Raw genomic sequence first — 72089 nt, 5'->3', positions numbered from 1 at the left:
ACATGCCTAACATTGGTGAGAACTTTTTCCATCCCATTATCCAGCTTCAACTTCAGAAAAGTAATACCAAAAACCTTCAATAATGTGTTGCTCCCCATAAGAACCTCGACACCATTTGTTTTTTGATATCCAGTAAACCATTTTTTGTAATGACATATATGGAATGAGCATCTAGAGAGCATCTAGAGTACACCTATCTACAGCAAACAACATTTTTATAAAGTCACCATTAAAATTAACAACATCTGTCATATCCCTGATCGTTCTTCCCCCTCTTTGAATAGTCATGCCTAAAATGCCCCACCTTTTTACAGAAGTAACATTTCTTCCCAAATTGAGACTTAGATTCTTGTCTTCTATGACCTCCATCATTCTCACTCCTCTAGTAAAATCTTCCTTTATTATTAAATCTTTTCCAACATTTAAATTATGATTTCCCTCTATCTTCATATCAAACTCCTTTACCTGGATTGCACTGATAACTTCACCCAGTGAAAGCTTCTCCTAACTGTACTTAAGTGTATCCTTCAATTGGTCACACGCCTTAAGTAATGAGTTCAACAAGATCACTGCTTGATCTTTGTCATCAATTCGATTTCTAGATTTTCCAAATCCTGAATCAATTTTGTAAACTCATCAATGTTTACACTAACAGATTTGCTTTCATCCACTTGAAACCCAAAGAATCTCTATTTAAGATAAATCATTTTAAGAATTGACTTTACCATATATTTGTCATTCAGTTTCTTCCTAATGGTTACAACACTAGATTCCTTTGGGATCTTCTGAAGCTTCAGCACTGGATTCCTTTGAGATTGAAGAACCTGATCTCATAGACTCAGTATTATGATGTTTTCGCCTTACTCTTGATTTCTTCTCTACCAACCTCTGCTGTACTTAACTCATTTGTGATTGCTTTGTCTAGTCTAAGATTCCCAAGCAGAGCCATCATCTTCAATTTTTAAAGACTGAAATCGTTGTTCCCATCGAACTTTTTGATCTCATACTTTGATGTCGACATCCAGTATTACTCAGATCTGGGAGAAAACACCATTGGATCACCAATCAAAACAAGTCTCACCTAACCTTAGATCTAATACCATTTCCTGGGTGTCTCCAACCCATTTTGACAAGCCCACTTACCCAAGCACAAGTGAGATTTCAACCCAAAACCAATTGGTAATTGATAAAGTAGCCCATTTAGGTTATGCGGTGGATTTTCTTTGAGTTTCCTATCGATGTTGGACTTTATTTGCATCTCCCAACAATTACTAATGGTCATTACCAACTGGACTTTTGACAACCACTTAATGATCATATGGTATATAACTCCCACTAATAATGGTCACTAACATTAACAAATAACATTTCTTATTGTATATTTATACATTTGTTATTATGTTGACATATTAAATGCTGAATATGCTACCTAAATTAATGAGTTAATATTAAAATCCTAGTTGGACAATTAGCAATCTTTAACATTTATCACATCTTAGGTATCCAATATAAAGTGAGAATTATATTTTCAGCATATCAAAACTCTCTATATATGTGTATTAGCTTTTGTAAACGATTATGGCATTTCGTATTTCTGCCTAACCATACCACTCAATAGATAAAAATTGTATAAATATTTAGATCTATGTGTCGGTTGACAAAAGAAAAAATGTTACCTATTTCATTATACGAGTTATCACCATGTAGGATATGCTTAATTAGAAGTTGCATAATAAATGCTACAACATGGATTACCAATCACAACAAGTCTTACTTAATCTTAGCCCTGATACTACTTGTTAAGTGTATGCTGTCAGGACCCGTCCAAAGTTCCCCACCGGAACCCTAGACAAGCCCTGATCCCAGGGAAAACCCTACCGGACCCTTCTGTGGAAGATCCGGCAGAACCTCCCCTAAGGGATGGACTTACCACAAAATTTCCTGCACTGAAAACACACTTCTATAATTGTTCCCTTATTCCTCCCACAGTACGACGAACTGGTTCCACAAATTTCAGCACTCCAAAATAAAAATACAGTAATCCAGTGCAATACAAATACATAAGTGTCCCATACAGTATACAGAGCTTTATGAAGTACTACAAAATATAGAATACAGCAAAAGTGAAAGAAATATTACAACTGCAGTAAAAAAAGAACAAGGTACTGCGCGAACAAATACAGCGAGGAAGATCAAGTCCGCTCCGAGTGAACACCGACAACCTGGTACCTAGAGGAACGGAATTTAAGAGTGTGAGATGCTAATCATCTCAGTGAGCGACCCTACTACTCTACACTATCATACCACGGTAATAGGTATATAAATAATAATTAGTTGGAAATAATAATGTCTCTCAAAACCCTTACAATTCTCTCAGTTGGAAAGGTTCCCCTTTTAAAACATTTTCACAAAACCCTTTATTCATATTTCCCGAAAACCAAGACATCAATTAAATACCAGAAGCGGTAACAATTATATTTTTCATTAACATTTTATTTTTAAAACACAGTTCTGAAAATCATTTGATGCACCCACTATATACCAGTGGCGCCAACAGTACCCAGCGTCCCAAGGTACCGCCAGACATGAGGTTATAGAAAGAAACCGGCATACGGTCGCGTGGCGTCCCACTGCGCCGCTGCTAACCTGGTGTCCCGGCCAAAGGGGGGTGGCCGCCCTCTCCGATGGCATCCACAGGACACCCTCATAATATCAACCGCGCGCTACTCACACCCACCTGCGCGCTAATCATATCCGTGTGCACAATATCCATATCACATATACCATATCACATAATCAGAACACTAGTACGTGCACGGTGCATCTAAAAATCATAAAATCCACAATTTAAATTATAAAACAAATTTCACATTTTTCATAAACATAGCGGGCATAATCCATCCGCTTGAACCGGGAAATTCTCCACAATTTCCTTATAATTAATACCATAAATTCCATGATTTTCAAATCCACCAACTCCCAAATCCATCAATTCAAATATCCACATTTTTTCCAAGCATAAATAATTTCTCGAAATATCATAATCAAATCCCATAATATTTTATGGGCATATTTCATAAAAATTGAAATCACCAACATAACCAAATATTTTCCTTGAAATATTTGAAAATCAAATCGTACCCAATTTACCATTAAAACCACACCAATTTCAAAATCCTCAAATCCATAAAATAATTTCACATGGCATACTTTTATAAAATGCACATTTTCTTAAATCCAATAAATTCATAAATAATTCTACAATAAATCCAATAAATATTTGGCACATAGAAATTAAATTCCAAATATTTAATTCACACATAATATATTCATCAATTGAATTCCCCAAATTAATTTGAAGGTGGGTCACTCACCTTGTGCACGTATCTCAATCAAGATCCTCCGCAGGATCGACTCCGCTACTTGCACGTGCACCTAAAACATCCACAGTACCAAAATCACAAATATTAATATTTTATTCGGGTAATCCCCAAATGGGTACCCGAGGAGCGAACACCAAACGATAACTAAAATTTACGAATGATATACCGAATCGAAGCTCGAGTGATGCTAATCACAGATCCGGTCTTAATTTCCGATGATCGTACCCGACGGGGTCGGAATTTTATCGGGAAGCTTTTCGGGTTTCGGCTCCGCAATTCTCCCAAACCGTCGCGAATTGGTGGAAACGGAAGTCGGATTTGGGTTCAGGAGGTCGAACACTGCGGACTGGAGCTGGCCGGAATTTTCGGGGTACTCGCCGGAACAGTACTTTCCGGCGGGCCGCCACGTCACCGGCAACCGTCGCCGGAACAGTAATTTCCGACGGTGGCCGTTTGCTGTGAAATTTTGCAGATTTGTAGATCGTGAGGAGAGCAATCCAACGGGACCGACGGTGAGCAAAACGGAGGTCGGACGGCGGAGAAATCACCGTTTGAAGATTTTCGACCCCTCGCCGGAAAACGCTCCGATCCCGGCGCGTCGGTGGTCCGATGGCCGTGATTTTTGGTGGGTAGGCCGGACTTGAGGAGAGGATCAAGGCTGTCAGGCGCGTGTACTGTTTATCGGCCGGAATAGTGCCGATTCGCGGTGGCCGGCGGTGGAGGGGAAAAATCGCCGCCAAACTTCGGACGTCCGATCCGGGCGCGTCCAGCGGCCGTTCGCCGTGAAATTTGGAGGTTTTGCCGGAAATGAGGTGGGCAATCTGGCTGGCCGGCGCATGTACAGTAACTAGGCCGGAAAAACGTGAAAATGGCCGGCGGCCGGCGGGTCCTCTTTCTCTCTTTCTCTCTCCTCTCTCTCTTTCTCTCTCTTCTCTCTCTTTCTCTCTCTTCCCCGAGAGTTTTTTCAAAATTAAAACCCTGCGTGACACTGTTCATGCCACGTGGACCAATCAGAAACTGACACGTGGCGTTTCACTGTTCACGACCCAAAAACATTAAAATAATACGGTATCCGGTAAACTTCAAACGTCCATAACTTTTTAACCGGATGTCCGATTTAAGCGTGCCGCTAGTCTATGAACTCGTATCGACGAGTACTTTACAACCATACAAGAGTCAACTCACAATTACATCACAAGAAAAAGTCAACTCCCGGCACCTTTTAGACAGTTTACACTTCAACTTGTTTTGCCCATAACTTTCAAACCGTAGCTCCGTTTTCGACGTGCTACTAGTCTACGAACTCAGGGCGTCATGCACTTCGCCACGGTACCCTGGTCAACTCGAAATTCCCACCGAGTCAAAAAGTCAACTTTGACCCCTTCGGTCAACGGTCAACGGTCAACCTCGGTCAACGTGCACGGATTCCGGTGCGATTCGGGACGGGGTGTTACAGCCTTCCCCCCTTACAAAAATTTCGTCCTCGAAATTTCCGCACGTCACTGGAACAGATACGGGTACTGCTCACGCATCTGTGCTTCGGGTTCCCACGTTGCTTCCTCGACCAAGTGGTTCCGCCATAAGACCTTAACTAGAGGAATAGTCTTGTTGCATAGCGTGCGTTCCTCGCGATCCAAAATCTGTACTGGCTGCTCCACATACGAAAGATCTTCCCTTATCTCTATATCCGGACTCTCGAGTACGTGCGAAGGGTCTGCAATATACTTCCGTAGCATCGACACATGAAACACGTTGTGTACTCGAGCTAGCTCTTCCGGTAACGCCAACCTATACGCCACCGGGCCAATCCTCTCCGTAACCTCGTAAGGCCCAATATAACGAGGACCCAACTTACCTCGTCGTCCAAAACGTACTACTCCTTTCCATGGAGATAGTTTTAGGAATACCCAATCTCCTACCTCGAATTCCAAATCCTTTCTACGCACATCGGCGTAACTCTTCTGTCTATCTTGGGCAACCTTCAATCGATCCCTAATGATCTTCACCTTGTCCAAGGTCATCCTTAAATACTCAGATCCGACCGCATTAGTTGTTGCAAGGAGCCTCTCTTCTCCTACCTCACTCCAACACAAAGGTGTCCGACACTGCCTCCCATATAAAGCTTCATACGGGGACATTCCAGTACTCGCTTGATAACTGTTGTTGTAGACAAACTCTATCAGTGGCAGTTGTTCATCCCAGCTACCGCTAAATTGCATAATGCAAGACCTTAGCATGTCTTCTAATGTCTGGATTGTGCGCTCTGCTTGTCCATCAGATTGTGGGTGAAAAGCGGTGCTGTAGTTAAGTCTTGCTCCTAGTGCATCAGCCAACTTCCGCCATAGTCGTGAAGTAAAGCGCGGATCTCGATCGGAGACGATGGCTAACGGTACTCCATGAAGACTTACAATGCGTTGCACGAACAACTGGGCTAACTTCTCGGGCGAAAAACGTTCTCGTACCGGTAGGAAGTGTGCCGACTTGGTGAGACGATCAATGATTACCCAAATGCCGTCGTACCTTCTAGGTGTGGAAGGAAGCTTGAATACGAAGTCCATGTTGAGTTCTTCCCACTTCCACACGGGAATCGGTAAAGGTTGGAGTAGTCCCGAAGGCTTCTGTCTTTCTGCTTTCACTTGTTGACAAATCAAACACTTTGATACAAAGTCTGCCACTTCTCTCTTCATACCAATCCACCAATAATACTTAACAAGCGTCCGATACATCTTGGTACTCCCAGGATGCATCGCATACATGGAGCTATGCGCCTCCTCCAAAATCTCCTTCTTGAGTCCTGGGATATCCGGAACGCAAAGTCGTCCTTTATACACGAGGGCTCCATCCCTCCTTATGGAAAATTCCGGATCAAGACCTTCTTGTACCTTGCCCTTAATTGTCCTCAACTTAGGATCTTCCATTTGGGTCTTTACTATACGATCCACCAACACCGGTCGTACCTGGAAGCTAGCCATGAGAACTCCTGAAGGATGCATATGCATTAACACCCCCATCTTCTTCAACTCCACCATGAGAGGTAGTTGGATGACTTGGATGTGAGCAAGGGATCCAGTAGCCTTCCTACTCAAAGCATCTGCCACTACATTCGCCTTACCCGGGTGATAGTCAATCACACAGTCATAATCCTTTAACAACTCCATCCATCGCCTTTGCCTCATATTTAACTCCTTCTGAGTGAAAATATACTTGAGGCTCTTGTGGTCGGTATAGATTTGGCACGTGGCCCCATACAAGTAGTGCCTCCACTTCTTTAGAGCAAAGACTACCGCCGCCAATTCTAAGTCGTGCGTAGGGTAATTCTGTTCGTGCTGCTTCAATTGCCGAGATGCATACGCTACCACCCTTTGATTCTGCATTAGCACGCAACCCAACCCTTGATGGGATGCATCACAATAAACTTCAAAACCTTCATTCCCATCAGGTAAAGTTAAAACAGGTGCGGATGTCAACTTTTGCTTCAACTCCTGAAAACTCTGTTCACACCTGTCCGTCCAACTAAATTCAACATTCTTTCGGGTCAATCTATGAAGCGGCCCGGCAATCCTTGAAAACCCTTCAATAAAACGACGGTAGTAACCCGCTAATCCAAGAAAACTTCGTACCTCCCTCACAGTGGTAGGGCGCTCCCAACTCAACACTGCCTTTACCTTATCAGGGTCCACATAGATACCTTCTGCCGACACGATATGTCCGAGAAAACCCACTTGATTCAACCAGAATTCACACTTGTCGAATTTAGCATATAGCTGATGCTGCCTTAGAGTTTGGAGCACTTTCTTCAAATGCCTCACGTGCTCTTCTTGGCTCCTTGAATAGATCAGAATGTCATCGATAAATACAATGACAAAATGATCCAAGTACGGACGAAACACCCTATTCATCAAGTCCATGAAAGCTGCTGGGGCATTGGTGAGTCCGAACGACATCACTAGGAATTCATAATGTCCGTACCTCGTCCTAAAGGCAGTCTTAGGAATGTCCGACTCTCGGATCCTTAACTGATGGTATCCCGACCTCAGGTCGATCTTGGAGAACACCTTGGCACCTTGGAGTTGGTCGAATAGATCATCTATCCTTGGCAACGGATAGCGATTAGGAATGGTGACCTTATTAAGTTGTCGGTAGTCTATACACAGCCTTAGACTACCATCCTTTTTCTTTACAAACAAAACTGGGGCTCCCCACGGCGATATACTTGGTCTAATAAACCCCTTATCTACCAAATCTTGCAACTGGACCTTTAGCTCCCTTAACTCCGCTGGAGCCATCCGATACGGTGGTAGAGAAATAGGCACGGTGCCTGGAATCAATTCAATGGGAAAGTCAACTTCCCTTTCCGGAGGCAATCCTGGTAACTCCTTAGGAAACACGTCCGGGAAATCCCTCACAACGGGCATGTCTTCCAACCTGACCCCACTTACTCGGGTATCTATCACATGAGCCAAATACCCCTGGCAACCTTTATTCAGTAGCTTCTTGGCGGTAAGGGTAGATATCAACCTCGGTAAGGGCCTTCCAACTCCTCCACGGAATACTACTTCTGGCAACCCTGGCCTCCTGAATGTAACTTCCTTGCTGAAACAGTCTACAGATGCATGGTTCCTTGCCAACCAATCCATGCCCAAAATTACATCAAGTCCGGACAGATCCAACAGGATCAAGTCCGCCTCCATCACTTGATCTTCGATGTAGAAGAAACATTCATTGATTAACTGGCTAGGCCACAAGGATTCTCCTGCAGGAGTGGCTATCTCTACTAGACATTCTAAAGGAGTAGGGGTCATACCGACCCGAGTGACGAATTCCTTGGAGATAAATGAATGTGTTGCTCCCGGGTCTATAAGTACTAATGCATCATTACCAAGTATATTCAACGTACCTGCCACGACGTCCGGTGTAGCTAGGGCCTCCTGCTGCGTCATCGCAAACACTCGACCCTGCCCTGTCTGCTGGGGCCTCCGTCCTCTACCCCTGCTCGGTCCAACAGGCTGTGGGACTGATCCCGATGAACCTCCTACTGCATAACTCCCTCGGGAACTCTGACCCCGCGATCCACTGGCCTGATGTGATGGTGGGCTCGCCCCTAACACTCCCGCCTCTCCATAAGGGCAATTTCTCTTAATATGTCCCGCCTGTCCACACTGAAAGCACACACCCTCAAACTGGCAAATCCCATGGTGTGCTCTATTGCAACGTCTGCAGAATGGCTTGGGGCTAAACCCAGAGTGCTGATATGAGCTCGTGCCGCCGCTGATGGAATGGCGCGCTGGTTGGGGCATACGATAGCCGCCTCTCCTCTGAAATCTGCCTCGAGGGCTGAACCCAGCACTGTCTGAGCCTGAACTATGACTCTTCTTAGATGCCCCCTGTCGAGGTACCCCGCTGTACGAACCTTCGAACGGTCTGCGCCTCGAGGGTCTGTGTATCTCCGCCTGTCTCTCTAGCTCGAGCGCTGCATCCCTGGCGGACTGATAGGTGGGGTGTACTGACCCAGAAAGGGTGTAGCCGATGCTCTCGTTCAACCCGTCTATGAACCTCACCTTCTTCGCGTGATCGTCGGGAATCAAGTGCATGCAGAACTCTGACAGCTCTCGGAACCTCCTCTCGTACTCTGTCACCGTCATGTTTCCCTGGCGCAGTCCCTCGAACTCTCTCCTTCTCGCCTCACGGTAGGCAGGAGGACAGAACTCAGTAGAGAAGGCAATCTTGAACTGGTCCCACGTATGCCTTCTGCGGGTCTTCTCCATTTGCCACCACTTCCGGGCGTCTCCCTCTAACATGAACCCAGAAATCCTCACCATATCCTCATCGGGGCACTGCATCCCCTCTTCCAAGATTTTCTCCATGCTGGATAGCCACTTCAAGGCTGCAGCTGGGCCTTGGCTTCCATCGAACTCCACGGCTCCTAAACGTCGAGCCTGATCCACGGATCGGTTACTAGAGCTTGAACCTCCTAAGGCTCTAGTTAGCTGAGAGATCAGATCTCTAAGGCTTGATCGACTCCCGGAACTCTCAGCCGAGCGTTCCCGAGTTCTACGTGTGTCCCGCCGACTCATCGTAGTCGATTACTGAAGAAACAAACAAGAGTTTAGAAACAGGGACACTTAAGCACGATTACAAAAGGAAGGAATTTACGGATGGGCTGTACAGCAATGCACAGTCCCTAAGGATTACAAGAACCTATGCTCTGATACCACTGTAACAGCCCAGACCACCCGCATCAGGATATTGTCCTCTTTGGCCCAGGGTTCACACCCTCTCTCCCCCCTGGCCTCAAGGTTTTGCTCACAAAACGCGTCCTGAAGGGATACCGTATTATTTTAATGTTTTTGGGTCGTGAACAGTGAAACGCCACGTGTCAGTTTCTGATTGGTCCACGTGGCATGAACAGTGTCACGCAGGGTTTTAATTTTGAAAAAACTCTCGGGGAAGAGAGAGAAAGAGAGAGAAGAGAGAGAAAGAGAGAGAGGAGAGAGAAAGAGAGAAAGAGGACCCGCCGGCCGCCGGCCATTTTCACGTTTTTCCGGCCTAGTTACTGTACATGCGCCGGCCAGCCAGATTGCCCACCTCATTTCCGGCAAAACCTCCAAATTTCACGGCGAACGGCCGCCGGACGCGCCCGGATCGGACGTCCGAAGTTTGGCGGCGATTTTTCCCCTCCACCGCCGGCCACCGCGAATCGGCACTATTCCGGCCGATAAACAGTACACGCGCCTAACAGCCTTGATCCTCTCCTCAAGTCCGGCCTACCCACCAAAAATCACGGCCATCGGACCACCGACGCGCCGGGATCGGAGCGTTTTCCGGCGAGGGGTCGAAAATCTTCAAACAGTGATTTCTCCGCCGTCCGACCTCCGTTTTGCTCACCGTCGGTCCCGTTGGATTGCTCTCCTCACGATCTACAAATCTGCAAAATTTCACAGCAAACGGCCACCGTCGGAAATTACTGTTCCGGCGACGGTTGCCGGTGACGTGGCGGCCCGCCGGAAAGTACTGTTCCGGCGAGTACCCCGAAAATTCCGGCCAGCTCCAGTCCGCAGTGTTCGACCTCCTGAACCCAAATCCGACTTCCGTTTCCACCAATTCGCGACGGTTTGGGAGAATTGCGGAGCCGAAACCCGAAAAGCTTCCCGATAAAATTCCGACCCCGTCGGGTACGATCATCGGAAATTAAGACCGGATCTGTGATTAGCATCACTCGAGCTTCGATTCGGTATATCATTCGTAAATTTTAGTTATCGTTTGGTGTTCGCTCCTCGGGTACCCATTTGGGGATTACCCGAATAAAATATTAATATTTGTGGTTTTGGTACTGTGGATGTTTTAGGTGCACGTGCAAGTAGCGGAGTCGATCCTGCGGAGGATCTTGATTGAGATACGTGCACAAGGTGAGTGACCCACCTTCAAATTAATTTGGGGAATTCAATTGATGAATATATTATGTGTGAATTAAATATTTGGAATTTAATTTCTATGTGCCAAATATTTATTGGATTTATTGTAGAATTATTTATGAATTTATTGGATTTAAGAAAATGTGCATTTTATAAAAGTATGCCATGTGAAATTATTTTATGGATTTGAGGATTTTGAAATTGGTGTGGTTTTAATGGTAAATTGGGTACGATTTGATTTTCAAATATTTCAAGGAAAATATTTGGTTATGTTGGTGATTTCAATTTTTATGAAATATGCCCATAAAATATTATGGGATTTGATTATGATATTTCGAGAAATTATTTATGCTTGGAAAAAATGTGGATATTTGAATTGATGGATTTGGGAGTTGGTGGATTTGAAAATCATGGAATTTATGGTATTAATTATAAGGAAATTGTGGAGAATTTCCCGGTTCAAGCGGATGGATTATGCCCGCTATGTTTATGAAAAATGTGAAATTTGTTTTATAATTTAAATTGTGGATTTTATGATTTTTAGATGCACCGTGCACGTACTAGTGTTCTGATTATGTGATATGGTATATGTGATATGGATATTGTGCACACGGATATGATTAGCGCGCAGGTGGGTGTGAGTAGCGCGCGGTTGATATTATGAGGGTGTCCTGTGGATGCCATCGGAGAGGGCGGCCACCCCCCTTTGGCCGGGACACCAGGTTAGCAGCGGCGCAGTGGGACGCCACGCGACCGTATGCCGGTTTCTTTCTATAACCTCATGTCTGGCGGTACCTTAGGACGCTGGGTACTGTTGGCGCCACTGGTATATAGTGGGTGCATCAAATGATTTTCAGAACTGTGTTTTAAAAATAAAATGTTAATGAAAAATATAATTGTTACCGCTTCTGGTATTTAATTGATGTCTTGGTTTTCGGGAAATATGAATAAAGGGTTTTGTGAAAATGTTTTAAAAGGGGAACCTTTCCAACTGAGAGAATTGTAAGGGTTTTGAGAGACATTATTATTTCCAACTAATTATTATTTATATACCTATTACCGTGGTATGATAGTGTAGAGTAGTAGGGTCGCTCACTGAGATGATTAGCATCTCACACTCTTAAATTCCGTTCCTCTAGGTACCAGGTTGTCGGTGTTCACTCGGAGCGGACTTGATCTTCCTCGCTGTATTTGTTCGCGCAGTACCTTGTTCTTTTTTTACTGCAGTTGTAATATTTCTTTCACTTTTGCTGTATTCTATATTTTGTAGTACTTCATAAAGCTCTGTATACTGTATGGGACACTTATGTATTTGTATTGCACTGGATTACTGTATTTTTATTTTGGAGTGCTGAAATTTGTGGAACCAGTTCGTCGTACTGTGGGAGGAATAAGGGAACAATTATAGAAGTGTGTTTTCAGTGCAGGAAATTTTGTGGTAAGTCCATCCCTTAGGGGAGGTTCTGCCGGATCTTCCACAGAAGGGTCCGGTAGGGTTTTCCCTGGGATCAGGGCTTGTCTAGGGTTCCGGTGGGGAACTTTGGACGGGTCCTGACAATGCAATCCACTTTGACAAGCTCACTTACTTGGCCTAAGTGAAGTTCCAACTCAAAACCAATTGGTAATAGGTAGAGTAGCGACTTAGATTATATGATGGATGTTCTTCAAGTTTCCCACCGATGTTGGACAATTACTAATGGTCATTGCTAACTGAACATTTTAGATACCACTTAAATTATCATATAGTATATAAGTTCCGCTAATAATGGTCACTAATGATGAAAAATAATATTTTTTGTTGTATATTTATATATATATATATTTTTGTGTTGATGTATTGAATACTGAAATTCTACCTCTATTAATGAGTTAATACTAAAATCCTAGTTAGATAATTAGCAACCTTTAGCACTTACCACATCACTAGGTATTCAATATAAGTGGGAATTATGTTGATGTGTGAAGCCTAAAAGAAGACCAAGAGAGAAAAGTTGTTGTGATAGCATCAAGAGGGTTGTAGTGCAAGCCAAGGAGGGCTGCAGCACTGTAGCAGCCAGCAAAATTGTAGGCAAAGGGTTAGCGTCGTGGCATTATCCATGGAGTGTCACAGCGTCGCTACAATGGCATGGATGTTGTTTGCGGATTTTGGCTGAGAGGAAAGGCTGCAGCACCCAGTGCACAAGGTAGCAGGCTACGGCAAATTTTTTCTAGGTCTTTAGTCTTTTGTCACTTTTATCGTTGTTTTAATGGGTTTTATTGAGCCCTAACTTCATTATGTTATGTTTTAAGCTTAAGAAACTTAAAAAGAGATTGAGAGAGTCGACAAAAGGGAATAAGAGAAAGTTCTTCATCATCTTTTCAAAACATTCAAGTTTGATAGTGAATTTTGAGCGGGTACGCTCTACAGACATAGGAATCATGTTGATTGTAGAACAACATTAAAAAAATTTTATCTTTTATTTTTCTGTTGTTTTGTATGTATGGTTTGATTGTTTCATTAATTTCTCTTTGCTGTCAATGCCAAGATCTTGAAAAAATTAAGAGGAGACCCCAATTCTCCTCCCCCCCCCCCCCCCCCCCCAAAACAAATTATATTCCGACATATCAAAATTCTCTATATATGTCTATTGTAAATGATTAAGGCGGCATATTGTGCTTGACCACATCATTCAATAGATAAAAATAGTATAAATATTTATATATTTATATATATGTCGGTTGATAAAATAAAAATTGTTACCTATTTCATTATGGGAAATTCTCACCATATAAGGTATGCTTAATTAGTAGTTGCATAATACGTGCTACAGCATGGTGCTGTAAAATTGGCTACTTTGATAATTAAAGATGGGAAATGAGCATTTGAAAAATTAATTACAAGTAAAATTAAATAATAAATAAATTTTTTGGTGCCTGTTTCCTTGCACAACCGAATCCAAGATTAAAGAAAATTAAGCATGTCGAAATAAACTAGCTAATTTTTAACACGAATATGCTATCACAAATATATGCTTGATGCCAACACTGAAGAGTCAATTGAAAATTTGCACGCATGCATTGACTGTTTCTACTTCTATCCCAAGCCTTGGATAAAAATATAGTCATGCTCTGGTCAGCCAGTCGTTGAAAGCATGTCCAATTAAAATTGGGTCACCATTGAAATATTCTTCTTCATCGGTCCAACGCTTATCTTTCCTCCATTAATACACACCAAATTAGCCAGGGCCCGGTCCGAGTCCATTGAATTTGGTTGAATTGGTTGCTTTTTTTTTTCTTTTTTTTTTGGGTTGCTAAGTTGGTTGAATTGTTGCTTGCTTTAGTTCATGAACTAAACATATTAGATGAGACAATTTTAATAACAAATAAATAATCCATTATCACCATGGGTTTGCTGTGCCCTAATTAAATTAAAGTTTGCTAGTTCGACTGATTAGTAATAAGTAAAGATTCCCTTATTTTGTTATTTTGAAATTATGTAAATCATTATGGGTGGTTTATTTATTTTGTTAATATTATGAATACTTAAATCCACATTTAATGTTTAATAAAACCCAAAACATTTTCTATATAATAAGTAAAATGACTAAATAAATTTATCGAATATTGCAAGAGAGGATCAAATAAATTAATAAGGTTGGAATATGTGTGTGTGTGTGTGTGTGTGTGTGTGTGTGAAAATTGTTATTTTGTCCATTAATTTTGTTGAAGATATCAACTCTCTAAATAAGCGCAGTCTCCTACATATTTTGGAAGATGAAATAGTCCGTACATACGTGGCTCACCGTGTTGGAGATCGGAGACGAATTGAATTCTTCTTCTAAGCAAGTGACTAATATTTTTTATCAAGAGAAATTAATCAAAGTGTACATGACAAAAGCATTTTTTTTGAATTTTTTTCTTAAAGAAGAAGAAGTAGAAGTAGAAGAGGTGGTTAATTACCAAATTGGTCAAATATGTTTCATGAGAGTTACGAATAAATCAAACTTATTTTTGTTAATTTATTAATTTATCTTAGGGTTTAGACTTTTGTTTTACTTTGTAACTTCTATGACCAAATCTTTGATTAATTAATTTATCTTAGTAAATAGCTGGTAAGTATCTACTAAGTTTTTTTGACCTTAGGCTCGGAAAAGAGAACTTTTTACTAAAATGTCCCGATAATATTAATTAAAATCTATCTATATTTGTTATTTGCACTCGTTGTTAGAAGATCAAAATGCCATATCCTAACACCGAAAATAAAAAGCCTATACACACGATTTTTACTTATCTTAATCAAACTAATTAAATCAAATTAATTTTCCTGTGTAGCAGCCTTCAAAAGTATACGCTGCAGATAAATATTAAATTGTCTTTCATATTTACATATATGCATGTATATATAGACCTGCACCTTCATTTTTAATTTTTTGTTTAAAATGATTAAAAGATGATTTTTTTTTTAAAAAAAAGTACTATATATTCAAAACAAAAATTATTTGAAGTTCTAAAATCATGTAATCCTTTTAATTAAAAAAAATTCTAAGCAAATAACAATTATATGCAAAATAGTACATGGTTATCATACTTTCAATGTTACACCACCAATTTACGTTGACAGTTGACACATTATAGTATCGTTAAGAAACTAAAGTGCAATTATAGTTAAAAGACAATAATCATTAAAATGTACAGGCTAGCATATTCCCGAAACATATTGGCAGACATGCTCGCCATATGCACTTATTATGTGTTTGACAATGGAGTGCTTATTTAGCTTGTCCTAATCCCTCCAAAACAATATTTCTTGGCTTTGTTTCGAGCAAGATTTTAAATATCTGAAATTTCTACTCAAATGCCTCTTAAATATTTTTTTTTTAAGAGGGTTACAATAAAAAAATCAAATTCCAAATGAAACATATAGAATTTCTATAATATCTGTTAAAATTTTCAAAATTTTGATGAAATTTTTATGAAAATTTCTGTCAAAATGTCAATATTAAATTCTTAATAATTTGCTAAAATCCATAATATTTATTGAAATTTTAAAATTTTCCATGTAAATTTTTGAAATTTTCATAAAAATTTTACAAATATTTATGAAAATTAAAAAATTTTCTATAAAAATTCATAAATATTATTGATAAAATATTTTACCAAATTAACTTTAGTGATATTTTTTTTTTTTTACCTTTTAATTATCTTTCAAATATTTAATGATATAAATAAAACGGAGTGAATTAAATTGAATAGCCTTCATAGGTTGTATTTACTGATAAAGTAGATATATTTGCTATACATTTTGTATAAGATGCGTTTATTAAAATCCCATTATTACAAGTTAATAACTCATTATATAAGAATGAAAAATAATAACATAAAATAATGACATGGAAATACAATATTATACAGAATTGATATTGATAGTATTTAATTAATAATATTAAGCAAATAAAAATAAAAAGATGATAGAATAGTTATACTAAATATCAATGATAACTACATTTAATACAAGATTTTTATAGTTTACATATTAATAATTTCATAAAAAATTATAAAGGAAATACTATTTTAATAATTACTTTTTATATTTTATATATCAAAATAAAAACGAAGAAAAAACCAACAATTTTCAACCATTTAAAAATTCTATGAGTATTGAGATGATATTTATGAAATATAATGTAATTGTAATAATTGTTTTATCTTAATTAATAAATAATTTTTATCAAATATATACTTTTTGCATATTTTTATTAGTAATAATTTATTTATGATTATCACTTCTTACTATAAATTAAATTGGTTAAGAAAAATATAATATCTATTAAATATTTTTGCAACTTTTAGAATCAATTTCATAATTGATTGATAGAATAAGTTAATTTTAAAATTTCAACAAAATTTTTTATTTTTAAAATAAATTTTCATTATTTTTGTGAATTTTTATCGATATTTGATATTTTTTAATATTTTCATAGAAATTTTTATATGTTAACTATTCGATATTTCTATCGGTATCAAAATTTTGAATCTTGGTTTTGAGCATAAGCACTTATATATACTTTGATGTTTAATCAATAACGTTATTTTTTCAGTTGATAGCATGATCATATATACATCGCAACTTCAAATCCCCAAGAAAGAAAAAACAAAAAAACAAAGATTCATACGCTTCACCTAAATATGCTGCATTATGTGTATTTTCTGGTTAGTATGTCGAATTGGGCACTCATAAAGTGGGCTTCCACTGACTTGTTATCCACCAACTTCTTTACCCAATTTAATCCGAAGGCCCAACTCATGAGTCTTCAGTCTAATTCAGCTGATAGTTGAAAGACGACTTGAAGTCCTTCAAACCATACAAAAGTCTTTGAATTAACAGCTTGGATGAATTGGAGGATCATAATATATATATATATATATATATATATATTGTTTTTTAATTAGAAAGATTCTAAAAGTTTTTTTTTTTTCCCTTAATAAACTTATATCCAATCTTTGCAATGAAACATGATTTTTTATGATTAAGAGTATTTTCAATAATTTTATTTATCAGAATTTATATGGCAAAAGATTTAGAATATGTTGATTTTTTAGTGATTTAATCTATTAAAATTTTGTTTTTCTAATGGCTTTTGTTCGGAATTTTAAATAGAATGAGTTGGTATGTTGGAAAAGAAGATGAAAGGAGACAAAAGAGAGAATAGATTGAATTTATAATTCAAAATGTTTAACAAACATTTAACAAATAAAGAGTCTTTTAGATACTTTCTATTTTTTTTTTAATACCATATTAGTTTAATACAGATTTTATACAGTACTATTGGATGATTTTTTTTAAAAGACTATTTATTAGTCTCATATGCCAAAAAATTTTTAAATTTTTTTTAAATAGATAAACTAATAAACAAACTATTAGAGATGTCTAATAATAATATGGTGGGAGATTTGTAGGATCATTAGAGCTTCTTTTTTCTTAATATTACTTGAGTTGTTCATTTTTTCTTTTTCTTTTTTTATTTTCTTTTTTCCACTTTTCAATTTGATCTAAAAATTAAAAAAATCAATAAATAAAAAGAAGCCATTTTATGATTACTTTTAACCAAAAAGAAGCCTACATGGAATGCTACGTTATACAATGTTTCCACTCTGACGTGGCAAATGACCCTTTCCAAACTCCCCCATGAAAGACCTTAGACAAGTTCAAACACCCAAACAGTCATATAACCGGCCTTAATCTCTGTCTCTCTCTCTACATACCCTTTCCACTTTTAAAAAAATATGTCACTTCAAACAAGTAGCCACCAGCCAAATTTTACAAAATACTCAAAAGCAGAAAATATTTATTGCATTTTAATAATCCATCATCCATTTCATTGACTTCCTCTCTCTCAATATTTTCCTCTTTAAATATTTCATGTCAGCTCTTGTATATATTAATACCAAGCTTAACCTTATATGATTTACAATAATAATATATGCCTTTATCATCATAATCAAAATCATCTTTTTTCTTCTCTCACTGCGCCATTTAATTCAATCTTTGATACTATCCAACCATGGATTCCTCAGACTATCCCACATCTGCAGGAAGATCCCCAAGAAAAGAGCTTCTAGGTCCACGTCCTACTCCTCTCAGAATCCACAAAGATTCCCACAAGATCAAGAAACCTCCGGTTGTTCCGCAACCCTCCAAACCTCCGGCCAACCAGCCGCCTCGCCAGCCGGTCATAATCTATACCGTGTCCCCCAAGGTAATCCACACAAACCCTAGCGATTTCATGAGCTTGGTGCAACGCCTCACCGGATTGTCATCGTCGTCATCGGAGGCCACCTCCGCCGCCGGAACTAGTAATAACAATAACCCTTTCAATGATAATAACAACAACGCCGGGGCCATATCGCCGGCGGCGCGTTATAGTATGATAGAAAAGGCTAGGCCTTCACCTCGTGATCAAGTGAAGATTAGTAGTGGACAGAAATTTGTGGAAGGAATGGAAGTGGACGGTCATGATCATCTTTATCATCATCATCATCATCATCTTGATAATGTTACTGAATCATCAAAGGGTTTGTTTCCAGGGATATTGTCACCGGGACCGGCTTCGCTACCGCCGGTTGCGCCGCCGAACTTCTTCTCTCCACCATCTGATAGTTTCTTTCATGATTTGAGTCCTGTGATTCATGGGATTAATAGGAATTTCATGGAAGGTAGTTTTATGTCTAGTCCTTCATATTTTGCTTCCCCTACTCCTCCATTTGACTTATTCAACAATTTCCCTGAATTGTAAGCTCTTTTTTTTCATTGGAGGAAAAAAAAAATTATTAGAATAGGAAAAAGAAAGGGGAGTGAAAGCTCATTTATTTGTTCTTCAATGGCTAAGATTAGGAGAGAAAAAAAAACAAAAAAAATTTGTTGAAGGAGAGGGGCTAAAGTGGAAATTCAATCTTCTTTTTATAGGGATACGAAAGCAAGTTGGAGAAGTTTAATTACATTTTGTGGACCATCTGATGAAGTGGTTTGGCTGCCTCAAGCTCTCTGACGATGATACCCATTTATTCTTCATTTTAGGATACATTTTTTCTTCGTTTTTGTGTCCCTAATTAATTTATTTGTAATTTTGTTACCTACTCATTGATTCCTTTCATTTTACTTAATTGTTTCATGTGTTCTTATCCATATTTTATACATTTTTTTTTGTTTTAGACGTTTTTGACATGAGTTTGTATTTTATACACTTTGACCAAGTAGCTTGATTCTATCTTATGACAACATGGAAATTATAGGTCAACAAATAAAAATTTTATGAAAATGGAAAAGTAATATATTCCAATATATATCCCTATTTGAATAATAATTCAACCAAATAACCGAAACTAATTTTATTCTTTTTATATAATTATATGATAATAACAAGAGTTAAAATATTAAGTTTCGAATATTTTCTTTAAAGGTTGATTTCCTACCAACTTGGGCTCTCTACAGCTCAATTAATCATCATATGACAATCATTTTTATGTTCTGAGTTATATTTAGGTGACAAATGCAATGGCCCAAGTAACATTCCTCTAAACAAATTGATAATTAAAAAATTAAATAAATAAAAGAAAAGAAAAGAAATTATATAAGCTTATAGCCAATTGTTGGCGGTTGAGTCGAGTATAAATAAGTCAAACTCATAAGAGAATGAAATTTTCATAACAAGAGAAAGAAAAAAAGAAAACAAAAAGAAACTTCCATGAAGTACCAACCATCCAGCTAAAAGACAAGCTAGCTTCCATCTACGCTATGTTCGGGTCCGAAAATAGAAAAGAAAAAATTGAAAAAAAATGATAATTTTTATAATAATTGTTCTTTGGATGATTATATTATTAAATTTTATTAAATATTTTTTCTTTTCTTTTCTCTCTTTTTGTTTTCATTTTTGGATGAAAAACTAAATTAGTTAAAATGAAAAAAAAAAAAAAAACATTATTTCCTTCATTTTCTTTTCTTATACTTTCCTTTCCACTAATTTTAACCGTCCAAATAAAGTATTGCTTTCATTTCTCTTCTGTTCTATCAATCTAACTAATTAATAATTAAGATATATAATTTCTTCCCTCATGCATTTACTATATTTTGAGAAGTTTTGGGACCCAAACGAAGCTAGATCCTAGCTGGCCTCTCTCTTGTTTATTTTAACTTTTACCAACAAGATCTCTGTAAAAAATAAAGAAAAGAATATACTTCAATTTTTATCATAAATATTCTTGGTTTTTGAAATGTATTGATAAAAATAAAAAATATTCAGTGGCACATCAATTTAGAAATTCTTTTAGAAGATAGTGATTATAAAGCAACAGTTAATAAATTATTGAATTCAAGTCTTCCATCACTGAACTAGTAAACTAATTAAAAAGGAAATATTAATACATTGAATTAAACCGTACTAATATATTGGCAAAAACCCAAAAAAAAAAAAAGAAAAAAGAAAAAACTCCAAATAATTTCAATACCACAAGTCAATTTTAGCATGTGTAAGTGAACCCAGATACAGGCTGGTTACTATTTAACTAAGAAAGAAAAGAAGAAGAAGAAGAAGAAGAAGAAGTAGAAGAAGCAAGTTCAATTTTGAGCCTCAAGATGTGAGAGCGAGGAAGAATAATAGTATACAAGGAAGAGAAGCTCCAAATTAGACCAAGCCCAACCATTGTATGGCAACTGTCCCATTCAGACTTGACCTTGACTTTAAGTAAAGATCTGGACCGTACTTTTAGGATGGTTTTGAAATGTATGAAGAATTCAATTTTGTCAAAAAGAAACTAATAATCTCCTGTTTCTGATGGTTTTTACTTTTTTAAAATTTCTATTTATCTATAAAAACTTTCGAATAAACTTTTTTCTATATTGATTTTGATTTAAATCTCTTTTAAAATTTGAGACACTTTTTCAGACAACTATACTTAAAAAAAATTTTATGTTTAAAATCTATAAATTGCCTTTTGAAAGCCATACCAAAGTGGACCCAAGTGTTTATTCTAGAATTAGTATAAGCATTTACTATGAATTTGTGTTCACAAACATACTAGAATAAAAAATTGTGACAATATCACTATCTTAGTTGACTCTGACAAATCCTTTCACGACCTAGCCATATTACCACCGATGGATCCGGATTTATAGTCTAGAAGATGAACGTATTTGTCGTTGATCCTGTGGTGGGTGAGAGACCCATTCCTTGTTAGGGCACCAAAAGTCAAATTTCCAATTTAAATATTTAATATTCATGCACTTGTTTCATCTTTTTTTTCTTTAAAAAAATATATATATATTATATTATGTATTTGTAAATCAATAGCAAGTTAAAAACTTTGGAGTGGTTACATAGAAGAGCACGCTTCAAGTGATAAAAAGTCGATCAAATCAAACGCTGATACTTCTGAAAAGGAATTTGGGTTTTGGCAAGGTGTATTAAGAGGCTGACTTAGACAAAAAATTCAGATTGTAAGATGCTGATTAGCTTAATTTCAACCTAATACACGGTGTCGTGCAAGTCTTGTAGATCTAGAGAGACGGTCATATTGTGCTGCCAATGTTTACTAAAAGCATTTTCAATCAATTAAAAAAAAAAAAGGTTCTTTTTTATATTGTAGAATAAATATTTAAAAGTAAACTTTAAAATTAACAATAGATCATTTTCTTAACGATTTATTTACGTTTGATATAATCAAATTTGATCTTATAAAAACTATTTTTCATTCATTATTAACAAAATATAGTTAAATAAATATTAAAAATTGCTCTATAATTTTAAAATATTTAATAATATTAATCGTGTTAACATATCAATTACTTATTACTATTATTATTATTATTATTATTATTTGAAATTTCACATGATTATTCCTCATTGTTAAATATTGCAATTAGGTTTCAAACAATAAAGTTATATTATTTTCTTTTTCCTTCTAATTTTACCAAACAACAATGGAGTTCCTAGAAATTATAGGCTTATTACCATTTATGAGTAAAAACAATTTAAACAGCCAAATTGTTTTGTACGAACTCTTTCTAATAATAGGAGAGAATCAGAGACTTCCAATGAAATTTCATTTTTTTTTCTTTTCTTTTTAATTTTTTTAAAGAGTGCAAAATATGACGCAACAAACAGCTCGAATTCACGTCATGCTCTATTATTTTTTACAAATATTGGAGATGAAAATGACAGCATTGGCATATTTCTCACAATTAACTTAGTTGATACCTTTATTCACCAAATTAAATAAAAAAATAAAAAAAATAAAACAAACAAACAAACAAACAAAAAAACCTAGTTGTTACCTTTGACTAGAAAAATGAAAACATTAGCCACATTTTTTCTTCTGGTGCATGTACGTAGTGGGGTTCTACCATGGGCTTAATAATTAACTTATATGTTACCGTATTCATAAAAATTGATCATGGGTTGGCTGAAACAATCACAGAAAAATGATATACTCCATATATACTTTGATCTTTAAGAGTTCAAGAAATTTTCTTTTAAAATATAATTCCATTAAAAGGATCAATATATACTTTTGTAATCATGTATTTTTACTTGATAATTTTTTTAGTTTTAGATCATATATTGTATTAATATTGTTTCATGTTTAAGATTTTTATGTGAACAAATTTCATCCGGTAGATTTGTTGCTTTTTAACTGTGGAAGTTGCATTTCCCCCCCCCCCAAAAAAAAAAAAAAAAACTGTGGAAGTTGCAAAGATATATTTTCCTACAACTTGCAAAATTATATATATATATATATATATATATATATTCCTGCAACTTGCAAAGATTGACATATGAGACAGAACTATTGGACCTGTCATAGCAAGGCTATTTATTGGGTTTTAGAGAAAGAAATCAAAAGAAAGTTTGACATGAATTTGATGAGTCTAAAATTGGCTGGAAACACAAGAAGAACCCGAATAAAAACACAAATAATTTAAACAACAAAAAAAAAAAAAAAAAAAAAAAGGAACTTTCCAAGGCATTCAAAAAGACTGAAAACCAAGAAAACATGATACTAAACTATGAAAATATTCATAAGAAATCAATGTGTTTGACAACTTGAAATCAATGTGTTTGACAACTTTTCCAATGGTATTCTTTGCAGCATAGTTAATTCAGCACAAGCATGCTCCTATAGTCTAACCCACATAGACAATGTTTGAATATTTAAGATGTTTGAAATATTTTGGTTTTCCAAGCCCATGTCCAAGGCCTCTATTCTGATCATGGTTCGTGTTTGGTTTGGAAAAGTACAACTAGGGGCTCACAGATAAGAGAAGAGAATTTAACAAATCTCCTCTATAAAACCCGTTTATACACACCAAGAACAATAGCTCTAGAGGTGCTCCCCTATCCAACATGAGAAAATATCATAGAAACCATTGGCTAACAGATTCTGTGCCACATATATGGACATCATATTTTACATTTAAGGAGAGCGTGAAGCTAAAAAAATTCAACATAATCCATTCCTTATACAGGCCAATTAGATCACTAAAAACCTGGGAAAACTACCTTTTCTCCACTTTTGAGCCAAAAATTGCCGAAATTCTGTAGAATTAGCTTGGGTTATACACAGCCAAAATTCCTACTCCATATTACATGCTGCTCGTCAATTAAAAAATACAACATTTACCACAAAATGGAAAAAGGAACAGCATCACTATACAGATTTTTCATATATATATATATATATATATATTTTTTTTTATAACAAAACAAAATAATGTTGCTGATGTAGAAAATTAGGGCACAGAGTCATAATCATAACTACCAATGTTGCTCAAAGGGCTGATGGGACTGTGCCTGTAACGAGCTAAGGCAAGGCTTTTCTCACTTTTGGGGACAACATCACCTGCAGGATGTGAATTTTGCTTTCTCCTAAACACCCCCCACAAGTAAAACTTTGTTTGAAACCCTGCAAAACCAACCAATTCATGATAGAGCTTTGTGTACAAGAGAAGGTTATACACACAATTTCAACAGACAAAAAGGTATTTTAGGCATACTCCAATGCTGCATGGGCAATACAGTGGACGGGAAAATTAAGAGTTCAGCATTTTCCAAGACGGCTCTCATGGCAAGATTCTGTTGGATCATCTCATCGACTAGGACATCAAAGATATTTTCAACCCTTCACCAGAGCACAAATAGTTAGAACCCAAGGAAACATAATACTAATAAAACACAAAGGAAGATTAGAAGGAAACTTGAGGCAAGTAAATTGAAAAACATTCAATTAAATGGCCTATATATAATATGTTCAAATCCAATGTTGTTATTACCTAAAAAAAGAATCCAAGGTTGTATTATCACGTATAATAACAAGTTATTTCATTTGAAAAAAATAATAATAAATTCAATATTCATGAACACCATCTACATGAACATTAGGTGGTCGATTTTATTAACTCTAATGGAGACCTAACTAGTTTAGTATTACATCATAGTTCAAGGGAGACCTTGCTTAAAAGGAATATATATATATATAACCACTGAAATGGAACACTGGTCGAAAATACCAGGTGATTGTGGTAGTTATCCCTAACTTCTTAACATGTTGAAGTTTCAAAATTTAAACCCACTAAATTAATCACAGATTCAACAGATCACAACTCGTTAATAGGGTAAATAGTATTGTTTTGATATATAGAATTAAATAAAACACAACTCATTACCAGGCTTAAATGTGAAATTGTTTAAGACCATTACCTTATGCTATCCGGAAAGAAATATAAAGCAATATCATGATTACTTGGCCCCAAATTCTCAAAACTTTTAGGCCACACACGAGACCTATGAGTCAATTCCAGAAAGAGCAACTCTGGAAGTAATTTTGCTGTCTCATGAACTTTTGTGCATGCTAAGGTAGACAAATGGGCCACAACTGCTAACCGGTCAACTGTATTGAAGTTATTGCGCATGCACAATTTTCCCCTGTCAATGAAACAAATCAAGTCATAAACATATACACTATATTAGGCACGCAACTTTACATAAGGTTAGGAATCATCATTAAAATGGAAAGAATAAAAAACCGAATGCTCATTTGTTGTCTGGTTGATAAATAATCTATAATAGATACATAATAAGTAATATCTGATACGAAACTATAATTATAAATGATATTGTGAAGAAGACTATTTGAGAAACCAAAAGAATGTTGAATTGTGGAAGAGGAAAGACAACTAAATTGAAAACTTTTGAGGACAACTAATCTCAGTTATAAATTTTATATACTACTCATATCTCAACTTAGTATGTAATTATATATACTTTTATTATATTTTGAGATTTTATTTCCTGGTTGCTTTTTTTTTTTTTTTTAATTATTAAATTTATTCTTATTCACTCCAGCACCTCAAGGCTTACGCCTTGCCTCATTGGGGCAAAACTGCTCCATGTACATACATATTGACACGAAATTTTTTACTCAAAAAAAAAATATATATATATATATATAAATTAATACTATTCAAGATTGACTTTAGTCTATTAAAAAATTGGTTTCCTACTCTAGAATCTGTCCCAAATTGTTCTTCTCAATTCACAGATAAATTTCATGTTTCAACAAATAATGGAACCTCATTCAATTTTATTAATAATTTGACTCCATATTATCATTGATTTTATTACAACAGCATATCATTCCTTAAGTTAAAAAAAAAAAAGGAGAAGGAAAGAAAACCTCACCTCCAAATTGGATCAATAATAGGTTGTGACTGAACATAACAATCATATCTCTCCATACTTGAAGCATTCAAATCACTGACAGCAATTGGAGAAGTCTGTAGAGATTCTGCCTCTTTCTCTTTTACAACAAGTTTCCATTCTTTTGTGAACTTCTGATCCTTATAATAATTCCCACTACAATGTGTCTCACGAAGGGAAGGATTACCTTCACAAATCTGCACCTCCTTTTCAGCAGCAAATTTATCAGCATCCTTTGTTGTCTTCTTTTTCCCTTCTCTAGATTTGTTGGCTTGCATTTCTTTTGAATCCAATAACTTGCTTGAACTAGATGAACATGTTATTTCTACCTCTGGTTCGCAGTCCTCACAAAACCAGCTAACAGACTGATTAGGTGATGTTGGTGGAACATCCAAGCAATACCTTGAAAGCAAAATAAAATATAATCATTCTAACAAGTTTAAAAGCAATTTAATAGGAAAATTATTTTATTCATATAATTAATGTATTCATAAAGCTCCAATTCAGGGCCATGAGGCAATCAATAAAAAACACCAAAAATACAAAACAATAAGTCCGTTTGAGCATACCAATGCATGGCATAATCTTGACATTTTTCACAGTAAACCAATTCCACAGAGAATCCTTCACCACCACACTTCAAACAAACAGTCACCTACATAACAAATAAACCAAATTAATAACAAATTTTTGTTATTATTTATGGATATGTTCCCCTAATAAAAATATACTGCATGCCTTCACCCATAAAAACAAAAAGTATCCATCAAGAGCTCATTTGTCTAGGCCTTTTTTCACTCGAACTATAAGTGGAATGTAAAACACTCTGCTTCAGTTTAAACTATCAGTATTTGATTGAGGATAAAGACAGAGCTGTTCAAAGTCAGAAAGATATTTTGGCCTTTTAAAAAAGCCAAAAAGTCTCTCAGAAGCCAATAAATGAGCATATGAAAGAAATTTACATTATTTCTAACAAAATTATTTTTTCCTCCAACACACTTCACCACACTTCGACGCTTCATGCACTTCACCACCAAATTACAAAATCTTCTGACATTGACCCCACCCCAAACCAATATTTCCTCGTCATAATCATGCAACTTGATCTAACAAAATTGGCAAAATTAAACATACCCAAAAAGAACAAAATAAAATATTATAAAAGAGATATAAACAAAGCTACATAAGATATGTATGACTAATTTCATGAAATTAGTCTGTCAAATACAATAGCAAGAAAACCAACATTCAAGGGCAACATGGTGGGGCAAAATATTACTTATTTACCCTAACATTGGTGAACGCCATGAATAATAGTCACTTCATTCTAAAGCAACCTACATTATATTAAGTCACGAAAAGCCTATTAATCCAATAGTCAGTCAAACCAAATATAAGTAATTAATAAATTAAATGGCTTATTAAAGAAGTAACATAAATAAAGGTTGCAAGATAGTTAATTACTAAACTTTAATTCCTAAAGCTATGACTAAGGCATACATGCAGCCTCATCATCAATATAATATTTCCATTTAACTAAAAAGCATTGAGTAATTACCTTATAAAGAAATGATAAATTGATAATCATGAGTGAACACTGAATAGTAGAAGTGGAGAACGAACATAAATGAGAAAACTACAGCAGTACCTACAGAAAATATAGGGAAAACCACAAGCAATTTGAATGAGCGAGTACACCAATATATCATCTTAAAACCCAGCGTAAGTGCTCATTTTTGTAGGTATTGTAAAATGCCTCAAATCACCTTTACAAAGATAAAAGCACTTCATATAGTGTTTGCCAAGTGTTATTTAATGATTTTGTTTCTAGAAACCCACCTATTTCATTTTGGAGGGATTTGAAAGTGCATAAAATCACTTTTCCAAAGATAAAAGCACTTCATATCATGTTTGCCAAGTGCTATTTGGTAAGTTGGTAGCTAGAAAACTACCTATTTCGTTTGGGAGGGATTTAAAATGATGTCTAAAATCTCTTTTACAAAGATAAAAGCACTTCATATAGTTTTTGCCACATATTATTTGGTGATTTTGTTTCCAAAAAACCACCTATTTGCCGATTCTAGATGAGCCAATTGGGTAATCTTTTAGAAATCACTTTGTAGACGAGATACAATTCATACGTAATCATTCCCAAACAAGATTTAAGTGGTTATTTAAGAAAGATTTTGAAATATCTGATAGCCCATTTGAGAGTGATTTTAAAATATCTAAAACCACTTTCTCGGTTAGAAAATTACCTATTAGTAATTTGGAAGAAGCATATAATATGTCCATTAGAAAAGCGTTATTTTAAGAAGTCATTCCCAAACTAACCTAACTGCATATCAAAAGATAATTGTGCTTTTTATAGCGTGATAAAAGCACGTCTTATCATGTTTGGCCAAAAATATAGAAATTATTTTTGTTAATCCTTGTTTTCAGGGTAAAGCACCAAATTGGTGCTTCCACGGATATCACTTCCTTAAGAGAAATGCTTCCTATTTAAAAACAAAGAAAACATTGCTAGAATATACTTACACCATGGGTCTATGTTAGTCAAATTTAAAGAATACAAATTATAGCCAAAAAAAATATATATATATATATATATTTCAAAGTGGAAAAGGGTTTAGCTGAGCTAAAAAAGTTTTAGGCAATGATTTAAAATTTTTAAATGTTGGCATTGATAAGTCACAAAGATATTTATGCAATGCCTTGGTGTCAAAATCTACACCCAAAAATTATTATTTAAAAAAAAGGCATAAATTTGTAATAAAGGAACCTATTTAACAATTTCACACGGCACAAAGACAACATTGTTTAAAAATAAAATAAAATAAAGTTAAGTGCAAGGACCGCTGTAATATTCCATCCAAAGTACAAGGATGTTTTATGCATCTAACCTCATAAGACAATCTAATGCTTAATTTCAACTATATCGAATGTAATCAAAACCATTCAATGCATATGCCTAGAGACAAGGCACGACTCGAGTGCCTTGTGACAATGGCCTTAGTGATCCTTGCATGTTTTCGCCTATGCTAGGTGAGGTGATGGGCCTAGAAGCTTAAGCCTCAAGGCAATTGAGGCGTATACCTCAACTTCTACCATTTTTCAAAACTAAAAAATAAAAAATCAGGGGCTATAACTTTGGTCAAGAAAACCCACGCATGGTTTTTAGCTTTAAATAAAGTTATAATGAAAGATGAAGAAAAGACAAAATTAAAAGAAGAATAGACCACACTTAGCTAAATACTGGCATGGCAAGAACAAAGTTTTTGAAAACTAAAAACAATTAGCCTTAAGAATATAATGAGCTCTAGTTAGTGATTTTCTATTTATATTTTTTTTTATTATTAACATTGAGGCTTACAACTTGTATGGCGGCTAGACTTACGCCTCACCTCACCTCACTTAGACAAAATGTCTCAAGTCTGCCTTAGGACTTAAAATTGACTATATCATTACTATGTTAGGCAAAAGACTCAACAAATTCTAAAGGACAATAAGAAAAATTAGAAAAGTAAAGTCAATGTGGTAGCAAAGAGAAGACAATGAGAAACCACAAATTGGGTCTTGATAGGTTAATTTATATCATTATTTTATATGAAAACTCAATAATTGTCCCACGGGTCCATAAACAATGTCTTTTAGGTAAAAATCTTGGGATTGAATCTATAACCCCAAAAAATAAACATAAATAACATAATTGTCTAATTTCTCATATGACCAAGCTAAGTACAACCATCAATTTGAGTAGTCCAACAATTAATGCACAAAATGATGACCACTTGCAGTTTGAGATCCTACCTAGAAGGTCTAACCTAGGGGCTAGGACTCATACTAATGGAAGCTCCTATGAAACAAGTATAACTTAGGACTTAAGAGATGCACTGGGGAATTTTTACTACACAAAAAATGGCACCTACCTTAAACATACTATAACAATCATCTAGCAGCACCCAGCCAGCAGTTCCAATCAAACAAGTCCTGTGTTCATACCAAAACTGACCAAAACAGGCACCGTTTTCCTACCTTTGTGAGTGGATATCTTCTCTATGGAAATTCTGGTCATATAGAGATTTTGTCCGGAAAATATGCATCAATATTTTTGGTGCATTATGAGGGAAGAACCAGTCCGCCTTAACCACCTTAGGACAAAATGCATTCTTAAGCTCATGATGAGCAAGACCAAAACCCCTCTGATTTTGGAGTTAGTAGGCTGGTCCAGACCAATATCAGAATCTCATCCTTTCCCTTAAACAAATTAGTAAGAATGGCAAAACAGAGGGAACCCTCTCTCCCCACCGCCAAAGCAAACTTGGAAAAAGGCATAGCTTGAGGAAGAAAATAGCTCATTGTGGCGTATTATATCCCAATTGTACTGTCAATTTGGGATCTTTGTAAGCCATGTATATGATTTAATCCCATTTGTACAAGCGGGCCAAGCTCTTTGTTTGTTTATAAAAATAACTGGTTTCCAACAAATGGAATTGTGGAAACAACTAGCATTCCAATTAACATGTGAGGGTCCTAACCAAAATTACAAATAATAAACATGAACCAAAATAAATAAATAAATTGCAGTGAACAAAAATATGAAATTAAGTACTGCAGTATGGCTACAAGGGAAAGAAATTATTTGATGACCTTGAAGACAATGCACAACCTTGTTTAAGTTATGAACCACTCTTTGTACATACTATTGTGCCCCTTGAACTCTAATATTCAATCTTGAGAAATCCCCATTGGCAGCAAACCAGAACTCCCACAACTATTCATCCTACCAAACCTCAAACCCCTAACACTTGCACAAGAACAATGCAAACTGCTATTTCAACCAACCCATTAAATGGAAATAATTAAAACCCTAATTTTCCTAACGGAAATGGAAACTAATTAAAAGTTTAAGGGGAAAAAGATAAAAATAAAATCAAAGCATAAAATCAGGGGAAAAACAAAAATAAAAAATAAAAAATAAAAACCCATAAACCCAAACAGTAGTAAGAAAAAGAATACCATAGTCGGCAGCAAAATCAACCCATCAATCTTCCCGAGCAAGTTATGACAATGCCGAGAAAATAGGAGAAAGCAAGAGTGATTGAGAAACAGAGCAAGGCGAGGGTTTCGCAGAGAAGTTTCTTGAAAAGCTTTTTTTTTTTCTTTTTTTTGGGGGGAGAAAAAGGAAATTCTTATAAACTTAAAGACTGAAATGCGACTACGAAAGAATACCCCTTTCAGAGAATTCAGGATTCTCACATGAACATACAGACCCCCTAATCAAAACTACAATAAAAAGAAAGGCAGGGAACGTTACATCTGTACGGATGGATCACTAGAAGAGTGTTTTGGAAAAATGGAAAAAGTTCTTCCGGGAAAATACGGAATCTCTTATATATAATAGGAATTTTGAACTAATACCCCCATATTTCTCTTTTTTTTCTAGTTTTACACTAGTCTCTTTGTTTTTCGTATTAATTTTATCCACCTTTAAAAAAGAGTTTCACTTAAATATTGATTATTTATTGACTACACTGCAAAAACATAAAAAAATCAAGGGTATTAATTTTATCTCTAGGGAAGAAAAAAAGAAAAAAAAAAAGCGGATAATTATCTTGTGTGATAATTAATGATTTAATTGAAATTAAAATTTATCAATCTAAGATTTTATCGCAATCAAATGAGATTTCATTAATTCAGTCCAAAAAAAAATAATAATAATGAGATTTCATTATGAAAAGTTTGTAACAATTGTATTATCTTATAATCATATTGAGTTATAAGTATGAATTTAAATTTTTTTTTAAAAAAATAAAAGCTGATTGTGTAATCGAATTTATTCAAGTTGAAATTTTTTGTTACATTTCATTTATATAAGTTACAAACTAAATCAATTTATAAATTAAAAATTTATTGATCAACTTTTTAAATTAAAAATTTATTGATCAACTTTTTTTTTTTTTTAATATCTATCGGCTCTTATAAATACGTCTTGTCATTAAATATTATATAAACATGAAGCCGTGCATCTACAATATAGAAAGTTAAAAATGTTATATTCATAACTAATTTTTTTTTTTTACAAAAATAAATAATAAAAAAAACTAATTTTTATTGGATTATAAAAGCGTCTCCAAGTTTTTTTTAAAATAAAGAACATACTTTTTATAATAAAGAAAAATTTTTAAACTAGAGAGTGAGTTTTTAAAACATTCTGTAGCAGCATTTTTTATTTGTACTATTTATTTTATTTTCTTTTATAAATATTTATTGCTTTACTACTAATTTTTCTTTTTATATGAATTATCTATTAAATATTATAATAATAGTATTAAAACATGTGATGTATTAAACTAAATGAATATTATACTAGAATAAAAAGTAATTTTCTACTTTGAAAAACTATACACCACTATTTATATTAATAAATTAAAATAAAGAATCCCTTTGAACGTTTGATTTTTCAAAATAAAAGATATGATAGATTTAAAAAATCCCGAAATGCTTTAAAGGGAACAAAATCCAGGCGTAGACTTTTATCTATCAGTGTTGGGTTATGTTGTATTGAATGTTTGTGTTTACTGTTATTGTATTCACACTTTGCACTTTGGTAGAGAAAAAATAAGGCAGCCAAAATTGAAGAATAATGCAATGTATTATTAAATTTATGTCAGTATCATTAAATAGAGTAGCCGAAATATATATACATATATGTTATCTCTAATGCTTACAGCAGGATCACTCTGTTTCCTACTTGCATAATAATTTCATCACGGCAGCCAATAAAATTAAGTATGATTTTCTTTTTTTTCTTTTTTTTTTGGGTAAATTATGATTTTTGATAGTTGAAGTTGCTCTTGGTCACATCAAATTGTAAGAGGAGTGAAGCTAGGTAGATTAGTTAGAAGGAGCTAAATAGTTGAAGCCCCATGCAAAATCAGCTTTTTGATGTGCTGGTGCACTTCTAACCGGCAAATGCTCCCCACCCTTCTCATCTGAAAAATTCATACATATAAAAACAGACAAAATCATGTCAAGTATATATATATGTATATATATATACATAGCTTATATTATTCCAAAAGGAAAAAATAATAACAATAAGGGAAAATTTCATTTCTTTTTACCAAAAAAAAAAAAAAAGGGAAAATCTCATTTAGATTTTTTCATTTTTACATTAATTAAAGCTAAAGTTATGTTTTTAAAAAATCATATTTATTTGTTAGTTTTTTTCAATAAATTTTTACAATTAAAAAATTTAATTGTAATTTTGACAAAATTGAAAGGCTTTAAATAAAATTTACCATAATAATATTAATAAATAAATAAATATATACATAAAATAATTAATGGGTATTCGATAAATATATGTAAGTATTATTTAAGCAAAACTTACAAGTCATGGAAGATTCAGAAGTCCCAGCTGCAGCCAGTAGTCTTGACTGGGTTCCCAAACATAGAACCAAAAAGATGAACAAAACCACCGATACAATAATGAATAACTTCTTGGAAGCCATACTTACAATTTCAGAAGCTTGAAATAATTGCTTATATCCTAATGAATCTGGAAATTTAAGTCTTTAATTTGCTTATTAATCAAGAAGAGTGCTTTAAAGTTCGGTGGCACAGAAAGGAAGAAAAATATGCAGATTCCTTTACAGAATCGGCGGGGGTGGGGTGGTGGTGATAAAGATTGTGACTTATATAATAACCACCGTCCGAGTGGTAGTGACAAGACGTTGACTTTTTTGACTCGTATCTAATTTATCAGCCAATCAAAATTGACAAATTTCGACTTGATCCCACTGTTATTGGCCGAATAAGCTTCCAAAAAAGTTCCTCACATAATGGACACATTTTCCCACGAAATGGCGCGTTAGTAAGCCTCTTCCACCTACACTTTCTCAGTTTTGGGTTGGAGTCATGCCAATTCTCTTTTAATTAGTTTAGAAAAATATTATAAAATAATGGATCATTATTTATTTTTATATTGGTTGACTTGAATGAGAACCTCACACGTATATGGAATTATCATCTGTTTGGCTCCGACCAAGTTTTAATTTACTTGATTCCACAGTTTTAATATATGTATATATATATATATATAATATAGACAATTAGATTTTCATTGGATCAATCTGGTAGTTAGGATTAAATAAAAAAAAAAAAGAATTTTAACTTTTTAAATGTGTGTATAAACAAAAAAAAAAAAAAATTAATGTTAAAACCATAGTTAGTGATCCATATGCAATAATATTTGATAGGTATTTAACAAATTATCTTAATCCTTAATTTTTCTTTTCTTTGGAGCTTCAACAGTCGTTTTCTATTTGTAAAATTTTAAATGTGATAAACATTGGACCAACACACGATTAACGCGGTTTAATTTTGTTTTCTCGGCCAACTAATTAGAAACTATTTATTTTTCGGCCAATAATGGTTCATTCTTTTTTATGGTCCCAAAAAAAAGGATTAGTGGGTTTTTTATTTTGTTTTTTTTGGGTTGAATAAAGATTAGTGGGTTGATTTGATGCAAACCCACCCATTATAATCCTTTTAAATTCCTAGAAACTATATGTCTCTTACGCTCTTTATTTTCTATTAGTAGGTGCAGTTCCTTTTTTAAGAAAAATATTGGTTCTAAATAAAATGTCATCGTCGGACAATGGTGATTTATAATAGCAAATATATATTTATCAAAAAAAAAAAAAAAAAAGACGTAATGCTAGCTCAAATTTGTTTATTAAAGTATTTATTAATGTAATAAGTGATAGCAAAAGGTAAGGCCAATGTCTGGTGTGGTAAAACCTTGATGGCAAAAGATGTCATATTATTTTATTAGTTAAAAATTAATAAAATAAATAAATAAAACTCAATGGAATTAAAGTTAATAAAATAATATCAGCAATACAAAGTCAATAAAATAATATCATGTTATTTCTCACATTAGAAATTAGGTTTAAAGTTGGTAGACAAAGCCTTTCCTTGTTTTGGGTTGAATATATATCCCAAATAAAAAAAGTCTTGTTTTAAATAAATCCCACATTGAAGTGGTCACATCATTTTGCAATGATAGTCTTGTTAGACTGAAAATAACAATGATATCATATTTCCTTTGGACCGACGTGGAATGCGATGATGTGCCACCGCCATCTCTTACTTCAATTTTAGCCAATTAAAAAAGAGGTTGAATTGAATATACAATATAATTAATTTATAGGTTAATTATATTTAACAAGTATCATGAAAAAAAGAACGCGTGAACATACACTACCAAAAAAATTAAAAAAAAAAAAAAGGAGTGAACAAACTATAACTCTCTCTAGGCTCTTTTCATGTGTTGGAGATAAATAAGTCCTAATTCGATTTAAATCAGAAAATAAAATTCAGATAACTTTTATTAACTAGATCCAAATAGAAAAATACAAACAGTATAATTTGAATAAAGAACCTCAAAATTCAAATCCAACACACAACTATTTAAATGGAGTTGAGGACTTTTAATTACAATTACAACTAAAAAAGAAGTGCATTTAACTAATAAACGTTGCAATTTTTTGTTGGGAATATATAAACGTTGTAGTTAAGGAGAAAAAGGGAAAATGCGCTCTTGGGAGAGTGTCAAGAAGGTCCTTACACTTTTTTTTTTTTTTTTTAAATAACAATATCATCCCTACATTTTGTGAAATTGTCAAATATATATCCATTTGTTATATAAGCTCTGTTAACTTTTTGACAAATTTTGTCACCGAAGAGTTACACTAGATCTTTTATGACCAAATTTTATATATTACCGGAAATGCTATAGTGGGAATGCAAGCACACGCCCATAATACCATGGGTGTTTTGTGTTTGTCCCATTAAAACAAATTTTATATATAATTTAATCCTTGTTTAGAAAGTTAAAATATTGCAAAATATATTAAGTTTTTAAGAGAGAGAAAGGATGAATAAGCTAAAACTGTATGTTTTTAGGCAATATTTTAAAAATTTAAAATGCCCGCATGAAATAATAGATTACATATGATATTATGCAACGCATTTGGTATCAAAATCTATAAAAAAAAATTAGCAAATATTTTATAACAAAGGGATGACAAAAAATATAATAAAAAATTGTAGGAACCATTCTGACTCCCTCCGAAAATTAACCCAAAAGATAGCATATTTACCTTGCAATATTTATATCCCACCATTGAAGTAGTATTCTGCAATACATTGACTAAAACAAAATATGAAGTAATGAAGGTACCATAATCTTTTATTTTGCTGTAGCTTCTGATATATTTGCGCTTTAAAACCAGAAGACGATACTTGAAGTCCTCGAAGGCTTTACTAATAAACGAAGGTATTTCAAACCATCAGGAATTAGAGAAGAATTCGGTGGAGAAATATTACAAATTGGGGGAATGAAGGATGTTCATCATCTCTGCCAGCAACGCTACATGATCAATTTGAATAACAGCCATTAATCCAATAATTAACATCGCCATAACTATACTTATCATGATCACCTTGTTATTTCGTATGCATCCAGCTCTATTTTTCTCAGCTTTTGTAATGTATAATTCTTGCTCTATTTTTCTCAGCTTTTGTAATGTATAATTTTCTTCTTTAACTTGAACTTGATATCATGTATATATAAAGATTTAAAGTTAAAAAAATAAATTAAAATGAATAAATTTTATAATATTTATATATATAATTAGCTCAAACAAAGTTTTTAATATATAGATTAACATAAAATTTTTCTTTTTCAATCTATTCATACAAAATAATGATAATAACAACAGTCACGATAATGATAAAATTGAAAATTTGAATTTGAATAAAGGTACTGTAAGATTATGACAACCTTTCTCGAAGTCGGCAATGCATCATTCTATAGAATATACATATTTTTAGTCAACGTAATTATAATGGGCCTATACATGCTTTTTTAACTAAAAGTGATCATTTCACAGGAGAAATAGATATTTAATTAGGTTAAAATTAATTATGTGTCCCTTGAGTTGAACAAGTGGCTAATTAGAGCCAACTGTCAATATATATAATTACTTCTAGACAAATATATTTCTGATATTATAATTAACTTTACAAATTGAGTGACCTTTGGCTAATATCATGCGGCAAGAGCAAGAAAAGATAATTTATTAACAATGTTGGCTTGCAAAAAAAAAAAAAGTAATAATAATAACAACTTTGGTTCTAATTATAGATATATATTGGTTTAAGTTTTTTATTTTATTTTTATTCATGGCTTGGCTAGGGTCATATATTGATCGGTTAAATTATTTATATATTTCTCCGACAATATTAGTCCTATGATTAATTTGATATTGTTCTAAAAAAAACTTTAAAATTTTTAAAATAGTTTGAGATTTTCAAATAAATAAATAAAATCGCTTTAATACAATTCTATCCCGTTGCCCAAAGTCGCGCATGTTATATTGCCCATAAATTGCCATGTCATCCTAGAAGGAAAACACCATGACAGAGGCCTTGCTAATAGGCTTCGGATCTTCTTCTCTAAATTGGTCAAAACCAAAACAAGCTGAACTATTCAAAGTTTTATAGCGACTTAAACTGTTATGATCCATGCCAATTAATACTTAAAATTTTTCCAATTTGATGGGATTTGATCAATTAAATCGTTGATTGATTCTGCATTTGACTTTTTATATAATCAAGTTTTGAATTTAACTAATGTATTATTATGTAAAGTTAATCGACACATACTTTTAAACTAAGTGGTGTAACTAATTTTGAATTATAATTAAAAAATTACGGACCTGTGTAATTTTAGGTAGAATTTTATAAATGTTCAAGTCAATATCAACTCTTATCTTTTAGGGGATCAAAATGCCTATATACATCTTGGGAATCGTGTATCGGGATTAATGACTTTCAAAATTTTCATTTTATCTCCTAAACCTCTGAAACCCATGACCCCACATTCTCCAACAGGGTCGACTCGTAATCACCGCCAGAATCAATCGGGTCTCATTGAATTTCATTTATTTTTCTAGTCAAGATATGCTACATGCACCACACCCCATGAAAAGCCCACTAAATGTCGACTAAATCCCAAAAGTTTCACATCCAATCCATTGGCAATACACTGGGGTTAGTGATTCACAATCATAATGATGCTGTTTCAAGCTTTTGGCAATTTGGCTAGAATCTAGCCATCTCCGGTCGAGCCGTAGGCTTTTTATTTTGGACCTTCTAAATCTATTCTTCTATTTTTCATTATTAAAATTTTTCATGATCTGAGAAATCTAATAACATTAAATTTGGCACAATGGAGTTAGTGATTCACAATGATAATGATGCTGTTTCAAGCGTTTGGCAATTTGGCTAGAATTTAGCCATCTCCGTCGAGCCGTAGGTTTCTTATTTTGGATCTTTTGAATCTATTCTCATATTTTTCATTATCAAAATTTCTCATGGTTTGAGAGATCTAATAACATTAAATTTGGTCAAATTTTTTGATAAGTTTTTCAATCACCAATCATGTTATTTAACCAAGATAAGTATAACAATGTTATCCGTCTCACGGACTTTCCATTGGTATGTGTTTTGTTAATTTTACATAACATTTAGGCAACTTCATTTTTGAATTAACCAGTTTAATATTGGATAAATGGAGACCATAAAAGAACATTATGAGACTAGATTGTTGTTGGTAATGTGTTCTTAGAGGTTATGAGGACCCATTAAAATATTTAATTTCATAAAATTAGCCTTAGGTTGAAAAATCCTAATTTTGCATACTAGATTCAAAGGGTTCACAGCATCATCAAACTTGCAAGTATCCAATTTATGTAAATTTAGACTTGTAGAAATTATTTTAAGACATTCAGTACGCACCAATGTCTTTGGTTTAATTTTTTAAATTTAAAAAATATTTTATTATATTATTAGTACTTATACTATGGTTGAAGGCAACTTTGCTAAGAAGCAAAAACAATCATCAAATCTTTGAGTGGAAATTATTTTCATATATATTTTGAGGCATGTTTAAATTGACAATTTCATGGATTTCAATTTTTATGGAAATTTAAATAATTATGATTATATATATATATATATATATATATGCATATCTATATATATATATATAAATGTTTTAATTTTATGTGATTTTTAATAAGATTTTAAAATTTTCTAAACTTTAATTTGCTAATGGTGAACTTGTAAACTTTGGTATTTAAATTTTTTAACATTTGACTTGATTTTTTATTAACCCGGTATTATAAAATGGAAGTCATTGGTTTGGAGAAAGTGAATTTGAAAAGATAATTTTAAGCGTGTTTAATGTCTTAAGTTTTAAAGTGCTTAATTAAAAATGATTTAAAGTTATATATTCTAGTGGTTAGTAATATGTATTCTAGTGGTTAGTAATTATGTGATGTAAATATATACATGGAGTAATATGAAATGACGATTTGGAACTTTTGAAATGTTTGTACAAGATATGTGGTTTATAAATTCATATGGTGAAATATTTAAATAAGCAATTTAAATTAACATTATAAATACACATGGTGAAATGTTTTAGTTTATGGTACAATATTTGCATCAAAACGATATGATAATTTTAATATCATATTTTTCTTTATTAGTTTTTAAATCACATTAAATACTGGATTTAAAATTCAAAAAATAGTTAAATATGGATTTAATGACATACTAAAATATTGTTTAGGTATAGTGAACTTTATCGGGACCATATAATTGATAAATTAACTTTAAATATCAGCCCTTAATGTGATTCAAGAAAAAAAAAAAAAAACTTAATGTTAGTCTTGATATTAAGGACTTGATTTGAGTATGGCCATATTTTGGTAATGGGAAAGTATGATTATGGAAATAATGATTATGAACATTGTATTTTTGAGTTTTAGTATATATACAATATAGTACAGTGTCTCTGCTTCATTATTATCAACGTGCAGATTTTAGTTATCTTATGAGTTGTTACAGTATGCAAATAATGATTTGGTGGGTTGTGTCACTCTCTCGTGAACATAGAATGATAAGATTGCCATGACATCTTTAGGATACTAAAAGGCCATGAGATATTTTCTTACTATGGTTTCATTCTCCCATCCGACTGTTCGGTGGTATTTTAAGATACCATGCATTGCCTAACAGCACTAAGTATATAATACGGTACATTATATGTTTTCAGATCTAATCGTGAATTTTTCTGCATTTTTACAATTGTCTTATGGATACATATTTTTATTGTTTATGCTCAGTATCCATTTGATGTATGAGTTTGATTTATGATATTTTAAATTATTTAATATTAAATATCATTTAAAATAAAATGTTGAAAAATAAATTGAGTTTTGTTAAAGGTTTTGGAAGCAAAAACTTTCAAAAGAATGGTATTGTAAGGTCATGATAGAATAGTTTTTCAATAATAAATTATTATTTTTTATTATACTAAATCACACACTGAAATATTTTTATCTAACATTTTATTGTTCTTAGCCTAGGTCCAAGCTAGTATATCATCTGTTTCAATTCTATCCCCCATAGCAATAGTATTTTGTCTTTCTTTTGTCTTTATCTTTATTCATCTTAGACACATTTATATTATTTGTATAACTTAAATTTAGAAATTACTCTTCAAAAACTTTTATCTAAATTATAGATACAATAGTGACGATAGCGTGTATGTGTGGTATTGGACTGTAGCATGAATATATGGTTGTAGTAGTTGGTCTTGACTGTAGTGAGAAAATTGTATGCTGTTGTGATACTTATATATTGGAGCATTGTTTTGGTTGCATATGTCTTCATTGTTCTTGGTTTTAGATGAGGTTCATAGGGTTTTCCATTAGGATGGTTTGGTGGGATTTTTTTGGACGGGACCATCTCGGAGTTTTGAGGGTCCTGAGGTGAGTCTTGTTAAAAACCCCCAACTAAAAGAAAATCAATTTTACTTCTCTAGGAAGCAAAAATCTGAAATTCCTCTCCAAATTTTTTTTCACCCATGCAACTTCTCACCAAATTAAAAAGTGAAAAAGAAAAAGAGAAAGAATATACAGTATCGTTACTAACTCTAATAAATCAAAGTATTGTAATTTTCTTTCTTAAGAAATACCCAAAAGAAATTAGTATTTTGGCGGTGGATTCAACTCCATTACTATTGGGAAAAAAAAAAGATTGTAGTTAAGAAGCTGGATAAATATTATAGCCATAACCAGGAAGAGGGTGGATTTGGATGCAAAAATTGAAATATGAAGAGATTTTGAATCAATTGAAGGGAGTCAATTCAGGGCATTTGGATACCTAGGGAGAAATCTGCTAGTAGAAGACCTCGTTTTTGCGTTTTGTCCTGCTTGCTCAGTATGCCTTCTTAATCATCTTCATCTTCTTGAATTTTAGCATGCAAATTGAAATTTGATTGTTTTTAACAAATGTAAAAAAGTGTATCATAAAAGAGTATTATTAATTTTCTTTTGTACTAAGGTTGAGTTCGTGAGAGATGGCAATTGGCGAGAGCAAATGTCTTGGGACGAAAATCCATTTGGTTGAAGTCCAATTAGCCAAAAAGATTTGTCATCTTTCATTGCTGGTTACGTGTTGAGTAATAAATCAACCAGGACAAGTTTTAAGTTTGTTAACTTGAGTAATTCTTGATTTTCTTGTTAAAATACATTTTTTGAAGGTTGAAAATCGAGATTCGGAATCACAAATGAGTGGGTGCTAGAGTTATATAATTTAGGATAAGAAATTGATGGGGTCTGAGTGAGAAATCGTGGGATGGATTTCAAACTTTAGCTTAGCGGGTAAGCAAAGGCTTTATCTCAAAATGAAGCTTCTACCTCAAACACTTTCCAACAGTTTTTTATACCAACTTGGCAATCGACGGGCAGCATTGCTAGCCCGACCATGCGCAGTAAAATAGCTCTGTTCGTTCATATATATATATATATATATATATATATGTACATCGAAAATTTTAATATTCTTAGTTGGATTAAAAAGTCATTTTAATTATCACGCATATTATCATTTTTTTCCTTTAATATATATATATATATATACATATTATATGTAAGTTTTGCTATTTATTCTCAATTATAATTATTATGAGATCAATATTTGTTTGACAATGTTAATTGGTGGTATTTAATATTTTTTAATTTTTTTAAAATTATTTTTTTTTTTATTACAACATAAGGAGGAGACCGGAGAATTTTTTTATTCAAGTTTGTTAAAGAAAAAAATAATAAATCAAATAAAAGCCTATCTTTTATTAGTTTAAGCTTTTGAATAAGTGATATTTCAATATAATATCAAAGTCAAAAGTTCAAAACTTAACAACTTCACTCAAAAAATTAAAAATAAATATAAAGATTCAAAAAAAAATCCAAAAAAAGATGAACCTACATTTAAAAGAAGTGTTAAAGAAAAAAATATAAATCAAATGAAAATTCACTTTCTATTGATTTAAACTTTTATAATAAATGATATTTTAATAAAATTAAAGATTGAACTTTAAATTTAATAGTGTACTTTTAATGGTACAACTATTGACTCAAACCTATAAATAAGTACATTAAAAACTTGTTTGATCAATATATAAAATCCATATAAATTCTAGTGATGATTCATTAATAGCAATGATAAATAATATTTTTTTATATTTATGAATAAATATTTTTGACAGCCAAGCCAACTTAATTTCTGCAAGCTATGTAGCATGCGGCAGCGTTGACCAAATCTAAAGACTCTAATAATAATAATAATAATCTATATTACTTGTCATTTTCTTCATAATAATATTGCTGATAATTATGATGATACTTAAAATGATATGCATAATATAATTCAAGGGAATCAGTACTCCTTCACCCAAAAAAAAAAAAAAAAAAAAAAAAAAGAAAAGAAAAACAAAGCAAACAAACATCAGTACGCCAAGGCGATTGAAAGAAGAATCAAAATCCCTAGTAATAACAAATGCAATCAAATTTATGAAAAAAAAAAAGAAAAAGGAAACAATAAAAATGCAAAATTGAAAGGGAAATTAGCAAGGTAATTCATTGTTTGAAAAATGTAGGTAGATTGCTAATGGCTTGGGATCAGGGCTTTTTATTGATAATATAGCTAGAGATCAGGGTTGTCGAAGTATCGAGATGCATGCCCACATGCAAGGGTGGTTTTATAATCAGTCAAAGAAATGCTTTTAATATTTTTAATTAATAAAAAATGCTACGTATTCAAGCCAAAAAACAAAAATGCTTTGTATTTTTCCATTACAAAATTCTGGTCATTGGATGACTTTTTCTCTTTTTATAGGTATTTTGTCTTGTATGATCAGTTCATTGGACGCATAATCACTTTGTCATACATGGTTGCTATATTTAATTCATTACTAGCTTTAACAATTATAAAAACGATAAACCTCCCCCAAGATCACTTAACAATAAAGCCAGTTCTTTTCTGCATAATCACTTCGTCATACATAGTTGCTATTAATAATTAATTACTAACTTTAACAATTTATATAAAAATGATAAACCTCCCCAAGATAACCCAACAATATCACTACCTTTTTTCTCACTAAGAATCTGGATTTGAGTTCCTCTTCCTTTATTTTATCTTTATTTTTTTTAAAGAATTTTGAAATGCACCATCTTATCCTAGGGATTAAACCAGTTCATTTATTTTTTGTTTGATTTAATTTGCTTTCAATCTTAAGGACAATATGGTAAATCCCTTAAAAAATAAAGAATATCTGCACACATGAAAAAATAATGATTTTTTTTTTTTTTTTTTTTGGGGGTTAGTATACTATGACCTAAATTTATAGTAGAAAATAATAGAGCATTTCTTTATACCCACCTACATGTGGCATACATTAGGATACACTTCCTTCTGTTTCTTTCATCCTTGATCCTTCCCATCCACCTAAATTCTTCAAATTCTGATTAACTTATTCACTTGTCTTCCCTTCCATTGCGTTTTTACATATGTGTTTTTGATTCTTTTGAACTTCTCATACAGGTGAGTACATATTATTATGTCATATACCTTCTTAACTGTCTATACTTCTGGGTTGTTTTGCCTTATTTTTCTTCTTTTATAGTACAATATTTCTTCCTTTTTGATTTTCTTTGCAAATACTGATATTTTCTTTATTATATTATCTAGTTGATTCAAGATTGTATAGCAAGTAGGATTTCCATAATTTACTTATTTTTTGAAGCTTATAATTAGGAGAAAATGACAGAGATTATACTAACCTCTGTCATTGACAAGCTAGTTCAGCTTCTAATAGAAGAAACTAAACTCTTCAAAGGAGCACATAAAGAAGTTAAGAATCTAAAGAATGAACTGGAGCTTCTCAATAGTCTCTTCAAAGATGCTGATACCAAAAAGTGGGTTAAAGGAAATCACAGCGAGAGCTTCAGTGCCTGGTTCAAACAACTAAAGGAAGTAGCTTATCACATAGAAGATGTCATAGATGAATACCTCCTTCATGTGGCAAATAACCATCAACGTTGTCGACGTGGAATATTCCTCGGTTTCCTCCATAACATTTCTCATAAGATCAAGGCTTTGAAACTGAGCTACAACATGGCATCTCAGATTCAAAATATTCAAGCATCTTTACGCAAAATCAAGGATAGAGGTGAAACATATGGTTTGAGCCCCTTTGATCAACAAGGAGTGGTTAGCAGAGGGATGAAAGATGATAAACAACATCATCATGACCCTCGATTGGGTGCCTTATTTGTTGAGGAAAATGAACTCGTTGGCATTGATACAAAACGAGATGATCTGCTGAGGATGTTGCTTGGAGGAGATTCTATACGGACGGTAATCTCATTGGTAGGAAAAGGGGGAATAGGAAAGACCACTCTAGCTAAAAAGGTCTATGAAAATGAAGATGTTCAAGCAAGATTTGATTTCCAAGAGTGGATTAGTGTTTCTCAATCATACAACATAAAAAAGATACTAAAGAGCATTGCAATGCAAATCTGCCCTGCAGCATTGACAGAGTTTATTATGGATGAAATGGACATATTGCCAAAGTTGATTGGTACTCTTAGACAATTTCTCGAAACAAAGAGATATGTGATTGTTTTTGATGATATATGGGACATGGATTTTTGGAATGTTATGAAACTTGCATTGCCAAGCAACGACAAAGGGAGTAGGATAATTATCACAACAAGAAACGATAACATTGCTGCTTCTTGTAAGGAACATTCCAGTGATTTTGTCCTCAAAATAGAACCTCTGTCTCAAGAAATGGCATGGGAATTGTTCTGCAAAAAGGCATTTCGTTTTCAGTCTGAGAAGTGTTGTCCTCAAGAGTTGGAGGAATTGTCTCTTAAAATTGTTAAGAAATGCCAAGGCCTGCCACTTGTAGTCGCGACCATTGGTGCTTTACTTTCAACCAAAGAGAAGGTTGTGTATGAATGGCAAAATCTTCATGATAGTCTTGAATCTGAGTTTGAAACCAATCCTCACCTGTCAAGTGTCCAAGAAATTTTGTCACTCAGTTATGATGACCTCCCATACCATCTCAAATCTTGCTTCTTATACTTCGGTATGTTTCCTGAAGATTATGCCATTGAGAATTTGACATTGTGTAGGTTGTGGATTGCTGAAGGTTTTGTTCAGAAACAGAGAGACAGAACTTTGGAACAAGTTGCAGAAGAATACTTAAAGGAGCTCATAAATAGGAACTTAATTCAGACTTGGGTAGACTTTTATGCATCAACTAAATTATGCCGAGTACATGATCTGATGCATGAAATAATCCTATCAAGGGTCAATCAATTTGGCTTTTGTCAAAGTGTTGGTCGCCACGAAAATGACTTGAGGTCTAGGGAGAAATATCGTCGTCTATCAATCTATAACACTACAAATAATGTTCTCAAGAATGTGGAAAACTTTCAAGGAGTTCGATCTGTTTTTCTTTTCAACATTGATAAATTAGAGGACATTAATGTTGATTTGATTAGGAAATTCAAGCTTTTGAAAGTTTTAGATTTTTCTAATGCTCCTCTTTGTTATCTTCCAAAAGAAGTGGGGAAGTTATCTTACTTGAAGTACATATCTTTGAGGAATACAAAACTGAAGATGCTACCAAAATTCATCGGTAAGCTACAAAGTTTACAGACATTGGACATTAGAGAAACTTCTATATTGGATTTACCAATCGAAATCAACAATCTTCGAAATTTACAATGTATTGCGGCCTTCTCCTATGGTTATGAAGTTGAGCACAGTTTGAAGGCAACGCGAGGAGTGAAGATACATGAAGGACTTCTATGTTTAGAAGACTTGCAAACACTTCTTTTCGTGGATGCCTATCGAAGCGGTACAAATGCCATTAAAGAGCTTGAGAACTTGAAGAAATTGAAGATGTTGGGTATTACAAATTTGAGTGCTGAAACAGCAAAGACTTTGTGTCCCTGCATTGAGAAGATGAACCATCTTGATATGCTATGTGTATACTCTATAAATGAAGATGAAGTTTTAGATGTTCAAAACATTTCATCTCCACCTTGTTTCCTAACTCAACTTTTCTTGATGGGCAAGTTACTGAAATTGCCAGAATGGATCAAGAAGGTTCAAAATCTTCGCAGACTTGCATTGAATTTCTCGAGGCTAACCGACGACCCATTAAAAGTACTAAAACATTTGCGCTATCTAGAATTTCTAGATATGTACCAAGCATATGAAGGAGAGGAGTTGCATTTTCAGGAGGGAAGTTTTCAAAAACTGAAGCAACTTACTTTAGAAAAGTTGGATGGATTAAAGGCTTTGAAAATAGATGAAAGAGCATTGCCTGTTCTTGAAGATCTGTTCATCGGACTTAACCCACTAATGAAGGAGGTTCCATCGGATATCAAACACTTGGGTAAATTAAAGTTTCTTAAACTTTATGACATGCCTAAAGAATTTGTGCTTGGAATGCAACCAGGTGAAGGAAGAGATTATTGGAAAGTTGAGCATGTGGCGTGTGCTATTTTCTGCTATACTGTTGCAGCTCGAAAGTATGAGAGTTACAAACTTGGTGACTCAGAATTACTGCAACGTTTGCAAGGATAAAGATGATGATGCTTATGTTTCATTGGACTTTTACAGGTACACCTTTTGAATTAAATCATCGTACTCACCAATCCCATTTGCACGTATATGAACTTTGGCTTAATTAATTTATTTCAGTCCTAGTTTGAGTTCATACCAAAATTCAAATTTCCCCTACCCTTGGCATCAATAATACAAATAAGCTTATACAATTTATATGACGTATATATATATATATATATATATATATTAAATTGCTTTCTCAACAACTTATATAAATATATATTATATGTAATTGTCTCACCAACATAAAATGAATACTAGTTTATTTCATGTTTTATGGATACAGATGGAGAGCAACGGTGGTGATCTGAATGTTCAGCAAAACAAGATGATTATCGAAAGAGAAGTGTCTATGTGGTTTTGTCTTAGATGGTTGCTTTTAATTTAGTCTTCTTGCATTTTTGATTTTTTGGTTTCTTTTAAACAAACTAGAAAGAGAAGAAAATAATTTTCTGCTGGTTTAAATGGAGGATTTTACTTTGAAATCCAGAATTTTTTCTGATTAAGGTTTTGTTAACGAACATTTCTGTCCAAAAGGGCGTCATCCTTTTGAAGGATTGTGGGTTTTTTGTTTATTTTAATTATCTGGAAATTAAAATTTATAATATGGAATAAAAAGTTTAAATATTTTCTGGATGGTATATTTTCTCAGTGATGGTAAGCGAACATTGATTACCATTTTTTTTTTTTTAAAATAAACGAAATACAGTATAAATGGAAAAAAGAAAAAGTCAAAGAGTCGTGATGTTGAATCTTTTAATGTCAGTGATGGTGTGGCCTGTGAGTGCTTTTAGGACAGCCCAAGTTGAACCATAATTTGCATTTTTTTTTTTTCTTTTCCCAGAATTATTCATGTTAAATCTCCATTACACTCAAGAAAAAGACAATAATCTCCAAGTAACCTAGTATGATGCATTCATCATCTTATTCCGTAATCTTCTCGGTCATTTACTCTTTCTTTTTTAATTTGTTGCTGAATATTATGGCCAAGCAGCCCTGTCGATCAACCTTGTAGGATTAAGTCTTTGGAAAACATTTCCCTTTTCATAGATCCGCCACTGATATTTCACTCGCCATGGCAATTAAGAAGGTAATTAAACGATATATAATATATTCTTACAATTATGTTACTTTTTTATACACTTCTAAGCCATCCATGGAGTAGAGTGATTTCTTATGTTAATTGCCACTAAAATAATTAATAATATATAAACTTAAATAAAAAGGGGTCAAGAAAGTAAAAAAGAAAAATAAACTTAAAAAAATATATTATGATGTGCGTGTTAGAAAAATGCATTATTTTTTTCCAATAAAAAGTATGGTCATAGGATGATTTTTTTTGGTTTTTTTTTTCTGTGGTCCGAGTTGATTGGATTAGCACTTCGTCATAGAATTCCAATACACCCTTTTCATTTTTAAGAGTATATTTTTTAAATTAGAGAAAATCTTTAAAAATAAAAATGAAATTTTATTAGCTCTTCCAATAAGATTAATTTTCACTTTTTATTTTATTTTATTTTTATAAATCTTGACTATTGTATACCATGAAATAAAGTAATGAACATATTTTTTCTATAAAATATTGTGTTAATAATGTTGAAATTTATGCAAAACAAATAAAAAATAATATAAAATACAAATATACATTATTGAAATGATATACATAATATAATTCAAAGGTGTCAATACTCTCTCACCCAAAAAGAAAAAGAAAAAGCATAGTACTCCGAGGCAATCAACTAAACCCGTAGTAACAAATACAATCGAGGTGATCATATGCTTACTTTGAACTTTGATATAAGCAAAGTATATGATCTTGTAGAATGGACTTTTCTTCGAGCTATGCTGACTTATATGGCTTTTTTAGGAGTGTTGGGTTGATTTAATCATGAGATGTATTATTTCATTGACTTATTCTATTTTGATTAATGGCGAAGTTCATGGATTTATTAAACCATATTATGGTTTAAGACAGGGTGATCTTTTATCACCGTATTTGTGTTTCATTTGTGCAAAGGGTTTTTCCAATTTATTAAGGAAAGCTGAAGCTGATGATGTGCTTTCTGGTATTCGAGTTTCTCCATGTAAGCCTTTAGTTACTCATCTTTTCTTTGTTGATGATACGATCTTGTTTGCTAAAGCAACTACTCATGAATGTTCGACAATTAAGAATTTATTAAAAGGTTATAAGGATGCATCTAGGCAGCAAATTAATTGGCAAAAGACAATAGCTTCTTGTTCTTTAAGCACACCAATCGAGATGAAGGAGATTGTAACACCTCGTCCCAAACTACATCGGGATTCTTGCACGTTGATCGAGGTTGACCGTTGATCGAGTGGGTCAAAAAGTTGACTTTTGTTCTCGGTGAAATTTCTAGTTGACTGTGGTACCGTAGTGAAGTATATGATGCTCCGAGTTCATAGACTAGTAGCACGACGAAATCGGAGCTATCGTTTGAAAGTTATGAGCAAAACAAGTTGATGTCCAAATTATCCAAGAGGTGCCGGAGTTGACTTTTTGTTCGTGCAAAGTTGAACTTTGACTCATGCATGGTTGTGAAGTACTCATCAATACGAGTTCATAGACTAGCGGCATGCCCGATTTGGACATGTGGTTTGAAAGTTACGGACCTGTGAAGTTTTTCCGAGACAGCATTTACTATTCATAGATCTGTATGTGTGTGAACAGTGATGCCACATGTCACAAAAAGTGGACCCACCCATGAGTGCACAGTAGCATTCACAGGCATTTTGACTAGTTGAGAAGGGGATGGAGGAGAGAGAAGGAGAAGGAGGAGAGAAAGAGGATAGAGAAAGAGAAAGAAAAGGGGAAGGACCAGCCAACCGCCGTTCACCCATTTCCGGCCACCAGAACAGTACATGCGCCATCCCATGTTGACACCCACCTGAAAACCAGTCGGCCAGCCAAAAATCATGGCCAACCGACTACCGATACGCCCGGATCGAGACTTTTTCCAATAGCGGCGCCGATTGCTTTGAACCCAGATTTCTCCTTGATCTGGCCTCCGTTTGCCACACTGCCAGTCCCATTCATTCACCATTCCCCGATCTACATTTCCTCTAAAAATCACTATTAGTGGCCATCGAACGCGCCGTCGGCAGTGACGGTTTCCGGTGACCACGGTGGCTCATCGGGAAATTGATTTCCGACGAGTTCCCAGATGCACCACCCATCTTCTCCCACTAATTTCGACCCCCTGAACCCAAATCCGGTGTCCAATTTTCCCAATTCTTAACAGATTATGAGAATCGAGGGTCTAAAATCCGAGAGCTTTCCGACGAGATTCCGGCCATCTCGGGTCCGATCTCCGGAAAGTAAAACCAGATTCGTAATCCTCGTTTCACAAGCTTCGATTCGGTATATTACTTGTAAATTTTGGTTGTCGTTTGTGTTTGCTCCCTGGGTGCCCATTTGGGAGTTACCCGATTAAAATATTAATATAATTAGTTTTGTGTGTTGTGGATATTTTAGGTGCACGTGTAGGTAGTGGAGTTGATCTTGCAAAGGATCTCGATTGATACACATGCTTGAGGTGAGTGACCCACCTTCAAAAATTATTTTGGGTGATTAATTATATATTTTGTGTTAATTGATTTTGTGGAAAATATGTTTTATGTGTTGGTGATTTAATAAAATTACTCTTTAATTTTATATTGTTAATTTATGATAATTTTAATGTATGTTTTGGTGCCAAAAATATATTTGTGAATTTAAAGGAATTGTGGTTTTAATTCTTTTAATTTATTGTTTTGTTTATTATGAGATTTATTGTGCATAATTGTATGATTTTAATACTATATGAATTTATGTGATTTAATATTACTTTGGTATGGATTGATTGTATGGATTTGAAAGAAATTATTTATTTTAAACTTATTATATATTGAGGAATTGTGGAATTTAATTATTTATGAAGTTTATGTGGGTTTAAAGAATATGTTGATTTAAATTAATTTTTGAGAATTTGAGAAAGATATGGGTTTGAATTATTATATTTAAAAATATTTATACATTGGAATATTAAGATTTGACTTTATGCCATTGGAAAAATTCATATATTTGAATTGATGGATTTGAAATTTATGGAATTTATGCGATGGATTTATGATGATGATTTTAAAAAAAATGTGAAAAATTTATGGGTTTAAATGGACAAAATAAACCTAGTGGTATTTTATATAATATTAATTTTGTGATTTACGAGTTTTTAGATGCACCATACACGTACTGGTGTTCTGTATATATGGATGTGATTAGTGCGCACATGGATATGATTAGCGAGCAGGTGGATGTGAGTAGCGCACAGGTGATTTATGGGGTTGTCCTGTGGTTGCCATCGGATGAGGGTAGGCCGTCCCTCCATAGCCGGGACACCTGTTTACAGCGGCGCGGTGGGACATCCGGTTTCTTTCTTTAACCTCCTGTTTGGCAGTGCTTGGGACGCTGGGTACCGTTGACGCCATTGGTATATACTGGGTGCATCAAATGGTTTTCACGACATGATTCTCAAATATGAAATATTTTAAAATTTTGTTTTAATAAAAATGTACTTAACAGTGTTTTATTAATTATTTAAATTTAAAAGTTACGCAATTTTTATAAAAATGATTTTACGAATTTATTATTCAAATTGTTTTGGTATTTTGAAATCAATTCTAATACATTATATTTTCTTTCATTTTATTTTATTCTTACCATTTATTTTAAATGGGTGTTTTAATTTGATTTAATTTTTCCTTTGCTTAATTGTTCAATAAATTGATTTATTTTAATTACTTAATTATTCTATGAATTGTTTTAATGTGAGTTTTATTAATATTTTGGTATTAATTGTTATGACATGCATTAATTATTTAGTAATTGTTACAAGTTATTTTTATTTCTTTTTATTTCATTATAAATTTTGAATCCTTGAATTATCGTATTTTAGTGGAAAATTATTGACTAATTGTTTTCCTTGGTTTTCGGGGCATACAAATAGCGGGTTTTGTAAAATGTTTTAAAAGGGAAACTTTTCCAACGGAGTGAATGGTGAGGATTTTGAAAGAAAATATTATTTTCAATTAATTATTAATTATTTACTTATTTATTTTTAATTATTCAAGTGTATTATAACTATCATTGCTATTATAATTATATAGTAGATGCGGTCACTTACTGAGATGATTAGCATCTTATATTTTTAAACCCGTTTCCCTAGATACAAAGATTGGTAGACATTCATCTGGAGCGAGCTTGATCTTCGTTGCTATTGTATTTCAAGGAGTTTTCTTCTTTTTCATTTATTTCTATTGTAATATTTCTTTCATCCTTTGTTGTATAACTTTCATACTTTATTGTATCATATGATGCTCTGTATACTGTATTGGATATATTTTATTAAACATTGCATTAGTTCCCTGTTTAATTTATGGAAGTGTTGATTATTGTGGAATTAAATTGTAGTAAAGTGTAGGAATAAGGCGGTATATATATAGAAGTATGTTTTCAGTGCAGGGAATTTGTGGTAAGTCCAACCCTTAGGAGAGGTTCTGCCGGATTTTCCATTGGAAGATTCGGTAGGGTTTCCCTGGGATCAGGACTTGTCTAGGGTTCTGATGAGGAATCTTGGACGGGTCCTGACAAGATGGTCAGCAAGTAAGCTGAAGAGATCATGTATGGGTCAAGCTGAAGGGATGGAAGGAAAAACTTTTATCAATAGTTGGGTGAAGCCCTTAAATCAACAAGCCATGAAGAATTTGTGGACTGGATGGATGGAGCAGGTCCAAGAATGGAATTAGTTTGATAGCCTTAAGGCATAGGATTCTTTGGAAAAGAGGCTTGTTGCTGTGGTATGAATGTCCATTGTTAGCGTAATAGAGGACAGAAACGAGCAAAATGCCTTTGGATTAAACACAACAATTAACAGCATCCCTTGTAGGCATTGGCGTATCCAGTGGAGCAAGATGGTCCCTAGATTGTAGAAATACAGGAAGAGGAAGGCCTGTGGCTAAAATTGCCATCAGTGGAATTTTGTCGTTGACTGTCTATTTTGAAAGTAACGTTTCATCCATGACAATTGAGAAGTCGATTTGCAACAAGCACCCTGAATGATGAGTCATCAGTTTGCACTTCATTCCATTTCTTGTAGCTAGCATGTTCCACAAGCTTCTCATAGAATTCTTCATAAGAGATGGATGTATCACAAGATCGAAACACAACTGATATGTTTTCAAATTCAAGAGAAAGTCCACTGATAATATATCATCACTTATTGGATGATTGATAATGACCAGTTCATCAGCTGCAGCCTTAACATCAATCAAATAGTCATGAATTGAACGAGAGCCTTGAGGATGATGAATGAGCCATTCTCGAAGTTGCATCAATCGTGAATGTGATCGTTTAGCAAATGTGAGGGTTAGTTTCTACCAAGCTTCTTGTGAAGTTTCAGCAGAGCAGATGAATTGATACATATCCTTTGATAAAGAGGCAAGTATGACACTTAAAAGGAGGGAATTCTATTATGCCCAAAATATATAATCTAAATTGGGGGATTCATCATTGGTGAAAGACAATGGAGTGTTCCATCTATAAATCCATATAGATCATAACCAATGAGTAGTGTATCAAATTGTTACTTCTATGTAAAATATATTGATCAAATTGTTTTTTCCATGAAAAATATGTTGCTTCTGTTAGTTTCAAAGGAGCTTGTGTTGCAACATTTGTTGGGGAAGAAATAAATCACCTCTATTATACTAATGGCTTATACAAGATAAATACATAGAAACAACATAAAATATTCATACATTCAACGAAACCCATACACATAATTGCATTTGAGACTCACACAAACACCTCGCATTCTTTGCTGACTCTAACATGAGAGCTATCTCTCTAGGAGCCTACTATACTCAATTAAGTAGCTCACGTTACATGGTAGCCTATCTCCCATTTATATAGCTTGCCCATGTCAGTTGCTAAGCTTACTCAAAGCTTTTGGATTTCTCTTCAAAGTTGGTGCTCCACACTGCAAGCTTAGATATTTTTTTCACCAATTTTGAGCCTATACTTGCTGTTCAAATATGTCAAATATAATAGATAATTCTAGAAACTTAAGCCAATGTTGAATATCCTTCAATTCTTCCCCTCAACGTTGACTTCCACTATTTCTTTTCTTCTTAAAGTAGAGTGTGAAAAAGTCCCATGCTTCCTTCCTTTGATGTCTTGGCATCTCCAATATACTCCAGTATTTTCTTCCTAATGGAAGTCCTAATTGCCAATATGCCTTACCAGCTTTGATTTTCCAATTCATCAAAGCAATGATATTCATCAACGACATAATCGCCTCCAACGATCCTTCAAAGATCCTATCCCTGCAGATAAGGCACCATATGCAACGACCATATGTATTATTATTTATACTATTGAGCTTTCACATACCTTCCATCTTTTGAAGGTCATCCATTGTGGTTTGGTGGTTTGCTTACACACCATACAAGCTTAGTCCCAGACAACAAGCTCCACAATCCTAGATTGTGCATGATCATACGAAGCTCCTCTAACAATGGTTCTTGACTACCTATTTCCGCTACAGTCTCAGACTACCTCCATGCATCACCGCAATACTTGATTGCCTAGCAAGTTTAACTGTCTCTGACCGTCCTTTCTGGCACTCATGGTCTTTAACCATTCACCACACGGTTTTTGATCGTCTCCTACAATATTATGGTCGCTAATGCTCATGCTTTGCTTCCTAGCAAACTTTTACAAACCACTCTTCCATACCAACCAAGACACCAAAACTAACTTACTAAACCCATTAAACTACTATCCCATTGAATCTAACCCACTATGATACCAAATTGTTGGGGAAGAAATAAATCACCTCTATTATACTAATGGCTTATACAAGACAAATACATAGACACAATATAAAATATTCATATATTCATGGGACCTACATAATAGCATTTGAGACTCACACAATCACCGAGCATTCTTTGCTGAATCTAACATGAGAGCTCTCTCTTTAGGAGCCTACTCTACTCAATTGAGTAGTTCACATTAAATGGCAGCCTATCTCCCTTTTATATAGCTTGCCCCATGTCAGTTGCTAAAATTACTCAAAGCTTTTGGATTTCTCTTCAAAGTTGGTGCTCCACATTGCAAGCTTAGATATTTTCTTAACCGATTTTGAAGATATACTTGTTGTTTAAATATGAGCTCAATTGTCTTATGGCACGATTTTGTTAGGGAAATATGGTGACAAATGAGGGTCTTTTGGAAGAAGTGGGAATTGATGTGTCAACCGAAAACATTAGATGGGTTTCCGGTCTTCAGAAGAATTTAACAGAGCACTCTTGGCCAAGCAGTGTTGGCAGCTTCCTAAAAACCAATCTAGTTTGGCAAGTAAAGTTTTGAAAGCTAGATACTTTCTGAATTGTTCTTTGTTAGAAGCTCGAAAAGGCAAAGGATGTTCACATCTGTGGAAGAGTTTTTGTTGGGGTCGAAGTGTTTTAGAAAGTGGATGTGTATAGCGCATTGGTGATGGATGTTTATTAAGTATTTATCATCATCAGTGGCTCACAACTACTAACTATCTTCTTGTGTTGTTTCCTTGGACCTTAAATTCCAATGCCTAATCTGATGACACCATCAGGTGGATCGAATCTTGAGATGATATGCTTCAATTTCTAATCTAACGAAGCTGAGGCTATTTTACAGGTTCCTATTGGAGGTTTGGGTAAATAAAATCAATATAGCTAGTATTTTTCAAAGTCGGGTAGTATCCTTGTGATGTGGTTACTAGATAGCTCGTAAATTGGGAGGTGATGCTCACATTGGAAGCTCAAGTGATCAGCAGCTTCAATCTTGTTAGAGAAGACTCTAGAATCTAAATGTGCCAAATAAAATTAATTTATTTTTGTGGAGAGCTTGCTCTGATGCTTTGCCAACTGCAACTCAACTGTCTCAACATCATATAACAATTGATGGGGTCTATAATGTTTGCAGTTGTGATTCAATTAAGAGGAGTCAAAATCAACATTTATATATATATATATATATATACTTCAGTTGTGTAGCAGTGTCGTTACACTTAAGGAAGTGGTTAGGATGAGTCAGCAAAGTTAGTTTTCTATTTTCGAAGGCTTCTAAATGATGGTATAATTGCAGAAACAGAACACAGATCATTCATTCTATTAGCTCTCAATCAAAAGGCAATCGAGTGCTTCTTGTTCTTCTCTATCTTTTTCTTCTAGTAAAAATCCTTTTACTCTTAGTTTCATCTCTTTCTCTTGGTATGGATGAAGCCATTCTGGATAAGTGGTTTGTGAGAAAGTGAGAGGTTGTAAAAGGGTTTTTTGGTTTGTTTCAGGGTGTAGAAAACCAGTACAGAGAAAGAGAATTTGTTGTATGATCATTATTCATAGTGCAAGAACTTCTTGGATGGAGTTCACCGAGGATGTAGGTCAATTCTAGACCGAACCTCATAAAAATTTATGTGTGTTTCTGTGTGTTTCTTTCTTGCTTGTGGTTGTGAACTGAGTTTTGTATTGAATTAAGTTTTAATAGGGGTATCAGAGCATTCTTATATACTTAATTCACAAGAAAGAAGCTTCTACCTACCATCTGTTTGAAGAAATTCCTGAGTGAGAACCAGAATCCTAAATGGGGTCAAAGGTAGAGTTAGAGGTCTTTAATTTAAAAAGGAACTTCCTTTTATGGAGGTAAAAGATGAAGGCAGTCCTAGTGCAACAGAATGTTGCTAAAGCTATTGATGGATCTTTCCCAGAGAGTCTCACGGAAGAGCAGAGGAAAGACATGGATGAAATTGCTTATAGTACCATAATTTTACATCTGTTTGATAGCATACCGAGGAAGGTAAATTATTCTAAGACTACCTCTAAAATCTGGAGTAGATTAGAGCAATTATATTTGGTTAAATCATTGCCAAATAAAATATATATGTTGGAGAAATTTTTTGGTTACAAGATGAATCCCACAAAGGATTTAGAGGGAAATCTTGATGAGTTTGACAAATTGGTTTTAGATCTGGCTAACTGTAATGAAAAGTTCATTGATGAACATCATGCCATGATTCTGTTAAATTCCCTTCCTAATAGTTGTAAGGATATTAAGAACGCAATTAAGTATGGAAGAGGGATTTTGATCATCGATATTGTTATAAGTTCTTTGAGAGCAAAAGAGTTGGAAGTGAAAATTGAGAGGCCTGACACAAGTGGGGAAGGTCTGTTTGCTAGAGGTAAAAATCCAGTTAGAAATTCAAAAGGCTATAATCACAATTTCAGGGGGAAATCTAAAGACAAGTCTAGATCTAAGTCAAAAAATAGAGGAAGTAAATATTATTATTGCCAGAAAGAAGGCCATCTCATCAACGATTGCTACAAAAAGATAAATAAAGAAAATAGAGGGAAACATTCAGAGAAAGGTGATGCTGCTGTAATGAGCAATGAAAATGACATAGGAGATGTATTGGCTGTCTCAATGGATCAAACAAGTCAAGAATGGATTCTAGATTTTGGATGTACCTTCTATATGTGACCAAGACAAGATTGGTTTGTCAATTTTTGAAACCTAAATGGTGGTAAAGTGCTGTTAGGAAATAATCAAGCATGTAACGTGACTGGTATTAGAGATATTTTGATTAGGATGAGTGGTGGAGTGATAAGGACTTTGAGTAATGTCAGATTTGTACCTGAGCTACAAAGAAACCTCATTTCACTTGGAGTCTTGGATGAATCAAATTTTAGTTGTAAATCTGAAAATGGGTCAATGAAGATCAATAAAGATGCTTTTACTGTCACGAGAGGAATCAAAAGAAATGGGCTGTATGTTCTGCAAGGGAAAACAATAACTGAGATCAATGCAGCAATTATAACTTCAAGTCCAGATAAAACCCAACTTTGGCATAAAAGATTGGGACATATCAGTGAGAAAGGCCTTTAGATTCTCAACAATCAAGGGCTGTTTGGTAAGAACAAAATCAATAAGATGGAATTTTATGAGTACTGCATATTGGGGAGGCAACATCAGTTGAGTTTTAAGCTAGGAACATATAAAGCTATCTCAATACTGCACTATGCACATGCAGATTTATGGGGACCAACTAGCACACCTACACATGGAGGTAACAAGTAGTTTCTTTCAATTCTTGATGATTTTTCCAGAAAAGTTTGGGTTTTTCTATTAAAACATAAAAATGACGGTTTTGTTAAATTTAAACATTGGCACTCTTTAGTTTAAAACCAAACAGGGAAAAAATTGAATGTGTTAAGAACTGATAATGGACTAGAATTTTGTAATTTTGAATTTGAAAATTTCTGTAAAGAAGTTGGAATTCTTAGACATAAGACAGTTACTTATACTCCTCAGCAAAATGGCGTTGCTAAGAGAATGAACATGAACTTTCTGAACAAGGTTAGGTGCATGTTGCTAAGTTCTGGTCTACCAAAACCGTTTTGGGGTGAAGTTGTTATGACAGCAACCTATTTGGTGAGTAGATATCCATCAACTGCTATAGAATTTAAAACTCCTAAAGAAATGTGGTCAGACAAACCTGTAGACTATACTAGACTTAAAGTCTTTGGATGTGAAGCATATGCTTATCAAAGTGAAGGAAAACTTGAGCCCAGATCATTAAAGTGTGTATTTCTAGGTTATCCTAAGGGAGTTAAAGGGTATAGACTGTGGGTGAGAGATATGAAAGGTTTAAAACCATAATAAGTAAGGATGTTATTTTTAACGAAAATATTATGCCTTGCTTGAGTAATAAAGATTCAGGGACAGAAATTTCCACCAAGGACAAGTCAGTTCAGTTTGAGGTGGAGCTATATATGAAGGCAAAGGATGAACAAACAACTCAAGTATAAGTTGAAGCTAAAATACAACTTCCAGAGCCTCTAGATGAACAACTAGATCAAGAAACTAAAGAGGAAGCAATTGCTAAAGATATTAATCCTCTATAAAAGTACCAATTGGCAAAAGACAGATAGAGGAAAATGGTAAAACCTCAAATTAAATTTAGTTCTTCTAACTCCACTATGTTTGCTTTAGTGTGTTTTCAAGAACTTGCATATGAGTAACCTACTAGTTATTCAAAAGCGATGAAAAGTAAACACTTGAAGTTGTGGTATAATGCTATGTTAGAAGAATTGGAATCCTTACACAAGAACAAAACTTGGGTATTGGTTCCTAAACTTGCAACTCAAAAAGTAGTTAACTGTAAGTGGATATTTAGAGTAAAAAAGGGAATGTCAAGTGTTGATCCAGTCAGATTTAAGGCAAGATTCATTGCCAAGGGATTTACACAGGTACAAGGGATAGATTATATTAAGATTTTCTCTCTTGTGATAAAGTATACAACTATTAGGATAATTTTATCATTGATTGCTCATTTCAACTGGGAGTTGGAATGACTTGATGTGAAAACAGCATTTCTGCATGGTGAACTTGATGATGTTATATATATGAAGCAACATGAAGGCTTTGAGGTCTCAAACTCGAAGGATGAAATGTTTTAAAGCAATCTCCTCGACAGTGGTATAGGAGATTTGACACTTATGTGTTAAAAGGTGGTTTTAAGAGAAGTAGCTATGATAGTTGTCTATATTACAAAGGTGAAACCTATCATGAGTCAATTTGCTTGCTCTTATATGTAGATGATATGTTATTGACTGGTCAAAACATGAAGAATATCAAGACTATAAAGGATGTGTTGAAGGCAGAATTTGATATGAAGGAGCTTGGACCAGCAAAGAAGATTTTAGGCATGAATATTGAAAGGGACAGATTGAAGAATCAACTTTTCTTGAATCAGAAAGGTTATGTTCAGAAAATATTGTCTAAGTTTTCAATGAGTACTGCAAATTCAACAAATGTACCATTTGGAAATCACTATAAGTTATTTGCCAATTTGTGTCCTCAAACCGAAGAAGAAAAGGAAGACATAAGTAATGTGACTTATGTAAGTGCAATAGGGTTTGTTTTATATGTTATGATCTGTACAAGGTCAGATCTAGTTCATTGAATCAGTGTTCTTGGTAGGTTTATGGCAAATCCTAGAAGAAAACATTGGGAGGCTCTTCAATGGCTTCTAAAATATCTTAAGGGAACTTCTGAAGTTAGTTTGACATTTAGTCACTGTAAAGAAGGTGTTGTTCTCAAAGGTTATGTAGACTCTGATTATGCAGGTGACAGAGATAGAAAAAGGTCAACTAGTTCTTATTTGTTTACAATTTGCAATAATTGTATCAACTGGAAGTCTAGACTACAGTCAAGAGTGGCTTTATCATCAACTGAAGCTAAATATATAACTACTGCAGAAGCTATGAAAGAGGCTTTATGGTTAAAGGGTTTGCTGCAAGAATTGAAGTTTTTAGAGGAAGAAGTTGCTATATACTTATACAGTCAAAGCTCAATTCATCTATGTAAAAATACTTATACAGTCAAAGCTCAATTCATCTGTGTAAAAATCTGGTTTATAATGATCAAACAAAACATATTGATGTGAAGTATCGTTTCACAAGGGATGTTGTGAATGAAGGAGTTATTGGCTTGGAGAAAATTACAACAGCATACAGTCCAGCAGCTATAGGAACTAAAGTTCTTCTAATTAGCAAACGTGAGACTTGCGAAAGTTTACTAAGAATTGAATATGGCTGATAGGTTAAATCAGTGAACTGAGAAGTCCAAGGAGTCTTGCACAAAATTTTTCCTCTCATTTGAATCAAGGTAGAGTATGCTACGGTTGTGATTCGATTAAGAGGAGTCAAAATCAACATTATATATATATATATATATATATATATATATATATATATATATATTTCAGTTGTGAAACGGTGCCATTACATTTAAGGAAGTGGTTAGGATGAGTTAGCAAAGTTAGATTTCTGTTTTCGAAGGCTTATAAATGATGGTATAGCTGCAGAAACAGAACATAGATCATTCGTTCTGTTTGCTCTCAATCAAAACGCAACCGAGTGCTTCTTGTTCTTCTTTTTATTTTTCTTCTGGTAAAAATCCTTTTACTCTTAGTTTCATCTCTTTCTCTTAGTATGGATTAGGCCATTCTAGGTCAGTGGTTTATGAGAAAGTGAGAGGTTGTACAAGGTTTTTCTGGGTTGGTTTCAGGGTGTAGATAACCAGTACAGAGAAAGAGTATTTGTTGTATGATCATTGTTCAGAGTGCAAGAACTTCTTGAATGGAGTTCACCGAGGATGTAGGCCAATTCTAGACCAAACCTCGTAAAAATTTATATGTGATTTTGTGCGTTTCTTTCTCTCTTGTGGCTGTGAACTGAGTTTTGTATTGAATTAAGTTTCAATAGAATAGATGTAGAATTTGTTCTTCATGCTCTATGGTGTTGCAAATTTGTTCAAAATACTTGGAAGAAGATTGATTTTGCTTAGCATTTAAGGAAAAACTTTTTTCTTTCTTTTGTTGATTTGTGTTTCAAAGTTTTTGGATTCATTATTGGATTTCCAGAAGTTTTTGGAATAATCTGTTAGGCAATATGGAATAGGCGCAATAAGTTTTTACTTAGGGATTCATTAAAGAATGGTCAAGTCTTACTCGATGCAGCTTAAGATTTGCATACGAAATTTGTTGCAGCTAATTTTGTTTAAAAGGATAGTCATGGTTCTTGTGTTGTCTCAAGATTAAGTTTGCCACCTACTGGAGTTTACAAAATTAATGTTGATGGAGTAGTTTCAATACTCGATGGAATTGTGGGAGTAAGAATAATAATAAGAAATTCTAAAGGGGAGTTAATGGCTGCCATGGCTAAGCCTTTTCATCAACCTTTTACACCTTTTTACACTGAATTAATTTCAATTCATGAAGCTCTATTTTTTTGTATTGAATCAGGTATTAATGTTGTTTGGGAGGGGGGGGGGGGGGGGGGGGGGGGCGGGCGGGCGCAGTGGGTGGAGTTAGTGAGTGACTCTTTGGAGGCTATTAGGTTGCTTTAGGATCCAAGTTTTTATCTGGGGTTGAATGTTTCCTAGTTGAAGACATAAAAAATGCTCTTCAATCCATTGGGAACTTTTACATGTAACAATGCAACTATAGATGTAGTTATGCATCTCATAATACAAATCGAGCTATACATGCTCTAGCTAGATGTTGTATGGGTTTGTCTGATTATGCCACTTGGATGGAGGAGGGAACAACATGGTTATCTCCTATCATTCAAGATGAGATGTATACTGCTGTTTCTTCTTAATGAAGTATGGATGTTTCTTATCAACCCAAAAAAAAAAAAAGAAAAAAAAATGCAAACAAGTTTATCAAAAACAAAAAAAAAAAAAAAACAAAAAAAAAACAAAAAAAAAAAAACAAAAAAACAAAAAAAAAAAAAAACAAAAAACAAAAAGCGAAAAAAGGTCTGAAGTTTGTTGGTGGAGTGGAAGAAGTTTTGTTCTCCTAAAGTCAGTAGAGTTCTAAAGGTGAGGAGTTTGCAGGCTATGAATAAATCTTTGCTTAGCAAGATTGGGTGGTCTCTTTAGTCAGAGTTGGACAAGCCTTGGGTGAAGGTCCTGAAGGCCAAGTATTTCCCTCAATCTTCGTTCATGAACTATAAGAAAAGGTCTGGTTGCTCATGGTTGTAAACAGGGATTTTGAGCACTAGAAATCTTCTATCCAAAGGAATAAGTTATGGGGTTGGTGAGGGAAGTTCTATGAACATTTAGGACCCCTGAATCCCAAACAATCTTTCTTTTAAACCTTTTCCGAAGTAGGGAACCGAGGTGAATGGGATAGCGATGGTGGATTCTTTGAAGAGGAAGGATGGAGCCTGGGACTTAATCCTTTTGAATTCAATCTTTGATGATGACACAATTTTGAATGTGAAGAAGATTTTTTAGGCCAAAGAAGCTTATGGGGTTGTGCTCATTTGGCTGGGGACAAGTCTGGGAAATCTGCTCATAAGGTGGATAATTGGAGTGAGTCAATGAGTTCTATCTGGTGGAAATCTTTATAGAAGAGTAGCATGAATGAAAAGTTCAAATTCTTCCTTTGGAAACTTAGTAATCGAGGTTTACCAGTGAAAGTCAATCTGATAAAAAAGAACATAGAGGTGGATTATCAACATTGTCCTTTTGGATGTGATCAAATGGAAGATGAGGCTCATTTATTTTTCTTCTGTCACTTGGCTCGTAGTTTGTGGTTTGCTTCTCAATGGTGCATTCGATGGGATTAGTTAGGCCTTAATAGCCTATTAATTATTTTGTGTGATCCATGTCCTTATCTCCCTGTTCATGAAGAGGATAAGCAGGGACAAATGCTTTGAAATACATTTGGTAGTGTAGGGTTTCTCAAATTCATATCAGGGGCAGATGATTGGGGTGGAGGAATTTGTTTTGGCTTCGATAAGCGGGTTTGTAGAGTTTCACACTGTTACGAAAAGTAAAACAAAAATAATAGCAATAAAATAAAACAAAGCACACACAGATTTACGTGGAAAACCTTTCATGGGAAAAAACCACAAGCGAAAAGAGATAAACTTTTATTGATGAAGATTAGTACAAAAAAGATGAGCAAATAGAGCTGCAAAACTACTACATCCGAAAAAATCCCCAATATATATATATATATTGTACAGATAGAATAAACTTCAAAATTGGAAAGATCTGTACCGCAAGGGCACTGCCCCTGCACCCCCCTCGAGCTTAGTGGTGGGCCACGGTCTCGGGCCTATCAGCCCTCGACCTCTGCTACCACCACGGAGCCCCATTTTTTCTCTTAAAATAAATTCACCAAACAGGTTGCACCGCGAGCTTTTCAGGCCGGATCAACAAGAATTTGGATCACCAACTTTAACACACACATCTATTTTTTAGAGGCCTAGAGGGGAAAGAAGTGCTAGTTCTAATTCGCAAGTCATTCTTTGGAATCCTTCGCCAAATGTTCGTGAAAATTGATACTGACTCATTGATAAGGGAAAATTTTAAAGCGGCTTGTGTGGTTGCTCGTGATCATTGTGGAAAGGTCTTAACGATTCATATTCATAAAGAGTTATTGAAATCCCAGAGGTGGCTGAATTACTTGCCATTTACAAAGCATTAGAGTTGGCACCATGAAGGTTGGAGGTACATGGTGCTGGAATGTGATGCTAAAGTTGTGGTTCAAAGCATTAATAGTCCAGGGAAGTGGAATCTTCATTGGTCTGCTGAGCATTTGAAGGATAATCTTTTGAAGTTCATTCCTGTCTTTATTTATTTTTTATTTATTTTTTGCTGGATCTCTAGAGACGTTAACAAGCTAGTTTATTTGATGTGTAAATGGGCTGTTGACAGGTTTTTTTTGGCTCCTCTGAGGTTGATTGTCTTCCACTTTTGGTTGTTTTGTGTAGGAATCAGCAGAGAGGCTCTGATGCTAGCTCTTGATTTCTGGGCTGTATTTTGTTGCCCTTTTTAGTTTATAAAACCCATACTTTCATGGGAGCAAAAAAGAAGCAAAAACATGCAAATTTTTTTTTAAGGGAATTCATCATTTGAAGAAATGCTAGGGGATCTGGGTGGCGGCAAAGCATTGAGATGCATGCCACATGCAAGTGGGTTTTTTTTATAATCAGTCAAGAAATGCTTTTAAATATTTTTAATTAATCCAATTTTGGTCATTGGATGACTTCTTTCACTTTTTGTATGTAGTTTGGTTGGTCTCATCAATTCATTGGATGCATAATCACTTTGTGAAACATGGTTGCTATTTATAATTCATTGCTAACTTTAACAATTATGAAAAAACGATAAACCTCCCCCAAGTTAACTCAACATTAAATTTTTTTTTTTCTGACTAAGAATCTCGATTTGAGTTCCTCTTCATTTATATATATATATATATATATATATATATTTTAAAATAATTTAGAAATGTACCATCTTGTCCTAAAGATTAAACCAATTTATTTATTTATTTTTCGTGGGATTTAATTTGGTTTCAATTTTTAGGCAAGTTGGTAAATCCCTTGGTTGGGGGGCGCGGGGGTGGGTGGGGGTGGTTGGGTTGGTAAGGATCTTTACACAAGAGAAAATAATGACTTTAATATGTTACAAGACTATGACCAAAATTTATATTACAAAAAGGCAGAGCATTTCTTTAAACCCACCTACATGTGGCATGCATTAGGATACACTTGCTGCTGTTTCTTTCATCCTTGATCCTTCCTATCTACCCAAATTCTTCAAACTTTGATTACCTTATTCACTTGCCATCCCTTTTGTTATAACCTAAAAATATAAAAAGAAGAGGCCCAAAAAATGAGGCCTAATTCATGATACAAAAGCTGATCCAATGATATAGGAAGCTGCAAAGGAATGTAAAGCCCAAATCCATATTCTCCAATAAGGCTGTGAGATACCAATCGTATCACTGAACGTGGTTCCTCGGCCATGACCTTCACATGTCAGCTTGGCCAGATCTTGAATTTGACTTGAGAGATTTAGCTGCCCACCAAACGACTCTGGTCAACACTGACGTGTTTCCTCGGCCATGACATTAACATGTCAGCTTGGCCAAATCTTGAATTTGACTTGAGAGATTTAGCTGCCCAGAACGACTCTGGTCAACGGCAGACCATCTAGGAACAAAGAAAACCAGTTGAACACAAAATGGAAGGAAACAACTGGACAACTGGAAATCAACAAGGCAGAGTAGTATACAAGGAGATCCATATCCACACATAAGATATGCATCTGAATACTATGGTCAAGAACTAGTGTTCAATATATACTAACTTGACCGTGGGAAGGACTTAACCCCCAACGGGCAATACGGTTCGAGGTCTTTTTGCAGGTGTATTCAAGAGCAAAATTGGAACTGAAGGGAACAACCTACTTTCACCGTTAACAACTACCATTCTTGACTTCTCATTAAGGTGAGTACATATTATATATCAAATACCTTCTTAATTGTCTTTACTTCTGGGGTGTTTTGCCTTATTTTCTTCTTTTATGGTACAATATTTCTTTCTTTTTAACTTTCTTTGCAAATACTGTCATTTTCATTATTATCTATTCTAACTGATTCTAAATTTTATACCAAGAGTATTTCCATTGATTTACTTGATTTTTTGAAGCTTATAACCAGGTGAAAATGACAGACATTATACTAGCCTGTGTCATTGACAAGATGGTGCATTCACCATCTAATTCCGTAATCTTCTTGGTCCTTTACTCTTTCTTGTTTAATTTATTGATGAATATTATGGCCAATAACCCTTGTTGATCAACCTTGTAAGATTAAGACTTTGGGAAAAATTTCCTTTTTCACTAGATCGGCCACAGATATTTCACTCTTCATGGCAATTAAGAAGGTAATTAAACGATACATAATATATTCTTACAATTATTATATCCCTTTTTTTTTTTTAATACACTTTTAAGCCATCTATGGAGTAGAGTGATTTGTTATGTTATTTGGCATTAAAAATAACTAATAATAAACAAACTTAAATAAAAAGGGGTAAAGAAAAGTAAAAAAGAAAAATCAGCTTAAAAAAAATATGTTCTGATGCGCATGTTGAAAAAATGCATTACCTTTTTCCAATATAAAGTATGGTTCACGGATGACTTTTTTTTTTTTTTAATAGGCTTTTCTTCCTTATGCACGGCGTACGTTATTTTTTTTAGTCATCACTTTGTAAACATTCCAGTAATCTCTTTATTTTATTTAAAAAATATATTTTTCAAATTAGAAAACATTTTAAAAAATAAAAAATAAAATTTTATTAGGTTCTTCAACAAAACTATTTATATACTCTTTATTTTGATATTTCTTTACGAGTATTAATTATGTATACCATAAAAAAAGTAATAAACTTATATTTTTCTTTTTTTTCATAAAAAATTGTGTTAGGAGTGTTAAAATTTATATAAAACCAAATATAAATAAAAAGTGAATTTGATTTTTTATATCTAAAGAAGCAAATCAACTATTTATACAAAAAATTAAAATAAATAGTGAGTTAGAAGAAAAAGATTGATTTTTTTTTTAAAGAATGAAATAAATAAAAAATCTTTTATATATTAGTAAATTTAATAGTTATAAAACAAGCAAGGCTCCGTAAACAATAATTCCGTGCTCCTCATCTTTTTCCTTTCTAGTTCTCATTTTAACTGTATCCATCAGTGATATAATATAATCTTATTTAAAAATAATAAAACAAATCAAAGTGAAATAAACTAAATACTTTTTAAAAACAAAATGAGATTAGTTTCATCCACTTTTTTTTAATGTTTTATTTAAATACAATTTGATCATTTTGTTTTAGAAAAATTATCAATCTTTACTTTGGTTTAAATAGTTATTATTTTCCTCCTTTATTGTTTCATTCACATCTATCAAAATAATATTATTTATATTTTTATGGGATGATCGTTGATATTTTAAAGCCTTAAGAACTAAATTATAATAATTGGAAACCTAATTAAGGGTCCAACTAAATAAGATGATATTTATTTATCATATATATATATATATAATCAAGTTCAATTTAATATTTAAAATCATAACTAATGTTAAGAATTTTTAATCTTTAAATTATATTAATGATTAAAATTTAAAATTTTATTTATTAATCACTTATAAAATTTATTTTACTTAAATAAATTTTAATATGTTATTAAATTTATATTTAATATTTTTAATTTAAAAATAAAATAAAAAATTAATGTTAAAATCATAAGTTCTCTCTCTTTCAACATATATATATATATATATATATATTTTTTTTTTTTTTTGCTAAGCTCTCTTTCTACACACACACACATATATATATATATATATATATATATGAATGGGAATGTATATATTGGACTATTGGTACAGTTAAACCTTCGGCGGATGGCGTGGTCATTTCTCCATTTGTTGTGGTTTTTTGGGTACTTTAAATTTCTCGATTGCGGGAATTACTTGTAATCTTCTTTTGATCAATGAAATCTAAACTCTCCTTTGTTGACGCGTGGCTGTACGTTGTCCTTTTGATGACTGAACCACATTAAATATTGTGTTTTTTGTTGGGTTTTCTCTCATCTGGTTTCCTGGTATTTTTGCTGTCAATTTACTTGTTGCTGTGCCGTGTGGTGGTTTATATACTGCTGGTTTGATATTTAATCACTTGAAAGATCAGATCTGTTGATATCAGTTAGTTACTTGAACTCTACACAGGACATTGTCTTCTTTATTCATTCTGCTGCTGCTTGAACTCCTCTCTAGTCTTACAGGTTTCCACATTCTCTGTAAATATATATACATATATATATATATATATATATATATATATTTCGTTTAAGTTTCATTTTGTTCATGACAGAAAAAGAAAGTTTATTTATTTATTTATTTTTTTCATGAAGGATTGTGGGTTTTTATCCATTTGAATTATTTTCATAATATGGAATAAAAAGTTTAAATATTTTATGAATAGTATATTTTTTCTTAGTGATGGTAATCAAACATTAATTACCACATTTTTATAAACGAAATACAATATAAGTGGAAAAAAGAAAAAGTCAGAGTCATGAAGTTGAATCTTAATGTCGGTGGGGGCCCTCTGTGACCGTGTTTATAGGATAGACCAAATTGAATCATAATTTGCTTTTTTTTTTTTTTTTTTATTGTTACCATTATATATGCAAACATATGTAAAAAAAATTTATATATAGAAATACACTTTGATTTATTGTTTTACAAATATAATATTATATTTTTATCCTAATTATATGCTTTAATATTTTTGTTCTAATTAGGATGCTCTTAATCAAACGTCATATATAATATTATAATAATAAAAATATTTATTTTTAGATACAGCCAATAAAAAAATATGTCAAATAAATAAAATAAAAAAGTTTATTTAAGTATAAATCCTAATTTGTCGTGTTTGAAAAACAATATTTCAATTTTTTTTCCATTAATAAAATAAAATTATATTATTTATGTAATTTTAGGATTTAGGATCCTAAACTTTAAAATTATATCATATATTTCAATCTGGAACTATATATAGAGATGCATTTTATGTTATATATAATATTATAATAATAAAAATATATATTTTTTAATACAACAAATAAAAAGTAAAAAAATTTCATATTTTTAAAGAGTTATTTCATTTATTATTGATTAATATTTTGATAGATTCTTAAATAATAAAAAAATAAAAATTTCTTTTATTAATAATTTTGAAAAAAATTTAAAAGAATATAATGACTATATGTGATACTGATTATTATAGTTTTATATATTACACTAATGACTTTATTATTATTATTATTTTTTATATGTTACTAGACTATGACCAAAATTTATATTACAAAAAGGCAGAGCGTTTGTTGAAACCCACCTACATGCGGCATGGATGAGGGTTTAGGAGAGGCCCAAAAAAATGGAAGAGGCCCAAAAAATGAGGCCTAATTTATGACACGAAAGCTGTTCCAATTATATGGAAAGCTGCAAATGAATGTCAAGGCCGAATCCATATTCTCCAATAAAGGTGTGAGACAGCAAAGATATCACTGACGTGTTTGTATGGACATGACCTTGACATGTCAGCTTGGCCAAATCTTAAATTTGAGTTGAGAGATTTAGTTGCCCACCAAACGACTCTGGTCAACGGCAAACGATTCTGTAGCAAAGAAAACCAGTTGAACACACAAAGGAAGCAAAAAGCTGGACAACTGGAAATCAACAAGGCAGAGTAGTATACAAGGAGATCCATATCCAGACATAAGGTATGCATCTGAATATACTAAGTTCAAGAACTAGTGTTGAATATATACAAACTTGACCGAGGGGAAGGCCTAACACCCAACAGGCAACAAGGTTGAAGGTCTTTTGCCAGGTGTATTCAAGCGCAAAATTGGAACTGAGGGGAACAACCTCTCGTAGGCAAGGAGGGAAGACTTTCACCGTCTAACAACTATTATTCTTAACTCCTCATTAAGGTGAGTACATATTATATATCAAATACTTCTGGGTTGTTTTGCCTTATTTTTCTTCTTTTATAGTACAATATTTCTTTCTTTTTTAATTTTCTTTATTATATATTCTAATTAGCAAGAGTATTTCCATTGATTTACTTGATTTGTTGAAGCTTATAACTAGGAGAAAATGACAGAGATTATACTAACCTCTGTCATTGACAAGCTAGTTCAGCTTCTAATAGAAGAAGCTCAACTCTTCAAAGGAGCACATAAAGAAGTCATGAATCTAAAGAATGAACTGGAGCTCATCAATAGTCTATTTAAAGATGCTGATACAAAAAAATGGGTTACAAGAGAACAGAGTGAGAGCTTCAGAGCTTGGTTCAAACAACTAAAGGAAGTAGCTTATCACATAGAAGATGTCATAGATGAATACCTTCTTCATATGGCAAATCACCATTACCGTAGTCGACGTGGAGCATTCCTCAGTTTCCTCCATAACATTTCTCATAAAATCAAGGCTTTGAAATTGAGCTACAACATGGCATCTCAGATTCAAAATATTCAAGCATCCTTACGTAAAATCAAGGATAGAGGTGAAACATATGGTTTGAGCCCCTTTGATCAACAAGGAGTAGTTAGCAGAGGGATGAAAGATGATAAACAATATCATCATGACCCTCGATTGAGTGCCTTATTTGTTGAGGAAAATGAACTCTTAGGCTTCGATACCAAAAGAGATGATCTGGTGAGGATGTTGGTTGGAGGAGATTCTATGCGAACGGTAATCTCATTGATAGGACAAGGGGGGATAGGAAAGACCACTCTAGCTAAGAAGGTCTATGACAATGAAGACGTTAAAGCAAGATTTGATTTGCAAGCTTGGATTAGTATTTCTCAATCATACAACATAAATAAGATACTAAAGAGCATTGCAATGCAGATCTGCCCTGCAGCATTAACAGAGTGTATTATGGATGAAACGGACATATTGCCAAAGTTGATTAGTATTCTTAGACAATGCCTGGAAACAAAGAGATATATGATTGTTTTTGATGATATATGGGACATAAATTTTTGGAATGTTATGAAACTTGCATTGCCGAGCAACGACAAAGGGAGCAGGATAATTATCACAACAAGAAATGATAATGTTGCTGCTTGTTGTAAGGAAAATTCATGTGATTTTGTCCTAAAAATAGAACCTCTGTCTCAAGAAATGGCATGGGAATTGTTCTGTAAAAAGGCATTTCGTTTTGAGTTTGAGATGCGTTGTCCTCGAGAATTAGAGGAATTGTCTCTTAAAATTGTTAAGAAATGCCAAGGCTTGCCACTTGTAGTTGCGACTATCGGTGCTTTACTCTCAACCAAAGAGAAGGTTGTGTATGAATGGCAAAAGCTTCATGATAGTCATGAATCTGAGTTTGAAACCAATCCTTACCTTTCGAGTATCCAAGAAATTTTTTCACTCAGTTATGATGACCTCCCATACTATCTCAAATCTTGCTTCTTATACTTCGGTATGTTTCCTGAAGATCATGCCATTGAGAATTGGACATTATGCAGATTGTGGATTGCTGAAGGTTTTGTTCAGAAACAGAGAAGCAAAACCTTGGAACAAGTTGCAGAAGAATATTTAAACGAGCTCATAAACAGGAACTTAATTCAGACTTGGGTAGAATTTTATGCATCAACTAAATTGTGTCGAGTGCATGATCTGATGCATGAAATAATCTTATCAAGGGTCAATCAATTTGGCTTTTGTCAAAGCGTTGGTCGCCACGAGAATGACTTGAGGTCTAGAGAGAAATTTCGTCGTCTATCAATTCATAACACTACAAAAAATGTTCTCCAGAATGTAGAAGACCTTCGAGGAGTTCGATCTGTTTTTCTTTTCAACATTGATAAATTAGAAGATATTAATGTTGATTTGATTAAGAAATTCAAGCTTTTGAAAGTGTTACATTTTTCTAATTCTCCT

At 33.6% G+C, this 72089-nt stretch overlaps 4 protein-coding genes and 1 long non-coding RNA gene across 9 annotated transcripts in view; 3 read left to right on the top strand and 2 right to left on the bottom strand.

Moving 5' to 3' along the window:
• Positions 1–17933: 17933 nt before the first annotated feature.
• On the top strand, positions 17934–19406 carry LOC107421690 (nuclear speckle RNA-binding protein B). The gene has a single exon (XM_016030973.4). It carries the CDS (start codon positions 18337–18339, stop codon positions 19066–19068), a length of 732 nt encoding a protein of 243 aa, XP_015886459.2. The 5' UTR covers positions 17934–18336; the 3' UTR covers positions 19069–19406.
• Positions 19407–23698: 4292 nt separating this feature from the next.
• On the bottom strand, positions 23699–31396 carry LOC107421683 (PHD finger-containing protein 1). Of its 4 annotated transcripts, none has more exons than XM_016030966.4 (7): positions 31042–31396; positions 26985–27128; positions 26592–26677; positions 26005–26424; positions 25024–25248; positions 24321–24445; positions 23699–24229 (listed from the first exon to the last, which is right to left on the bottom strand). In XM_016030966.4, the coding sequence occupies exons 1-7, from the start codon at positions 31042–31044 to the stop codon at positions 24057–24059; spliced, it is 1176 nt and encodes a 391-aa protein (XP_015886452.1). In that variant the 5' UTR covers positions 31045–31396; the 3' UTR covers positions 23699–24056. The 4 variants fall into 4 exon arrangements, with proteins under 4 accessions (XP_015886452.1, XP_015886453.1, XP_015886454.1 ...); XM_016030967.4 differs by lacking the exon at positions 26985–27128 and adding an exon at positions 27581–27670 and having other exon boundaries at positions 31042–31394; XM_016030968.4 differs by lacking the exon at positions 26985–27128 and having other exon boundaries at positions 31042–31393.
• Positions 31397–32820: 1424 nt separating this feature from the next.
• On the bottom strand, positions 32821–33682 carry LOC132803914 (uncharacterized). The gene is made up of 2 exons (XR_009639156.1): positions 33419–33682; positions 32821–33017 (listed from the first exon to the last, which is right to left on the bottom strand). It is a non-coding gene; the product is annotated as an uncharacterized LOC132803914 (long non-coding RNA).
• A 10589-nt stretch (positions 33683–44271) lies between these two features.
• Positions 44272–47115, top strand: LOC107421678 (disease resistance protein RPM1-like). Its single transcript, XM_060817329.1, has one exon. The coding sequence runs from the start codon at positions 44272–44274 to the stop codon at positions 47113–47115; it is 2844 nt and encodes a 947-aa protein (XP_060673312.1).
• A 22423-nt stretch (positions 47116–69538) lies between these two features.
• The window catches only part of LOC107421686 (disease resistance protein RPM1-like), a 4343-nt gene continuing 1792 nt past the window's right edge, over positions 69539–72089 (top strand). The window contains exons 1-3 of one of the 2 annotated variants that reach the window (XM_048475688.2): positions 69540–69916; positions 70000–70129; positions 70279–72089. The exon at positions 70279–72089 is cut by the window's right edge and continues 1086 nt beyond it. In XM_048475688.2, coding sequence (XP_048331645.2) covers positions 70296–72089 — 1794 coding nt within the window. In that variant the 5' untranslated portion in view covers positions 69540–69916; positions 70000–70129; positions 70279–70295. Of the gene's footprint in view, positions 70130–70278 lie in introns of both variants that reach the window. The other variant, XM_060817770.1, reaches the window with a different exon arrangement.

This window comes from Ziziphus jujuba, chromosome 5 (assembly GCF_031755915.1).
Source record: "Ziziphus jujuba cultivar Dongzao chromosome 5, ASM3175591v1".
Taxonomy (NCBI): domain Eukaryota; kingdom Viridiplantae; phylum Streptophyta; class Magnoliopsida; order Rosales; family Rhamnaceae; genus Ziziphus; species Ziziphus jujuba.
This window is presented reverse-complemented; position numbering and strand designations above follow the sequence as displayed.

Bases quoted from the DNA above. Each gene is read 5' to 3' on its own strand.
- LOC107421690 (XM_016030973.4), top strand. From the start codon at position 18,337: ATGGATTCCTCAGACTATCCCACATCTGCAGGAAGATCCCCAAGAAAA.
- LOC107421683 (XM_016030966.4), bottom strand. The intron at 25,249-26,004 runs GTGAGGTTTTCT...TTTCATTGACAG, and splicing joins ATTATTGATCCAATTTGGAG to GGGAAAATTGTGCATGCGCA. The intron at 24,230-24,320 runs GTATGCCTAAAA...TTGGTTTTGCAG, and splicing joins ATTGCCCATGCAGCATTGGA to GGTTTCAAACAAAGTTTTAC.
- LOC107421678 (XM_060817329.1), top strand. From the start codon at position 44,272: ATGACAGAGATTATACTAACCTCTGTCATTGACAAGCTAGTTCAGCTT.